The sequence below is a fragment of the Chrysemys picta genome, chromosome 14 (genome assembly GCF_011386835.1).
Source record: "Chrysemys picta bellii isolate R12L10 chromosome 14, ASM1138683v2, whole genome shotgun sequence".
In the NCBI taxonomy this organism is placed as follows: domain Eukaryota; kingdom Metazoa; phylum Chordata; order Testudines; family Emydidae; genus Chrysemys; species Chrysemys picta.
In genome coordinates, this window is record NC_088804.1 from 8391125 (window position 1) to 8445775 (window position 54651).

General features: G+C 49.1%; 1 protein-coding gene and 2 long non-coding RNA genes across 4 annotated transcripts; all 3 read left to right on the forward strand.

Annotated features, from left to right (window-relative positions):
• Nucleotides 1-3636: 3636 nt before the first annotated feature.
• LOC101933228 (uncharacterized) lies at nt 3637-7329 on the forward strand. The gene is made up of 7 exons (XR_010592667.1): nt 3637-3992; nt 4248-4325; nt 4575-4938; nt 5351-5462; nt 5688-5760; nt 6281-6839; nt 6965-7329. It is a non-coding gene; the product is annotated as an uncharacterized LOC101933228 (long non-coding RNA).
• Nucleotides 7330-16671: 9342 nt separating this feature from the next.
• On the forward strand, nt 16672-33360 carry LOC135975579 (P-selectin-like). Its single transcript, XM_065566903.1, has 6 exons — nt 16672-16828; nt 20264-20354; nt 23443-23832; nt 25312-25419; nt 28180-28500; nt 31931-33360. The coding sequence occupies exons 1-6, from the start codon at nt 16826-16828 to the stop codon at nt 31951-31953; spliced, it is 936 nt and encodes a 311-aa protein (XP_065422975.1). The 5' UTR covers nt 16672-16825; the 3' UTR covers nt 31954-33360.
• A 9996-nt stretch (nt 33361-43356) lies between these two features.
• LOC135975573 (uncharacterized) lies at nt 43357-47054 on the forward strand. 2 transcript variants are annotated; one of them, XR_010592488.1, is made up of 5 exons: nt 43357-44037; nt 44286-44649; nt 44833-45471; nt 45992-46550; nt 46676-47054. It is a non-coding gene; the product is annotated as an uncharacterized LOC135975573 (long non-coding RNA). The 2 variants fall into 2 exon arrangements; XR_010592489.1 differs by having other exon boundaries at nt 45062-45471.
• The last annotated feature ends 7597 nt before the right edge of the window (nt 47055-54651 follow it).

Sequence of the window (54651 nt, forward strand, 5' to 3'; positions counted from 1 at the left end):
ATTTATCAAATGTCAAGAAATAAGTGGAACTGATCATATCCATAAGTGGAAGGCACCTCCTCACAGCATGGGGGTAGGAATTAAAGGCTCTACTTCTATTTTCAGGTGAAATGAAGATCTTCCAATTAAAGGGAGGATGATAAGAGGCTGCTGAATTTAAGAAACAAAGTTAGCCAGGTAAGACCTGGCCACAGGGAAGAAAAGCATCTTTTACTTCTAGTTCATAAAAAGGTAAGCAGCCATTTATATGCTTCAAGTTTTAGCCAGGGTAGCTGGCTGTACTTCTAAGAATCAAAGTCTTGGAGTAGAACATTGCTGACAAGTAGGTGAGCACTGAAAAGTCTCTAAAAGCTTAATGATCTGGATGCTAAGGAACCTTCTCCATTGATGACTCTTCATAGCTGGTAATGAGTAATAATAAATAATTCTGTTAAACATTCATTGCAGGTTTTTCTAATATGAGATAGGAACAGACCAGGTGGTCATTCCTACCAGGGAGAAGTGAGGGTAAGTGGTTGTCCCGGACAAGGAGGTAAGAAATACCAGTCTCCAACCATCCATGTGTATATCAAGTGGTGTGGATTTTACTTTCTGGGAGAAGAACTGTGGTGGACTTTACTTGTCATGGGGAGAGTATGAAAAGCAGACGCAAGACAAAGCAACATGGACTTGCCACTGGCTCAATCCAGGAATTAGCTGATCCATCTTTTAAGGAGGTAAGAAATGCAATACGCCTTTCGCATAATAGTAAATGATTCTGCTCATACTTTCAGGTGGAGGAAATGTAACTGATGAAATCTTCATCTCTAAAGAGCAAAAGAAGTTGCTTTACTGAAGAAAGCAATAAAAATGGGAGCTACCGGTTCAGATGTAAGTAGTCAGTAATTCTAACCAATGATGATGATCTTTGCTCCTTTTTCCTTCCAAAAAGTGCAACTAACCAGAGTGTGAAGATGAGCATTTCACCTGCTCTCGCATATGCAGAGATTACTTGTCCAACCGATTCTATTTGTACAGAAGTGATCACTGTTGCTTATTTATCAAATGTCAAGAAATAAGTGGAACTGATCATTCCTATCAAGAGGTAAGGAAGGCACCTCCTCACAGCATGCGGGCAGGAATTAAAGGCTCTACTTCTATTTTCAGGTGAAATGAAGATCTTCCAATTAAAGGGAGGATGATAAGAGGCTGCTGAATTTAAGAAACAAAGTTAGCCAGGTAAGACCTGGCCACAGGGAAGAAAAGCATCTTTTTCTTCTAGTTCATAAAAAGGTAAGCAGCCATTTATATGCTTCAAGTTTTAGCCAGGGTAGCTGGCTGTACTTCTTATAATCAAAGTCTTGGGGTAGAACATTGCTGACAAGTAGGTGTGCACTGAAAAGTCTCTAAAGCTTAATGATCTGGATGCTAAGGAACCTTCTCCATTGATGACTCTTCATAGCTGGTAATGAGTAATAATAAATAATTCTGTCAAACATTGATTGCAGGTTTTTCTAATTTGAGATATGAACAGACCAGGTGGTCATTCCTACCAGGGAGAAGTGAGGGTAAGTGGTTGTCCCGGACAAGGAGGTAAGAAATACCAGTCTCCAACCATCCATGTGTATATCAAGTGGTGTGGATTTTACTTTCTGGGAGAAGAACTGTGGTGGACTTTACTTCTCATGGGGAGAGTATGAAAAGCAGACGCAAGACAAAGCAACATGGACTTGCCACTGGCTCAATCCAGGAATTAGCTGATCCATCTTTTAAGGAGGTAAGAAATGCAATACGCCATTCGCATAATAGTAAATGATTCTGCTCATACTTTCAGGTGGAGGAAATGTAACTGATGAAATCTTCATCTCTAAAGAGCAAAAGAAGTTGCTTTACTGAATAAAGCAATAAAAATGGGAGCTACCGGTTCAGATGTAAGTAGTCAGTAATTCTAACCAATGATGATGATCTTTGCTCCTTTTTCCTTCCAAAAAGTGCAACTAACCAGAGTGTGAAGATGAGCATTTCACCTGCTCTCGCATATGCAGAGATTACTTGTCCAACCGATTCTATTTGTACAGAAGTGATCATTGTTGCTTATTTATCAAATGTCAAGAAATAAGTGGAACTGATCATTCCTATCAAGAGGTAAGGAAGGCACCTCCTCACAGCATGCGGGCAGGAATTAAAGGCTCTACTTCTATTTTCAGGTGAAATGAAGATCTTCCAATTAAAGGGAGGATGATAAGAGGCTGCTGAATTTAAGAAACAAAGTTAGCCAGGTAAGACCTGGCCACAGGGAAGAAAAGCATCTTTTTCTTCTAGTTCATAAAAAGGTAAGCAGCCATTTATATGCTTCAAGTTTTAGCCAGGGTAGCTGGCTGTACTTCTTATAATCAAAGTCTTGGGGTAGAACATTGCTGACAAGTAGGTGTGCACTGAAAAGTCTCAAAAAGCTTAATGATCTGGATGCTAAGGAACCTTCTCCATTGATGACTCTTCATAGCTGGTAATGAGTAATAATAAATAATTCTGTCAAACATTGATTGCAGGTTTTTCTAATTTGAGATATGAACAGACCAGGTGGTCATTCCTACCAGGGAGAAGTGAGGGTAAGTGGTTGTCCCGGACAAGGAGGTAAGAAATACCAGTCTCCAACCATCCATGTGTATATCAAGTGGTGTGGATTTTACTTTCTGGGAGAAGAACTGTGGTGGACTTTACTTCTCATGGGGAGAGTATGAAAAGCAGACGCAAGACAAAGCAACATGGACTTGCCACTGGCTCAATCCAGGAATTAGCTGATCCATCTTTTAAGGAGGTAAGAAATGCAATACGCCATTTGCATAATAGTAAATAATTCTGCTCATACTTTCAGGTGGAGGAAATGTAACTGATGAAATCTTCATCTCTAAAGAGCAAAAGAAGTTGCTTTACTGAAGAAAGCAATAAAAATGGGAGCTACTGGTTCAGATGTAAGTAGTCAGTAATTCTAACCAATGATGATGATCTTTGCTCCTTTTTCCTTCCAAAAAGTGCAACTAACCAGAGTGTGAAGATGAGCATTTCACCTGCTCTCGCATATGCAGAGATTACTTGTCCAACCGATTCTATTTGTACAGAAGTGATCATTGTTGCTTATTTATCAAATGTCAAGAAATAAGCGGAACTGATCATTCCTATCAAGAGGTAAGGAAGGCACCTCCTCACAGCATGGGGGCAGGAATTAAAGGCTCTACTTCTATTTTCAGGTGAAATGAAGATCTTCCAATTAAAGGGAGGATGATAAGAGGCTGCTGAATTTAAGAAACAAAGTTAGCCAGGTAAGATCTGGCCACAGGGAAGAAAAGCATCTTTTACTTCTAGTTCATAAAAAGGTAAGCAGCCATTTATATGCTTCAAGTTTTAGCCAGGGTAGCTGGCTGTACTTCTAAGAATCAAAGTCTTGGGGTAGAACATTGCTGACAAGTAGGTGAGCACTGAAAAGTCTCTAAAAGCTTAATGATCTGGATGCTAAGGAACCTTCTCCATTGATGACTCTTCATAGCTGGTAATGAGTAATAATAAATAATTCTGTCAAACATTGATTTCAGGTTTTTCTAATATGAGATATGAAGAGACCAGGTGGTCATTCCTACCAGGGAGAAGTGAGGGTAAGTGGTTGTCCCGGACAAGGAGGTAAGAAATACCAGTCTCCAACCATCCATGTGTATATCAAGTGGTGTGGATTTTACTTTCTGGGAGAAGAACTGTGGTGGACTTTACTTGTCATGGGGAGAGTATGAAAAGCAGACGCAAGACAAAGCAACATGGACTTGCCACTGGCTCAATCCAGGAATTAGCTGATCCATCTTTTAAGGAGGTAAGAAATGCAATACGCCATTCGCATAATAGTAAATGATTCTGCTCATACTTTCAGGTGGAGGAAATGTAACTGATGAAATCTTCATCTCTAAAGAGCACAAGAAGTTGCTTTACTGAAGAAAGCAATAAAAATGGGAGCTACCGGTTCAGATGTAAGTAGTCAGTAATTCTAACCAATGATGATGATCTTTGCTCCTTTTTCCTTCCAAAAAGTGCAACTAACCAGAGTGTGAAGATGAGCATTTCACCTGCTCTCGCATATGCAGAGATTACTTGTCCAACCGATTCTATTTGTACAGAAGTGATCATTGTGGCTTATTTATCAAATGTCAAGAAATAAGTGGAACTGATCATTTCTATCAAGAGGTAAGGAAGGCACCTCACAGTGAATCTGTTTCTACTTTCAGGTGAAAGAAAGGCAGTGCTGACCTCTCAAGGGAGGAAGATTCCAAGACATGGCTGAACTTAAGAATGCAGGCAGGCAGGTAATGATACCAGTTCAGATACAAGAAAAGCATCTTATTACTCCCATTTGGGAAAAAGCCACTTCTACATCATTTATTAACCAATGTAGCTGGTTGCCCCTCTGAAAATCACAGCCAGGCAATGGAAAATCACTGACAAGGAGGTGAACAGAGAAGAGCATCTGGAAGCCAAATGAAGCACATGTTGACTGATGGCTTTGCATAGCTAGAAAAACAAATAAAAATTCTCTGAAACATTGATGTTTGCAGGTGATCATCATTCAAGATGTGAGGGGATCAGATGAGCACCCATGCCAGGAGGAAATGAGTGAAAGCGACTGTCTTGGGGAAAAGGTAAGAAATGCCCAGGCTCAGAGCACCCAAGTGGATATTAATGGATCTTATTAACTTGCAGGTAGAAGAACTGCTGCTGTTCTCACTTCTCAAGGGAAGACTGTGAGAAGCAGGTGCAGACTGTGCTAACGCAGTGGGTCTGGCCACCTGCTGAATCCACAGAGGGGACAGAAGAGCATTCTGTAGCTATAGTCCTGGGAATGGAGAGCAGCCGCCTGAGACAGTGCAGCCAGTTGCACTTGCCAGCTGTAAACATCCCTGCAGATCACGGACCAAGGAGGTGAGTTTCAAGTTTCTCTTATTACCAAATGAATCTTGTGCCAAAGCAGCAGTTGCAAACCCAGTCAGGAATAAATACCAAATATTGATAGTTCCAGCAGCAGATCGTACCTCTCCTGATAGGAGAGCAGAGGCTGTTGTGCTCTAGAAGGAATTCATGAAGCTGATCTGTCCATGTCTATAGGTGAGAAACACCATTTCTGTACCAGTCAAGTGGAAACGAATGGATCCTCTCCTACCTTCAGGTGCATCTGAACATTGAGGATATAAAAAACTTCAGGAAGCTCCTAGAAGAGCTGGGAGGGTTCTTACTGAAAGGAAAAAAGTGAAATTAATCAGTGCTGCCAAGAGGTCAAGAACTCACCTTCTCTTGACTTTCAAGGTTCAGTTCCTGGATCTGATTATTCTTTCAGATGAAAGAAATGAAACTTGCCTTGTATACCGGGAGAGGAATACTGCACGAGCAGCCTGACCCACTGCGAAGGGAAGAAAGCATTTTTCCCTTGTGGATAAGGAGTAGTTCAGGTAATGATACCAGTGCAGATGCAGATTTCATAGGTTATAGGAACCTATGAAATCTGTTTGAAAGATTGCAGGTGAATGTACCTCTGGTCAGCTCACCACAGCCTCGGTGAATAGTTCTATATTGGTTATTTGCCAAGGGAATAAGGTTGGGGAAAGCACCATAAAAATGTAGGACACCCCAAGATTTATTATAAGTAATGCTGTGTCAAAAATTGATTGTTACAGCTGATCACACATCCCAAGATACATGAAGAGTCGAGGGCCATAGCAGACAACAGGGGTTCCTCTTTATCAGGAGGTAAGGAATATACCCGCTTATAGCATCCCAGTTCAAATTCAAGACTTTGGTTTTTCTTTCGGAGCCTATGTTATATGTCAAGAGGGGAATGCTGCCAACTAATTGAGAACAAAGCAAAGTATGTAGCCAGAGCCTCTGAGATGCAATAGAATCATCCTGTGAGTCTATTCATGGAAAAGGAGAGTAGCCACTTATCCCCAGCAAGTGTTAAACCACACAGCTGGTTGCATCTCTCCAAACACAGCCACTCTCAGACCATTCCTGGCAAGGAGGTGAGCATCTAAGGTTCCATTTTGCCACCTAAAGTAAATGAAAAATGATCATTTTAGTGAAGAGCCCTCCAGACACCAAACAAATCTGTCAGATATTGATCATTACAGCACCTCGCACTTCTCCGGATGTCAGGAGAGCAGAGGGCTGTGCTTTTCAAGAAGCAATTAGGGAAGCTGATCATCCCCTTTCATGAGGTGAGACATACACATTCTCAGAGAGTTCAGGTGACAATAATGGATCTGGTCAGTCTTTCAGATGGAAGAAATGCAGCTGAGCTGATCTTCCCAGACAGGAAGGCTTGGAAGTTGCAAACAATCGTGATAGCGAACCATTTTTGTTGACCAAAGGAAAAGTGGAGCTGGGTGCTGGCTACAGGTCGGTAACATTGGTATTTAGACAGCTCAGTAAATAAGAGGGCAACTGACCACAGTGAGAGGTGAGTATTTGAACTGCTCTTGCAAGAGATTAGCTGTGCTACTGATTATATTTGTGCAGAATTGTTCATTGCACTTTATTGTCCTTTAGAAGTGCAGGAAGAAGATACATGAAGTGGATCATTCCTGTGACGAGGTAAGACGTGCTCCGTCTCATGGCAATAATCTAGAAGTCAATGATTCTGGGTTCATTTTCAGATTCTTCTGCCATTCAGAGGGGAATACTACAAAACTGATGACGGCCATTCTTGCGGAGATCTAAGAAAAGCATCTCCTCTCTCTAGTTAAGGAACCACCTATCAAGATTTAGACATTGCAGAAGATGTTACCTCTCAAAAGGAGAGCAATGCTTAGACCATCACTGACAAAGAGGTGAGCATTCAATGTTCTCTTCATGCTAAATAAATCGGATGCAAACCAACATTTCAATGTAAGACCCCCAAAATCTGAACATACCTAGTAATAATAAAGTATCTTTCAAATACGGTTCATTACAGCTGCCTGGGCTTCAAGCTGTGGGAACAGTAGGAAGATTTATGCCAGGAAGGAGAGCAGTTGGTTCTGTCTGCCAGGATGGAAGCAATGAAGTGAGTCGTACCTTATCAGAGGAAAGCACTGGAGATTGGCGAATAGTGGGACACAGACTGTATCTCAGGGGTTGACTGGGGCAGGGTGTGTAACCATAGGAACCAGTGGGTCCTTTCCCATTGTGGTCCTTGCTCGCATGCACAGGGTCAAACTGATCGCCATGTTTGGGGTCAGGAAGGAATTTTCCTCCAGGGCAGATTGGCCAGAGACCCTGGAGGTTTTTCGCCTTCCTCTGGGGCATCGAGCAGGGACCAGCCCTTAGGGCCATTTAGAAACAGACAATAAAAAATAATAGAAAGTGAAATGTGTCCCCTTTCATCATTGCCTCTGTGCTTCTTTTAAAAAAAAAAGTTGTCCTCCCCCTCCCCCATACACATGACCCTTCCCCATCTCTCTGCACACGGGACCTTCCCTCCACAAGCAGTGTGTCACCCTCCCCCACCCCCTGCAATCATCACAGCTCTCCCCACTTGTTTCCTTTGTTTCCTCTCCCTGTATCTATTCTATTTCCTCTTCCATCCCCCCTTTTCTGGGGCTATTTCCATCAGATCTTTTCTTGTCTTTTGTGCTTTTGTTTTTTCTGCTGTCTTTTCTTTTCTATCTTTTCTCTCCATTTACTTCCTGCAACGGGGTGGACTAGGCCCAGAGGCCCCCTGCTGGAGGCCTTAGGGTCCTGCCACATCCATCCCAGGAAAGGAGCAGTGGAGAGAGACTGTGCAGAAAGCAGCCAATCAGGGCTCAGGAGGGCCATATAAAAGGAGCTGCAGAGGCTAAGCCACTCAGTTCCTTGCTGGAGCTAGAGGAGTGTAGAAGGGCTTTTGGCCAGTGAAAGGGAATGGCAGCACCATGGACAGTGCAGTGGTGGTGGGCAGTGAGGAAGAGCTCCTGGCTGGTTCCTGGGCCTGAACCTAGAAGACCCCTGAAGTAAGGGTGAAGTATTGGTGAAGGCTGGGGCTGTGGGGAAGTGGCCCAGGGAAGTATCTGTGGTGTGTGGCTGCTATTCTTAGGATCCCTGGGCTGGGACTTGGAGTAGTGGGTGGGCCTGGGTCCCCTCCCCTCCCATAGGCCACTGGGGAAGGACTTCTTGGAGGCATGGCCTGATACTATCTGAAGACTGCAGACACATTTGACCATGGGGTGCTCATGAGAGATGGGTGCCCACTGTTATACGTCTCCTTCCCTCTTTCCCTTGCTATTCTCTCGTTGTCTCCCCTTCTGTCCCAAAGCTTCCCAATCTCCTGCCCTGCTCCCTGGCTGTTTCTAATTGGCTCCAGGTGCTAACAAAGAAGCAAAGTCTGACTCAAATACTATATGAAGGAGTCCTCTAAAAACACCTGTAGTAAAGGGATATTGACAAGCTCCCCCATCAAGTGAAATTCCCCATGGTGCAGAGAGCTGGGCCAAGGCCTGTGCCCCAGGTAAACTTGCAAACCAGGGTTTAACTCCCCAGTGTTCACACACAAGCTCAGAGTTGTGCACTCCACTGTAATGCAGAGGAGTGGCATTTCCCCTGGGTCCTCTGTCACCCCCATAGGATCCTACTGCAGTAAAACACAGCCCCGTCCCTCATACCCACTCAGAGGAAAGCTGTGTGAATGTCCCCAGCTGTGATGGGGAAGGAGCACAGGGTAAAGTTCTAGCCCCACTGAAGTCATTGGGAACTTGGCCATTGACTCCCATAGTGCTGGGAGTTCACCCACAGCCTTGCTGATCACAGGTCAAACAGAAGCATGGACACTCCTCAGTTCAATGCACCTAGGGGTGTTTGTTGTTAACCAAGAGAAGAACTGTTGTCGGAATGACCTGTAACTGGGCATGCTGGCAAAGTCCAACTGGGGGACTGGATGGGGGGTCAGCCAGGAACACATGACTGCAGGTGTTTGGCGAGAACAGCTGTGGAGGTGGAGAGGGAAGTTGAGTTGGATGCTTATCTAGGGGCAAGGACGCATGGTGGGAGATAGGTTAGATCATGTCCAAATCCCACTGCCATTTGTCCTGCCTGCTGGGTCATGTTCTTTGCCTGTTCCCATAAAGGTTCACAGGCAGGCGCTACCCATTCTTCTCCTAGTTGTTTCTGTGTCCCTAATTCCCCATTGTTTTCCTGCCCAGATTCTCCCTTCCCTATCACGTTCCCATTGGCTATAAACAAGGCATTCTATATGCGACAGTGGGCTTGACCTCAATATTGCAGCAGGACCCCTGTGGAGAGTTGGCTGGATGTGATCAAGGGAGCTATCATATGAGTGGAAGGCAGCAAAAAACCCACCAACAACCCCAGCAGCTGTAGAGAATAGACTACCCCTGAACGTGAAAAGTAGGGCATGGTCCTGTGGCTCCAATTAACCACCAATCTTCTCAGAGGCTGCTGGTGGTGGGAGAGGTCTGGGGCCTATGTCAGATCCAGCTCACTCCACTGCAGGAAGGAAAAGCCGTGCTAAAGAGCAACAGACTGTACTAAAGACAGCATCAGATCGGTCTGTGGTGAAGTGACCCCTTGGAAAAGAAGCCCCTGAATTTGGGAGAGTTTAGGTACAGGCTGAGGCCTACCTCCATGTAAAGACTTCAAACAGACAGGAAAATAAACTTTGGGTTTCTAGAGCTTGGTGAAGTCATGGGGAAATGGGACAATAAGTGGGTGTAGATGATAAGATAAATACTACTGCAGTCCTGTTTAACAGAATTGCTACATTCTCTCTGGCTCCCTTGCCACCCTCTTCTCCCTTCTCCCCATCCCCTCGCCTCTGTATATAAATCCTGTGGTGGTCAAGTCACTCTGGCCCACCAGGCAATCACTGGTGACGCTGGGAATTTCCCCCCACGAAAAGCTCTGCTGAAAACTAACAGTAGTTTTCTTGCTCAGATTTGTTTGAAACTTTTTTAGATGGACACTCTGAAAACAAGCCATGTTCTGTATGAAATGTTTTGATGAGGAAATGTGATTGACCTTTGTCTTATGTTGCTGAAACGCTACAAGCTGAGGAGCTTGCAGTAGCTATGGCGATATTTTAACAGTGGATGCCTTTTAATTATGTCAATATGATCAGTACAGCATCCCCTGTGCTGTTGCATTTTACTGTTTTTTATGCTGTTTCTCAATTTTTAATTGTGCTTGTCCTGCAGAGTTTAGTATTGAAAATGAAAATTGGCTGGGGAATCTTCTCACTAGTTCCCATTTGTGAGATAAACACGCTGGTTGGCTGTTCAAATGATCAGCAATGAAATAGTTAATGTAGACATTCTCAAGTTGGTACAGAATTAACACTTCTGTTAGGATGCACTGAGCAGTTCACATCTCTGAGCTATTGTTTGTGCCTGCCTGCAGGCTCAGGATGACAGTTCTGCAGTAGGAAGGGCTTTTTCTGACACCACAAAGGCTAGAACCGTAGGCTGGGATTGTTGAAGGCTCCCAGGAGACCGGTGACCAGATGCCATGGGTGGCACTGTGGTGATGGTGGCAGTGTTCAGTGCTGTCTGAAGTCACCAACTGGGCCAATCCTAGGGCGGTGGAGCAAAGGACGGGAGGTGGCTGTTCTGCTCAGAGACCGTCTTCCCATTCCCCATGGTGGCTCCTCCTTTGCTTTGCTGTCACACGCCTGCCCCTGCACATGCCCATGCGGTTTCTGAGTGTAGCTATCCTGGGTTTCTCAGGCTCACCAGTGCTGCTTCTCCCTGGGACCAGAGTGTGTTGCTGTCATTCCAGTGTTGTATCTCCTGTGGTGCAATATTGGGGGCCAAGCTGCTGCCATCCCAGTATTGAGTCACTATTTCTTGGGACATGGTAGCTCTGGGGCAGGAGGCTCCCCTCTGAACTCCCAGGTCTCAACAGGTGACAGATGTCAGGACAAGAAACACAAGAATCAAGGGAGGCAGGCTGTCTATTGGTTAGGACTCTGGGATCCCGTTCCTGGCTCTCTGCTAGACTCCCTTTGTGGCTTTGGGCAAGTCACTTCTCCTTTCTGTGTCTCAGATTCTCCCATCTGTAAAATGGAGCTAATACTAATGACCCCTCTGTGCCCCCTTAGTACACGGCTTTCCGTTCACCTGCGCTGGGACCTCGCTGTGCTATGACCCCATTTTCACTTCAAATCCCCTCACGAATGGGCAGGTGGATGGGGGTGGGGCTGCTTTAAAATAGATGGAGACCCTGCTGGGAAGAGCAGTGACCCACCGAGATGCCTTAAGGAGTCTCCAGTGGCTGGTCAAGCTGTGATCTCGGCTACACGCCCTGGCATGTGAGAACTTCCCAAACTGAGCTTCCTTGAAATCCCTCTCCAGGGGAGAACCAAAGCAAAAACTTTCAGCTTGTCAATTCTTGAGCCCCTCCCCGCACCTATCCCAGCTATAGTGATCTCCGCTGTACTGGTGCTGTGTCGGGGTCCTTCCCCAGAGTTCACTTCCCTCAACTGCAGCTTCAGCCAAGATCCCCCTCAATGCCGCCTCTTGCTGGGAAGTCTCCTCAGTGCCATCCCTTTGCAAAGTCCTCAGTGCAGAGGATGACAGGACCCCTGAGCGGAGTTCTTGCCACCGGGTAGGAGCCTTGTTCCCCTCAGTCTCTGTTCAGTCCCATTATGTGACCAACTTGGGGCTCGTGTACAGTCCCAGGGAGGACCCAAAATGTCATGGAGGATTTCAGGTAAAGCTTAGGCAATGAGTTCTTTAGCTGTACTTCCCCCTGTTTGCTGACAGAGGGCGGCAGAGTTCCTTCTCTGAGCAGTTTCTGTCTATGGAGTTCTGGGTAAACAGCTGATGGAGCAGGTGTTGGCTGCTCTTTCCCCTCTTCACCAATAGATGGCGGTAGTGAGCGGTGTAACATCTGCGTTTCAGGCTGCCGGGCACACACATTGCATGGGCTGGTAGCTGTGAGCTCTGCTACCAGTGCCACAGAGTTCCAGTACCACGGTGACTGACACTCGTAAAACACAGACAAGGAGGGTGAGGCAGGTAATCTCTTATTGAACCAACTTTTGCTGCCTTTCAAGCTCCACAGAGCTCCTCAGGTCACAAGAAGCTGGAAAGCTTCTCTTCACCATCAGAACTTGGTCCAGTAAAAGATATTACCTCACGCATCTTGTCTGTCTCATCCTGGGACTCACACAGCTACAACAACACTCCTGAACTGGATAAGTTAGATTCTGTTCTAGTGGATGGATTGGTGCATACAACCTGAAAGAAAATTGTACAGGGACTTTGGGGCTAGACGTGGTCGGAAACTGTTAAATATCTTCCACAAACTTTTGAAAGGAACAAATTAATGTTTCTGGGAAGTCTTTGGGTTTTTATTTAAAAACAAATATTTCCCTCAACTTTTCAGTTTTCAAAAATTGAATTTTTTGGCTCTTGCAAATTTTTAAAATGGAACACCTTACTGACTGTTTCCAAAATAACTTTCATCAGAAAATAATTTTTGACCAACTCCACTGTAGCTCAGCATTCTCTCCTTCCTCATTTGAGCACTGGACCACTTGTAGCTTGGTGCTCGGTCTATTGCAGGGGTAGGCAACCTATGGTACGTGCGCCGAAGGCGGCATGCGAGCTGATTTTCAGTGGCACTGACACTGCCCGGGTTCTGGCCACCGGTCTGGGGGGCTCTGCATTTTAATTTAATTTTAGCTGAAGCTTCTTAAACATTTAAAAAACCTTATTTACTTTACATACAGCAATAATTTAATTATATATTATAGACTTATAGAAAGAGACCTTCTAAAAATGTTAAAATGTATTACTGGCACGCGAAACCTTAAATCGGAGTGAATAAATGAAGACTCAGCACACCACTTCTGAAAGGTTGCCGACCCCTGGTCTATTGTGAGGTCACTGGACCAGATCCACCAAGATATTTAGACTCCTAATTCCCAGGGATTTCAACAGGAGTTCAGGGCCTAAATATCTTTTGTGAGGATACAGACTGTCCCATTCTGATTCTTCAGTCTTCCAAAGTCCTCTGCCAAAACCAGGGTAGGAAAAATCTTTTATTTCAAGAGTGAAATGCAAGCAAGAAAAACGTTGTCCCGGGTCGCAAACGCTATTATGCTCCCTTCTCAAGTGAGTTCACAATGCCCCAGTGATGTAGGAAAGTGCAGTTAATCCTAAGTAACAGTCTGGGAAATGGATAAAACATTAAGGCTGATGGGAGGAAAGGACATTGTATCTATAGGTTTCAGCGTGGTAGCCATGTTAGTCTGTATCAGCAAACATGAGGAGTCCTTGTGGCACCTTAGAGACTAACAAATTTATTTGGGCATAAGCTTTTGTGGGCTAAAACCCACTTCATCAGATGCATGGAGTGGAAAATACAGTAGTAGGTGTGTGTGTGTGCACACAAAAAGATGGGAGTTGCCTTAGCAAGTGGGGGGTCAGTGCTAACGAGACAATTCAATTCAAGTGGAAGTGGGCTATTCTCAACAGTAGAATACCAAGGGAGGAAAAATCACTTTTGTAGTGGTAATGAGGTCAATGTAAACAGGGTGGCCCATTTCAAGCCATTGACAAGAAGGTGTGAGTATCAGCAGGGGGACATTAGTTTTTGTAGTGACTCCTCCACTCCCAGTCTTTATTCAGGCCTAATTTGATGGTATCTAGTTTGCAAATTAATTCCAGTTCTGCAGTTTCTCATTGGAGTCTGTTTTTGAAGTTTTTTGTTGAAGAATTGCCACTTAAGTCTGAGTGTCCCGGGAGATTGAAGTGTTCTCAGACTGGTTTTTGAATGTTATAATTCTAGACGTCTGATTTGTGTCCATTTATTCTTTTGCGTAGAGACTGTGTGGTTTGGCCAGTGTACACGGCAAAGGGGCATTGCTGGCACATGATGGTTTATGTGACATTATGGGCTGAAGTGTCACCAGTTTGAATCTGGAAACTGCTCCCCTCCCCTGTGGCCGTGTTACATCCCAGCAGCAATCAGGGGCAAGGGGTTAACTGACTGGGCTCTAAGGCTGGCCAATCGGAGAGTGAGGTGACTCTCTCCTGAAGCTATTGACACAGCCCATGCAGAAGGGGAGGTTTAGCAACAAGCAGGCTGTGGAGAGGAGACCCTGGAGGACTCTGCAGCACAAATGGCATTTGTAGCTGCTGCTGGTGGTACCTCTTGTAGGGGGAGAGGCAGAGAAGTGATGGGCTTTCCCTGTGCTAGATTCAGGAAGGAGCAGTGACTGCCCAATACAAAGGGCTATTAGCTGAATTGCCCAAAATAATGTCTCTGAAAAACCAGTTCTGTCCTGTCTCCAGAGGACCCTGCTTAATACTTGCCAAGTTTATTTAGGGTTCATGAAAAGGGGTTTCCCTGACCCAGGTGGAGCTCAGGGCTCTGTGGGGGGAGGGGTATGGGGACCCAGGTGGAGCCTCCAGGGCCAAGGTGAAAGCAGTGATCCTTTGCAGAAGGGGAAATGGGACACCTGTTTCATAGTTCCTGTCCTGAGGCTGGGAGGTGCCCCAGAATGACTGCAGGATGGAGTTACCGATGGTGCAGCGACAGAAGGAGCAGCTGTCTGCCGAACATCAGGCCACTGGAGAGGAGAGGGGTGGCCTGATCCTGATGGTCAGGAGCTTGAGGGAGAGCTAGAGACACTGCGTGCAGAGACCTCGAAAGCCTGGAGAAGACTGTGACTGAAACGAAGACTGGCGTTAAGGAGTGTGGGGCACATGGGGAATATGGCTATATGACTACGATAGATGGAGTCTATTTTGGGTTGGGGATGAGAGCAGTCCAGAGGGGGCCTCACAAGTAAGGGAAAAGGCAGGTTTTTGTGGAGGGGGGGAAGGTATGTCACTCAGTGGCTGGCACCTGGAACTGCAGTAGGTCCTGCATCCCTGTTGGGACAATGAAGGGGGCCAGGCAGCACCTGGGGCTATAAGGGGCAAAGGGCATTCCTGAGAGGGAGGGGCTGTGAGGAGGAACTGGCTGAAGGAGACTGGGGTAGGAAATGACAGGAAGCATCTGCCAGAGTCCCTGAGATGCAGAAAGTGAGCTGAGAAACTGTCTTGATTTTGTTCCAGTTTGGGACTAAACTGCGTCAGAGCCTGGGTGTGGCTGTGAGCCTTTGGCAAGCTGGGGAGAAGCCTGGCCCTGCGACGGTTCCCGTTCCGTTCTTTGGCAGGAGTCTCCTGTAGCCCTAGGCTGTGACAGACGCTGCCTTCAATCCGATCTCCCCTCCCCTGCCTGGGTCTCCATCACTCTCCCGACTCATGTGTCTGTGACCCTGTCTGTCACTGGCTACATGTTGAGCTCCTGCATCTCCCTCTGGAACCAGTGAGAGCTGCAGGTGTCCAGCCCCTCTCGGGACTACCCCTGTTGGCTGCGTTTCATGGCACCGTGCTGTGCCCTACATCTTGTGTTCTAGGCTGATCACTGCAGAGCCACCCAGGGACTGACAGCCAGTGCCTCCTGTACAGGGGAATACAGGCAGGGGCTTCAGTGTTAGCTGGAGATGGGCAGATACCAGAACCATCACTCCACCCTTCCCTGATCGCTGGGGGCTCTGATAAAAGGACCTATTGGCTGTGGGCCCATATGTTGTCCAGCCTTGTTTGTGAATGACCCGCGTGTAATGTGGGTTGCCTTGAACTCCCAGATCTGTTGTTCACCCTGACCCCCAGGGCAGGAGCAACTCCCATTGATTTCCGCTTGGAGAAACTCTTACCCTCCAGTCCGCATCAAACCCTGACATCGCTGGCCTGAAGCTTTCAGGAGGCTGGGCTTCTAGAGTTTTCCAGTGAGCAGAGTCAGCTCTGCCAACTAATTCCACTGCAACAATTTGTACTTCGCTGGGTGACCTGGGTTCAGTCTGTGTAGTGGTGTAAGGACAATGTCTGAGAACTAGAGAAGTGGACAGAGGCTATTGAGTGTCAACAGGAAGTGGAGAGGAAATAGTTGTTTAGCTATATTGTAGAGGGGAAGTTAATGAGAGCTAGAACTGCAGGGCTGGGAGAGGGAAAGACAGATCTCTCAATGGTCTCTGATTCTCTCACTCAGAAATTTAATTCCATAAAACATGAACAGGTAATAAGAGAGAAGCGGTGTTTTGCTTACTTCTCCCAGTTCAGGATGTGCCCCAGTGTTCCTTATGACCGATTTATGGAAATATTGGACACTGAGGTTGATGAATGGGGCATATTTGTACAGTTAAGGAGAACCTTTTTTCTTTGATGGGGGTATTGGTTTTCATAACCATTTGTCCCCATAACGAGTGGCACTGGTGGTGATACTGGGAAACCGAAGTGTCTAAGAGAATTGCTTGTGTGACTTGTGGTTAACCAGTGAGGTGAGACCAAAGTCCTCTTTGGCTGGCTGGCTGGTTTGGTTTGCCTTAGAGGTGGAAAATCCCCAGCCTTGGGCTGTGACTGCCCTGATTTAGCAATTTGTCCTGAATTGGCACTCTCAGTTGGGTCCCGCCAGAACCGCATTGTTACAACTCACTATACCAATCATGCATTGGTTTCCTAACCACTGGGCTAAGGGATATATTGACAGAGGATCCCTCGGTTTCAGCTGTCGTATTCTGGATCAATACCAGATCATTGGAGCAGGGGACTGGGCCCTGGATTTCTCACCTCCCAGCTCAGTCCCTACCCACCAGGCTTCACAGTCACGCTCTCTGGCCCAATGAATCTTCGAGCTGTGACTCGGTGCGGGGGGAGGAATAGGGAAGGGATGCAGTGAGGTTCTGCACACTTAAAAGGAAGTGCTGCAAGACACAGCCAAGCAGAGGGACGGTTTAAGCTGTCTCCGGTCCAGGGATTGAGCGAGAGGGGAGGCTGGCAGGTCGGCACTGGAGATGGTAGGTCTAGCACCTTCTTCTACCTGGGGACGTGGCTGGCTTCACCTGCGCAGTGTTTAGGAAGGAGGGAGGCAGGCAGAGGAGCTGCTGCTCACAAGGGAGAGCTACAAGCTGGCTCCTTAGCGACAGCCCCCGCCCCAGACACCTCTGAGTGTGGGGACAGGGGACAGTGCGAGGAACAGAGACCCCAAATGGCCCCCAGAGCAGGACCCTGCATGGGCAGCAGGGACGATGCCCTGACAGTGCCCCAAGACCCCTGCAGAAGGAAACTCCAGGTGGTGAGGGGGGGTTGAGTTCTCTCCCGTGCTCAACTCGCCAAGATTAATTGAAATGAGACCACCCAGCTTCAACCAGCAGAGCCCCACTGCCCCGCCCTGAGCTGTCAGGGGAACCCCCCTCCACTGCCCCGCCCTGAGCTGTCAGGGGAGCCCCCTCCCCGCCCACTGCTGCCCAGCCCTGAGCTGTCAGGGGAGCCCCCTCCCCCCCCCCCCGCCGCTGTCCAATCTTAGCAGTCAGGGGAGCCCCCGCCCCACCACCCAGCCCTGAGCTGTCAAGGGAGTCCCCCCACACTCCCCAGCCCTCACATACCCAGGGGAGCCCCTCCCCAGCCCTGAGCTGCCCAGGGAGAGCCCTCTCCAAACCCTGCTGCCCAGCCCTGAGTAGCCAGGGAGAGCCCCCTGCTGCCCAGCCCTGAGCTGAGGAGAGCCCCCCTGCACTCCCACCCAGCCCTGAGCTGCCCAGGGAGAGCCCCCCTGCCACTGCCCTGCCCTGAGTTGCCAAGGGAGCCCCCCGCTGCCCATCTGAACTGAGGCGAGCCTCCTCATGAACCCACCCCCAGCCCTGAGCTGCCAGGGGAGCCCCCTCTGCTGCACAGTCCTGACTTGCCATGGGGAGCCCCTCCCCCCACTGGTCAGCCCTGAATGCTCAGGGAGAACCCCCATTGCCCAGCCCTGAGTGGCCAGGGAGAGAACCCCTCCCCACCCCACAGCCCAGCCCTGAGCTGATAAGGACAGCCCCCACCCCCCCTGCTGTGCAATTGGGATTTCACTCAGTCACCTGAGCTGGGAGGCTCTCTCCCCTAGCAAACTCATGAATATCCCCTGCACATCAGCTCGAGATCCCGACCTGGGAAGCAGAGCTAAAGGTTAAAACACACATGGGGGGCTCTTCCCCGCTTCCCCTTCCCTTCCTTTCTGCCTTCCCTCCAGAGCTCCTACACTAATGACTTTACTGAATGCTAGCCAATGGCTCCCTGTGCCCCGCAATTCCAGCCAGGTGGCTGGTACAGCCGGGCTTTGTGGGCATCACTGGGAAGAGCTGGCGCACGGGCGGTGGAATAGCAGCAACCCCAGTGTTGCCTGCCCAGAACTGGGCCCGAGATGGCAAACAGGGGGTTTGTCGCCCAGTGTGCTCGGCACCAATAAAGACACCGAGGGGAGAAAGCAAGCCAAGTTTATTTCAGAGCTCTGAAATGGCACTAGGAGACCAGCATGTCTCAAATCCAGTGCAACAAATACAAACAACTTTTACCTTTTATACTCCAAACTGTTTGCATACATCTCTTTGTCTGGCTGTTCCCCCTTCCCCCTCCCTTCCAGACAACTGGTACAATAAGCTCTACATAAGCTTGTGAGAACTTTCCCAGTCTTTGCGACCTTGAGTTAGACGCCTGCAAACTAACTACCCCGCTTCTTATCTCTATTATTTCTGCTAGTGTGAGTGAAACTGCAGCCATCTGCTAAAAAGCTGACATTACATTTCTGCTTCCGCCTACTTCAGAGCCTGTCAGCAGTTAGCATAGAAGTAGGTGAGAGTTCCCAAGATGGAGTCACTGTGGTTCACAGACCCAGAGCAAAAGAGCTTCAGCGGCACTTTTGGCCTTCCACTCTCCCGAGTTACCTGGTAGCTATGCCTAGTGGACCCCAACACCAGCATGAGGATTGGTTGGGAAAGTGGAGATGGGCTACCAGAGACGGCCTCATTCAAAGCCTCCCTGCCAGCCAAAAGACAGCATGGAGCCCCTCCGGCCTGGGAGGCTGCTTGGGGAGCCAGCCAGCCACCCCCGGGAAGCTGAGATCCGGATGAGAGGTGCAGCCAGGCCTTGCCACACCACCAGCCTAGCTTCACAGGTTCAGACCACACCCCTCCTTTCCCCAAGATCTCTGGCAAGGCTGGGCTCAGCCCCTGTTGGTAAGATGTCAGAGGGTACATCTGCACTGTGCTTTACACCCACAGCAGTGCGTCTCACAGCCCAGGTTCGCAGAGCTCACACTATTGTTGACGTCACTAGGCATCACCCTAGGTAACTCGGGAGGGTGGAAGGCCACTAAGTGTCAATGAAGCCTTCCTGCACTAGGCCTAAGTGAACCAAACTCCTTCCATGTTTAAACTCTAATCAACCTCAAAAGCCAGGTGCAATTGGAATATGTAAGCAAGCAGTTATCTGTGTGCAACCCCCTGCTCAAGCGGTAATAATGAGGCCTGCATGTTTCAGGCTGAAGGGAAAAAGGACAAGATAACGGTTTAAAGAAGTTACTAACAAGCTAGGCTTATAGATGCCAAGAATGACTTAACTGCTTAAATGTAATCGTTATTTGCTTAGTAACTTTTATCAGGGACGGGAGGGGTAGAGGGAGGAATGGGGGGAGAAAGGGAGGGCTAGAGGGGAAAGGGGGGGGGTGAGGCTTAACTGCAAAATGTATAAAAGAAGAAAAACTGTTCCTGTTAGTGTGCTTGATTTGAGACTTGCCAGTCTCCTTGCACCGCTTTGGGATCCCAAATAAACTTTGTTTGCTTCTCCACCTGGTGTGTTTATTGATGCGAAGCACACCGGGCAACGAACCCGCTGTTGCTGTCCTCGAGCACACCTGTGCTGGCAACACTATGGCCCTACACACAGCTGTGTAGACACTCGGGCTGGTGCAGGATCCTGCCCTCTGAAGCCCAGGGAGAGGAGGGGCCTGCTGGCAGCATTTCCGGTTTAGACCCAGGGATGGTTCCCATTGTTTCTAATTCTAATAGAACTCTATTACACTGGAATATTGCTCCGACTGACTGAGCTGCTCAGCTGTTTATCTGATTTATGGACAAAAACTGCCTCCATTCTCTGAGCTGAACTCATGACACTGACCGACATCTCACACTCCTACTCACGTTCTCCGGGACGTTCATTAACAACCTGTTGTGGAGATGATGTTGCTAAATCGAATCACTTGCCTTAAATTCCAACGGTTCCTTCTTCCCCTGTGGAGACTGGCAGCTCTTCCCTCTGAGATTCTGCATTTTATCTGCATGGTAAATGGGAGCTAATCAGAGACAGTGTCTGTGTCAGCCAGGTGTGTCCAAGTGTCTGTTTCAGCTCAGTGTGTAAATATGCCTGGACCTGCCTGCTGTGAAGCACAGAGGGGTTTATGGACATGTTTTTCTGACCCCCAGGGCAGCGCCGGAGGACTCTGCTCCAGTCCAAGGGCTTGGGGATGTGGCTGGACTGTCACCCGACTCCTGTGCTTTGCTGCCATTAGTTGGGGTAAGCCTTCCTGCAGCTCTTTGATGGCCTGCCGCTGCCCCTGCCAGGGGAGAATTCACAGACGTATCCCGGGAAAGCCCTGGGAGGGGAGTGGCATTGTTGTGGCACCATCAGTCACTCCTGGTCTGCTCAGGGACATTTCACTGCCAGGCCCATTGAAACCGTTTCATTTGGGCCAGAATTCCCACCTGGGGGTGATTATTTAGGGACCTAAATCCTATTCCTCCTAATCTCTTCTCTTGGCTTTTGGCCCCTCCTGTATCCCAGAAAGCAGTAGAGTCCCTAGCAATTACCTGAGAAACACGGCCCACTGAGGCTGAGGGAGCCAGGCGCTTCCACCCTAGTTACAATGGAGAGGCCTTCACATGGGCCTGCTTGGCTTCCCAAGACAGCTCACAGTTCCCCAGCCAGGCCAGGGGCCGATGAACTCCTCCGTACAGGTGTGGTCCAGGCCAGCCCTCCCCTCTGCAAGTGCTTCCCTGGACCTGCTGACTGCATTGAGAAAGTCCCAACCCCATTTCCAGCACTGGCACCAGCAGCAGTGCGAGTTTTGGTGCAGACAGAGTGCAGGGGGTTGGCACCTGTCGTGGATTAGAGGGTCTGGGCCATGCCCCAGCCTTTAAACCAGGCCCTGGGAGTAACCCCTTTAGTGTGCCAGACTTCCAAGGGCAGGCCACGTGACTATTACTGCAGGCCTGGGCCTTCGGACTCCAGCTCCCCTGTTTCTCACATAGTGACAGGTTTCAGAGTAGCAGCCATGTTAGTCTGTATTCGCAAAAAGAACAGGCGTACTTGTGGCACCTTAGAGATTAACAAATTTATTTGAGCATGAGCTTTTGGTGGGCTACAGCCCACTTCATCAGATGCATAGAATGGAACATATAGTAAGAAGATATATATACATACAGAGAACATGAAAAGGTGGGAGTTGCCCTACCAATTCTAAGAGGCTAATTAATTTTTTACAATGTGGTAGGCGTGTCGGGACAATGCCACGTCTGGTTTCCGCCTTAGGGCTCTGAACCGCCGACGGGCATGCTCAGGTGTTAGCCCCATTCTAATTCTGGCCTTTTGTTTAAAATGTTCGTAGTCGTTCATGTGTTCTTTAGGCATTTCATCTGCCACCTCTGCTACAGCCTGGAATGGAACCCACAGTTCCTGAGGTCTCTGCTGTCAGCAAATAGCTGTGAAATCCCCTGGCAAAATGTGTGTCTCATCTCCCTCTAGTGCTGGCCCATAGGGAGTATGACAACCTGCTACTGCTATTGGTTCCTCCATTCGCTCAAGTGGCAGAGGTCTGTGCACGGGATCTCAGGATTTTAACCCTGCTGATGATCCATATTGGTGTCACTATGATGCCACGTGATGGGTCTTCTGTTTTTTACAGTTTGCTTTTTAAAAAACGTAGGAAGTTACAGACACACACACACACACACACACTCTACAGAAAACCTACTTTAAAAGAACATTGTTAACGTTTCAAAGTCAAGCACTGATACCTAGGGAATGCCAGAACCCTTGCCTCGCTGAGTGCACAGGATGGACCTACGCTAGGGAATGAACGCAGGTTGTACACTGAGAAAAGCTGTTGTCTGTAGGAGCCCTACCCCATCTGCTGCAAGAGCTGGAAGGTGTGATGAATGAGGTGGGGGGTGCAAGAAGAGAAAGGATGGTTTCAAGGGTAAGGCTGTTGACTGCCGCCCTGGAGAATTGGATTCTATCCCTGCCTCTGCCCCAGAGTTGCCATGTGGTGCTGGGCAAGTCACTTAAACCAAACTTTTCCCAGGTGGCCACTGAATGTGTGTTCCTCACTTTCTGGGTGCTCAAATTGAGACCCTGGGGTCTGATTTGCAGAAGTGCTGAGCACTCACAGCTGCAACTGAAGTCAATGGGAGCAGTGCTCTGAACATAGTGCTTTAGAATGCTAAATACTCCAGAAAATCCGGTCCTCGGGGTCTCAAATGCAGATACACAATGTATATCCACGGGTGCGGATATCTGTGGCTATAAAGCGGATCTCCACAGGTTCGCAGGGCTCTAGTGACAGCGAGTGAGACCCGCAGGGCCATGGCCAACGACTGGGCCAGGAACCGCAGCGGCGAAAGAAGCAGCATGTCGAGCTGTCGTCGCAGGAGCCAGAACCCAGCCCAGGCAGCTCCTCCGGCATGGCTGTACCTCCGCCAGCCCTGCCAGCGGGGCGGGCACTAGACTGACTGGCAGCTGTCTCTGGTCACACTAGTGTGTGCAAGCGGTGTCTCCTGACCGGGAGCATGTGCGCCTGTCTCGCTCGTTGTCACTAGAGCCCTGCATGTCTGCGGTATCTGCTTTAGATCCATGGATATCCGCATCTATGGAGATAATTATGTGTCCGCGCAGGGCTCTACTCAAATGGGACACCCAAAATTACTTCCGGCCTTAATCTCTCTGGTCCAGCTTCTCAAAGCTATTTAGGCACCTAACTTGCAATAAAATCAATGGCAGTTAGGTGCCTAAATACCTTTGAGAACCAGTGCCTCTATGCCTCTGTTCCCATCTGTGAAATGGGGATAATACCCCCCTCTCATCTCCCAGGGCTGTTGTGAGTATAAACTCATTCATGTCTGTGAAGCACTCAGATACTGGCATGATGAGCGCTATAGAAAAGCCTTTGGGGAAATGAATAATTCTGTCTTCAGAGCAGGGTTTGTATAATGTGCAGTAAATAAGGCGGGGGTGGGGGGAGGAGCAGTCACACATTGACCAGTGAGGAGAAAACACACTATTGAATAGCTCCTCATTCAGTGAGCACCGTCCATCCTCTGCACCGAGGGAGGCAGAGGACCCATGGAAAAATAGTACATTATCATGCCATTAAAGACTATACCATTGTGCATGCGCACAAGGGGGCTGAACTCAGTTACATGAGCAACCTTAATAGTGGCATTTCCTAACGTTTGAACGCTTGACTTTGCAACCTAAATAATGTTCTTTTAATGCAGTTCCTTTGTGTGTGATATAAGATATAGTCTGGTGTCACCCATCGATAGTCAACTCATAGCTCTGTCACTGACTGTCACACAACTTTGCCTGTTTTTACTCTTTCCAACAGTGCTAGTGACTCAGGTGGAAGTGGGAGCCTGGAGCTACCATTATGGTAACAAATCTGATTACTCCTGGGAGCTGGCCAGAAACTTTTGCAGGTCATTCTACACCGACCTCGTAGCAATCCAGAACCAGGGGGAAATTGCTTATCTCAACAGTGTCTTACCCCACCATAGAGCATACTACTGGATTGGGCTACGAAAAATAAACAATGTCTGGACGTGGGTTGGCACCAACAAGGCCCTGACGAAGGAGGCTGAGAACTGGGCTTACGGGGAACCCAACAATAAAGGGAAAAACCTAGACTGTGTGGAGATTTACATAAAGAGGGATCGTGATGCTGGAAGATGGAATGATGAGAACTGCCAAAAGAAAAAGAGGGCGCTGTGTTACCAAGGTAACCACCCCACCACTGTCATTCTCTCTGGAAGTGTGGGTCTGTCTAACACGTGTAGGGCTGGGGAGAGTTGCTGGATTGACAGCTCTGGAGAAATAAGTCCCTAATTGTTCATAGAAGAGTGTCAATGGCCCGGCCGCCTCCCATGCCCCCTCGTGGTCTGAGGTTGCTCCGCAAGCCACTCTCACCTCGCCTGGCGGGAGTCTTTCCCTACTGCCTGGAGTCTGTTCTCCCTGGCTCTCAGCCTTCTTCAGCCCTCTGGCTCGGGCTTCCTTCCAGCCCCAAACCCTGCCCCCGGTGAAGGGTTTCCTGCAGAAGCCTCCTGGCTTGTCTCTCCCTGAGCATCCCCCTTCCCTGAAGCTTCCTGCCACTTGTCCAGGGACATCAGCTGACCCCTGCTCAGCTGTGCCTACCTGGTAACTAGGGTTGGCTGGCCCCAGGCCTCTAGCCCTTAAAGGGCCAGACACGCGGTTACAAAGAGGTACTGTCTGGGCAGAGGAACATCACCCACCCACCCACCTAGAGTGCCTCAACCCTCATGTGCAGGGTCAGTCGGTCTCCATGGCCCACCGAGTCCTGACTTCTCTACGGAGACAGCCACCAAGGGCCTGGTTAGTGCTAGCTGGTGTGAGGCGTTAGTGATATTGTCCCGTGGCCGGCAGCACAGATCTGCACCCGCTGTGCATGTTAGCTGCTGTGTGTAACACCTGTGCCTGGGAGCACTCACTGCTCTCTGTGCCTCGCTGGTTCCTTTGGCTGGGGAGTTAAAGTCCTGCCTTCCACGTTCTCCCTCACAAATGGGCCACGCAGACGGGAGCTGAGCCTGGGCTCTGAATGAGTCTTGCTTTGATCCCTACATTCGTCTCCTCACAAAGTCCCGTTGTAAATTGACATGCCAGGCGCTTGGTCCCAGGAGCACCTGTTCTGAGCCCTGGGGAGATGCAGTGGAGTCTCCTTCCAAAGAGTTACTACCCTCTTCGGAGTGCAATCAGTGCGGGGGGGAAGGGGGCAGGGAGGTCAAAGCACAGCCTGATAGCCAAACGTGGCACACGCTGCCCTCTGATCAATGCCTGGGTGTGTCCCCTGCAGGCCCAGCATGCAACGCTCCATCTCAATCCAGAGGGCAGCCTACCCGTCCAGGTCAGCGCTGTCCACAGGCAGCGCCTCTGGGTCCACGAGCAGTGTGACCATCTGTGCAAAGCAGCCACTGCCTCCAAGCTTCTGGCAAGGTGCCAATGCCACCTGGCTGGGCAAAGCTTGGGTGCCCTGGATGGTATCTAGGCCCTGAGTGCTCTTGCAGGGCCGGAGCCAAGGCCTTTGAAAGCAGGTTTTTAACCCATGACTTTAACAGGCTCTGACAGAATCCCGCAGTGAAGAAATGCAGCAGGGATGGAGTGCAGGATCCGGGCAGTGGGGTGGGGTCTGACTGGGCTCTAAGGAGTTGTTAGGGTGGATCCTAACCCAGCTGTATCTCTGCAGCGTCTTGCCAGCGTTCCTCCTGCAGCCAGCGTGGCGAGTGCGTGGAGACCATCGGGAACTACACCTGTGATTGCTACCCTGGTCTCTACGGGCCTGAGTGTGAACACGGTAAGGGCAGTCGAACAGGGGCACTAGGGGAGGGAGCCCCGCTGCAGGGCCTGCTACAGTCACTGCATTTACTTTCTGGAGGGTCCCAACTCCCCCTGAGGGCATACCTGGCTCTGTAGAGGGTCGTTGGGGAAGAAGGCCTCTGTCAGGACTTGCAGCTCCTCTGTGCTCGGGTCTGTAAATGGCCCTGGCAGTCCTGGACAGCCCTCGGCTCCCTCTGGGTCTGCAGCAGCTTCCCAGCTCTGTGGGTTTCTTGTCTTGGGTTGGCTGTAGGGTTCTGTTGTTGAAGCTGATGGTGGTGTCCAGGAAGTTGATGCTAGTGTGGGAGTGTTCCCCAGAGAGTTTAATGGCTGGGTGGGTGGTTGTTGAAGTTGTGATGGAAATCTGTGTGGGAGTTTAAGCGTTGCATTTTGCTGCGGTTCTGGGAGTACGTTTCCCAGACCCGAGGAAGAGCTCGATGGAGCGAAAGCTCGTCTCTCTCACCAACAGAAGTTGGTCCAATAATAGCTATTCCCTCACCCACCTTGTCTCTCTAATATCCTGGGACTGACACAGCTACAGTGCACTCAGCGTGATGGCATTTCTCTTGGTCTGTGACACAATAATTTGAAACACCGCAGCCCATCAATTCCAACATTGGGGAGGATGGAGGACCTGGTCTGGGGATAATGCTGGAATGAGGATACAGCCAAAGCCCCAAGCATGCAGGGAGAATGGGGGACCCTGGAATGGTGGAAAGGGAGAGAATTAGGGCACAGAATGCTCCTGGCTTGGGGCAGAATTGGGGACTGTGGCATGGAGGGGTGTGTGTGGAAGAAATGGGGGAGACACAGAGCTCCTGGCAAAAGGGTGGGGGCTAGGGAGTCCCTGAAATAGAGTGGGGTGGGAGGGTGGCCCCCAGGGACCTTGTGGGGGACAGAGGGATGCAAAGAGTCCCTGGTGCATGCAATGTGCTTGACTTGACTTACAGAAGTAACAAAACATGGGCATCTCTCTAGTTTAGCCCCCGAAGAGTCCAACCCAAACCCACAAAGGGCCGAGCAGAGTCAGGATAAAGTTGTATGCTCAGTAATAGGTTGTTATTGAATGTTTGCTTTGCAATAGTGCTTAGAGGCCTCAACCAACATGTGGGGCCGACTGTGCTAGGCCCTGTACACTAGAGCGGGTTCAGTTTGTGAGAAGTTTCATTGTTTCACAACTGGCTTCATTCCAAACCAAGACGGATCAGGACTGCACCCGGGCCAGGGACCCGAGGACTTCCAGAGTCCCAGAGGCCAGTTACAAGTAGAGCAGCCTGGGGAGTCACTGGCCCAGGACTCTAGAGGCCCTGGGATCTCCAGCCCGGGGCAGTCTGCATGGCGGAGCGACCCCAGAGCTGCACCCCTGGGAGCTGGTCCTGGAACTTCCAGGCTTCCAGCTCCATGACACGGACACTGGAAGCGCCAAGAGCCCTGGCTCGAGCAGGGAGCCTAGCAGACAACAAGAGCCCCTAGAGACCTGGCTCTGCCACAGCATGGGGAGCCCACCCGCCGCGAGACTCGACTCCCGACTCCCCGAGCTGGGGCTCGCGGGACAGAAGAACATAAGAACGGCCAGACTGGGTCAGACCAAAGGTCCATCTAGCCCAGTGTCCTGTCTTCTGACAGTGGCCAGTGCCAGGTGCCCCAGAGGGAATGAACAGAACAGGAATCATCCAGTGATCCATCCCCTGTCGCTCATTCCCAGCCTCTGGCATCCCCATCCCCGCCCATCCTGGCTAATAGCCATTGATGGACCATCCTCCAGGCATTTATCTGGTTCTTTTTTGAACCCTGTGGATCTTGGAACACCAACAAAAACCACTGTGTGTTTTGATGAAAGTGGAGTCAAATCTGTAATAAATTTGTTGAATCCGTTCTCGTCAGTGCATTGGCATTTTCAGTCTAAGCTAAGTTTTGCCAGAACATTTGCAATCAGCTCTACTGTAGATGGACATAGTGCGAGAGCCCCTGAGCCAAAGAATTTACACTCTAAAGAGACAAGACAGACAAAAGAGGGAGAACGGGCAGACGTACTAACAGTAGATTGGGAAGTGAGACAGAGATTAAAGGACTAAATCCACACAGGGCTTTAGGCCCTTAAATCCAACATCTGGGGGCCATGGAGATCCTCAAAACCCCTGCTCAACTGCCGCCTGGCCCTAGAGCTGCTGAAGTTTCCACCAGTAAAACCATCGCTAAAGACTTGCTGACACTCTCTCACTATGCTGTAAGCACAGGCCTGTCCAGAATAATGGTTGCACCCCAATCCTCACACCCCTGCCATTGCCAGCAGAAGGGCATCACTTCTCAGAACTGCCCATTCCACGTCCTTCAGTGAATCCCATTTTTCTGTAATGAAGGAGAATTGGCCACCCTCTCTCTTGCCCTGCATTGGGCTGGTGGAGGGAAATAGGTCTCAAGAAGGGTTTGAATGTAAGGAATTTGGCAGGCGTGTCAGGCATACACAAGGTTTGGGTAAGATGTCACATTGTTGGAGGGGGTTTGTCTAGACTGAAGCTTCTGGGGTTACCTGCTCACTAAACAGAGCAGAAAAGTCTTGACATGCACGATACAGCTCTATATGGGGCCTAACGAAACAACATCTGTTTAAACTCTTAACAAGCAGGGGAAACTAAACAGCAGGACTGGAGAGATTCATTTTGTACATCTGCCCTTGTCTGGTGGCACATTGAACTATTTCTCAATGAAGGTGCCATCATCTGTGTTTCTCTTTCTGCAGAAATTACCGACCTGATGGTGAATCAAACCCCAACCAGTGTCAGTGATTTCGAAGGCTCAGAACTTACCATGAATTGTACATTCAAGACAGTCAATAATCACAGCACCATGTATGTGCGATGGTATAACTATGGGACGGAGGCACTAAAGACAGAGCTGGTGAATGACAGCGATGTGATCACAACCCTGCATTTGGACAATGGGTTTGCCTCTCTCACTTTGAAGAATGCGAATTCATCTGATACAGGAACCTACGTGTGTGAGGTGGGGATCACAGCAAGGAACCTGTCTGTGTCAGGAGCCGGAACCCAGGTGACCATCAGTAAGTGTCAGCAGTCTCCTATGTGCTTCCTACTATGAGACCCAGATACTGTCTTTTCCCCACAGAGCGACGGAGCGGGAGCAGGGAAAGCCGTGCTGAGAGCAGTGCTTAATCTGTGCCAGGGCTTGCCAGGCCTGGCAATCCATAGCCCCGGCCCTCCTGGGCTTGCGGCATCAGTTATGAATGTAAAAAACAATTGCTTGAGCCCTGGCACCTCTTTCACTACAAGTGAAGCCCGGCCTGAGAGACAGAGCCAGGGACAAACACGGGCCAGGAGTCCTTTAAGCTGCTCTAAATTATGCCCAGCTCTGAGCTTCTTTATGACAGCGCCCAAAGACTGGGCAGGGCCGGGCCGGGCATAAAGGCGTCTGGAGCAACACTCGGTGCACCCGAGAATCTGTTCCTCTTTTCTACATCGGTTCTTTTACTGCCCTTTTCATCCTAGTATCTGAGGCCCAGATTTGCAAAGGTATTTAGGCACTGCTCCACTCAGCCCTGGAAGGCCTAAGTGACTTAGGAGCCTCTCTCATTGGAAGTCAATGGGGCACTAAGTCCCTTTTGAAAATAAAATGTAGGCTGCTAAGTCACGTAGACTTTGCTCCACTCAGCACTGCAATGTGTAAATACCTTTGAAAAATCTTGGGCTTGAGCAGCTTCCAGCCATGCATCAAGCAATGTGACTAACATCTGCCAGGTGTGGTCCATTCTCTCTCTTATCCTCTCCCAAGAGGGGGAATTGTGTGTGCAGTGGAGCATTTAGAGTAGGGTTTTTTTAATGCATTTAACTGACACCCACAGCTGAACCTGATGCTTGTGTAAATACACATGTTCAGCAGTTGTCAACAGAATTACTGTTTTGTGGAGGTGGTGAAGGTTCTAGTTAGTGCTGCAATCTGGTGCCAGTTCCAAGCATCAGGAAGCAGTGTGGCATTTCAGCACTGCTGCGTGCTGACAGGGGTAAATGCTGATTTTGTAATGGCGACCACTGGCAAGGAGCTTTAGATAATTTGTACATTCCGAATCCCCCTGTTATTCTATTGTTATGTTAAGAGATACAAACCTTGTAGGATTTCTGGTTTCCCTCCTCCCCTACTGAGCCAGTCCCTGTCCAGTTACAGATCCATCCCGCTAGCCTAGGTATGGAGTCCTGTTTATCCTTTGGATTGGAAGGTGCAGAGTTAATGAAGCCATTTCCCCTTGGGATCAGGGGAATTGGGAGAGTTTTTGTGAGTCTAGGGTGGAAACTATTGATGGGGTCAGTTAGGGGAGCATTGCTCTCGGTAAGGGCTCTGGCCAGGTCTCTAGTGTCTTGGTCTGCTAGGGATTTCCTACTCCTGCGTCAGAGTCAGCGTGCTGGCTGGCCTCATGGGAAGGTTCCCCTAGGCAGAGGGCTGAACCCAGCCTGGTGACCCCACAGGTCCCAGCAGCTGGCATATGAAGAGGAACTTGCTAGCAAAAAGGGAGGCCCAGGAAACTGCCTGTGACACAGAAGGGGATGGGAAATTAAGGGCGGGGGGAGAAACAGTTTTTACATCTTTAAAATGTCTCTGCCGTCCCTTCATTTATCCATCAGTCTCTGTCCCTCCTTTAGAGGCAAATCTGTCCCTCTCTGTCCCTGCATCCCACACTGACAGGTTTTTCTTGATTTCAGATAAAGGCAGTGTGACGGGTTGGGTCACAGAAAATCCCTCAAGGCTGTCACTAGATGTGCTGGGATACCACTGAGAAGAACCACCCTCCCTCCCCGGCCAGACCTGGTTTCCCTCCACTCCTGTATTGCTGAGTTAGACACACCAGTCGGCTCCAGCACAGACCAAGAGGTTGGGCCATGCCTCCCTGCAGTTCACAGAAACTAAGATTCACTTAACCCAGGGGTTCTCAGTTAACAGGGACTTTCCCAACATCTAGTATTCAGTCTTTCTAGGAGCCTAAACCCCAAATAAATCTGTTTTACTCTGTATAAAGCTTATACAGGGTAAACTCATAAATTGTCTGCCCTCTATAAACAAAAGTGATTTTATTCAGTATAAAAAGTAGGATGTAAGTGGTTCCAAGTAATAGCAGACAGAACAAAGTAAGTCACCAAGTAAAATAAAGCAAAACACGCAAGTCTAAGCCTAATACAGTAGGAAACTGAATACAGGTAAATCTCACCCTCAGAGATGGCCCAATAAGCTTCTTTCACAGACTAGACTCCTTCCTAGTCTGGGCCCAATCCTTTTGAAACCAACGCTATGGCTTATGGCCTGGGTCCAGCAATCACTCACACCCCTGTAGTTACAGTCCTTTGTTCTAATTTCTTTCAAGGATCTCTTCGGGGTGGAGAGGCCATCTCTTGAGCCAGCTGAAGACTAAATGGAGGGGTTTCCAAAGCCTTTTATATTCTCTCTCTTGTGGGCGGAAACCCCTTTGTTCTTCTGTGCAAAATCACAGCATCAAGATGGAGTTTGTAGCCACCTGAGCAAGTCACATGTCCATGAATGATTCAGCTTTTTGCAGGCCGACACCATTGTTTACATCATAGTTTGAACATTCCCAGGAAAGCTCAGATGTGGATTGGCGTCTCCCAAAGTCCATTGTCACTTAAGTGTTTCTTGATTGGGCACTCACTCAGAATAGTTCTTTCTCAAGAAGCTGATCAAATACTTCACTGATGCTACTTAGAATCAAACACATGGAGATACAAGTACATAGCCAATATTCATAACTTCAAAAGAAAAATGATACACACATACAGACAGCATAATCATAACCAGTAAGTTACAACCTTTCCATAGACACCTTACTTGACCTCCTTTGTACAAGATTTGGTGCAACTATAGGACCTTGGTTGCAACAATGATCTATACGAACACAGTTCATGTCAATAACATCACAGGGAGCAATGCCTCACACGTTGTTTTTGTCATCCGGATGGTTCTCGGGGCCCTTGTTATAATCTCGGCGGTGATGATTGTTGCAGAGTGCGTGATTTCAGAGAAGAGGGGTGAGAGAAATGTCTTCAGTGCAGTCACTGTGCAGAATCAGCCACAGAGCTTGAGTTACACATGAGGTCCTTCTGCCTTTTCCTTCTGGGCAACTTCCCAGTCCCAGTGCGTTGAAATCGAAAAGCTGTTTCAGACCCGGCTGGGACTGTTTTCTTGGCCTGTCTGTGCTGGTTTCTGTCTAACATTAAATCTGGGTATCTCAGAACTAGAAGCACAGAGTTTAGGTCTCCATCTTGTAAATGTTCCTGAAGGCCTTTACCGCTCAGGTCTCCCTTTCACAGCACCGATGATCTTTTCCTGTCGCTGCGTCTGTCCAACGAGCCCTGTTTATTTCTGGCTGGCTGGCACGCACGGAGCTAATGCAACCACTTGGACAAGTGTGATGCACGTACTGCAGGAGTATTCTTTAGGTTCTAACTTACTGAGTCTGATTTTTTCCACAGCTCCTGTCAATCAGACAAGATGAGGATCAGCTGTTATAGCGTACCCTTGGAGATGGAGCTCTCAGACACCTGTTACCCAGGCATTCCCCCCAACACCATGTTGACAATCCTGCCTGCCAGATTCTGCACCTGCAAATAAACCTTGAACTGAACGGAAGGGAGGGGAGGGGATGCTGGATAATTGGAAGGGAGTTCACAGGTGTTCAGAATAAAAAGACTCCTCTCTGACACCCTTTTTTGAGGCAGCAGAACCCGGTGATTGCTGATGGCTTAGGCAGTCTCAGTGGCATCCGACCCATAGGAAAATATGAGATAAACATTTCTGTCACCTAAAGATTCCCCATTGTGCTACCTAGCAATCACTTTAGAGCAGGGGAGCAGAAACTATGGCCCGCGGGCCGGATCCGACCCGTCAGGGCTTTCAATCCGGCCCGCAGGATTGCCAGCCCCATCGCGCAGCAGGGCTAAGGCAGGCTCCCTACCTGCAGCCCATGGGGGGGAGGGGGCAGAGGGCTCTGTGCGCTGCCCTCGCTTGCAGACACCGCCCACAGACACCGGGGAACCACGGCCAATGGGAGCTTCGTGGGTCGTACCCACAGGCAAGGGCAGCGCGTGGCAGAGTTGCCTGCCCCACCCCACCCCCAGGAGCCACTGCCAGACATGCCGGCTGCTGCCGGGAGCGGCACAGGGCCAGGGCAGGCAGGGAGCCTGCCTTAGCCCCGCTGCGCACTGCTTCCACACCGGAGCCACCCGAGGTAAGTGGCACCGGGCCAGAACCCACATCCCAAACCCCTCCTACACACTGCACCCCAATCCCCTGCCTTGAGCCCCCTCCTGAACCCCAATCCCCTGCCCTGAGCATCCTCCCGCACCCCCTCCTGCACCCCAACCCCCTGCTCTGAGTCCCCGCGTGCACCCTGCACCCCTCCTACACTCCAACCCCTTTCCCTGAGCCCCTTCCTGCAAACCGCACCCGCACTCCTTCCCGTACCCCTACCCCATGCTCCAGCCCTGTAGTCATGGCCGTGCATACAATTTCCCCACCTAGCTGTGGCCCTCGGGCCAAAAAGTTTGCCTACCCCTGCGTGAGGCTCATGGAACCCTGGAAGTGAAGATGCTCAGAACAATGGCCAAAACCCTCTTCCCTATAATTGGTTCAGCTGCTTGTCAGTCAAAGAGGAAATGGAAACATCTGCTGGGAATTGCTGTTCCGTGGGTTCAGATGGCCCCCTTGCTGACGTCAGCTGGCGTACAGTTAAGTACCTGCTTAAGGGTTTGCAGGACTGAAGCCTCTACAAAGGACCATATTTTTATATCTGTTTTTTTTAATTGTTTTGTCACATGCTGCTCTCTAATAGTTAGATTGTCTTACACGCGACGCATAAGGCTATGCACGTCCCAAGTGTTTTAATAAAATTCTCATAACTCTGGCTATTCTTGATGTCCCTATAAATATGCTATCCTTTTTTGAATCTTCCTCTGCTGTTGCCTGCACTGATTGGGTGGAGGTGATCCTGATTGGGTAATCCTGATTGGGTGCAGGTAATCCTCAGCGAGAGGAGGAGGGTATAAATAAGACAATGGCTTCCCCAGATCCTGTCCTCTCCATCTCAACACATGGCGACAAGAGTGTGTGAAAGACAAAGAACCAACATTGAAAAGTGTGGGGGGAGGGGAGGGGAGGGGCGGGACGGTCTTGTCTGGAAAGCCTTCCAGTCAGTATGGCCTGCAGACAGTTTTGGGGAGAGAGATCCCTTTTTGCTTTCAAATCTTATTCAGCTTGGTAAAGTTTAGGAGTTAGGATACAACCACAATCTTTTCTTTTCTAACCAATGCTGACTTTTATGCCTATATCACTTAAAATCCCTCTCTGGTTAATAAGCTTGTTTCATTGTTTATCTAAGCCAGGGTGCTTTCAGCTGGAGTGTTTGGGGGAGCTCTACTCACGTTTAGGGTGACCAGACGTCCCGATTTTATCGGGACCGTCCCGATATTTCCTTGTTTGTCCCGCGTCCCGACCGACGTGCGGTCGGGACAACCGGACAAACAAGGAAATGCCCCGAGCCTCTTCCCCGGAAGTGCTCGCGCCCCCCCCCCCCTGCCCGGACTCCGCCCCCTCCTCCCCCGATTGGCTCCCTCCCCGAATCCCCGCCTCTTCCCCGGGCTCACCATTCCCCCTCCCTCCGCAAGCGCTGGAGGGAGGCCCGGGAGACGCAGGGGAAGCGCGGGGCCGGGGTGAGTAACAGTCCGGCCTGGCCCAGTGCCGGCAGGACTCGGGTGGTTGGGAGAGGAGGGGGGCGACCCGCGGGGCCAGGCGACGGGGGAGGAAGCGGCCATGGCGCTCGGCGGCTCTGGCGCCCCCGAACCCCCCGAGCCGGGGCCTGCAGCAGCGCGTACGCTGGGCCCAGCCCCTGGCTAGGCACGTCTGGGCTGCCCAGCTGGTGCTATCGCGCGGCGGCCCCGGGGCGGAGGCATCGGCAGCCCAGCCCCGTTCGTTCCCCTGCGGGACGGGGGGGGCTGGGGCCTGCTGCCCCCACTCCGGGGCCGCCGCAGGATAGCACCAGCTGGGCAGCAGCCCAGACACTGGCCAGGGGCTGGGCCCAGCGTGCGCGCTGCTGGGTCCCCGCAGCAGGCCCCGGCTCGGGGGGTTCGGGGGCGCCAGAGCCGCAGCCGCGGAGCGCCATGGCCGCTTCCTCCCCCGCGGCAGTGGGAGCTGCAGCAGCGGCTGCTCCCGAGTCCCGCTGCCCGGGGGGGAGAACAGCCGCCGCCTGGCCCCGCGGGCCGCCCCCCTCCTCTCCTTACCACCCGACTGAGTCCTGCCTGCTCGGGGCCAGGCCGGACTCTTACTCACCCCGGCCCCGCGCTTCCCCTGAGTCTCCCGGGCCTCCCTCCAGCACTTGCGGAGGAAGGTTTTTTTTTTTTTTTTTGGCCCCGCCCCCCGCCCCGCCCCCCCACGTCACCCCCCCCCCCCCCGCGTCCCGATATTTGTCTTTGGTGATCTGGTCACCCTACTCACGTTAAAGGCTGGGGCATGTTCATCACCCTTTGATGGAATGACAGACTTTTAATAAGTTTACACCATTCGGGGGTGTGGGGGTCCTGAGCAGTACAAGATGCACAGTTCTGGGGTGCAAGGCTGGGCCTGAGGGATATATAGGTACCGCCCTGTGTCTATTCATGACTAGCTGGGCAGAGCATTCGTGGATTCAGCTGGGCCTGACTTTGGATGCTGGTGGCTGTGAGTGAACAGAGCCTGGAGGGTTCACTGTTCACTAGCAAAGCATTGTCAAAGATCTCCAGGCTAGTGAGCAATGGGGACACAGCGGTTCTACAGTCCAGCTTGGGCCCTAGGGCAGTGGTTCTCAAACTAGGGCTGCTGCTTGTTCAGGGAAATCCCCTGGTGGGTTGGGCCGGTTTGTTTACCTGCCGCGTCCACAGATTCAGTTGATTGTGGCTCCCTCGGGCCGCGGTTCACCGCTCTAGGCCAATGGGGGCTGCGGGAAGCGGTGTGGAACGAGGGATGCGTGGGCCGAGGGATCACCCCAACCCGAACATGGGCTCTGGGCCCACCCAAGGGATTTCCTTGTTCATCACAGCTTCAGCTCAGCATAAGCCCCCTGTCCTTCCAACCCTTCCCTCGGGGCTGGGGCCCTCTGTGGACCAGGGGTCCTGCCCATTGGCTGGAAGAAGGCCCTGAGCCAGTTTAAAACCAGGCTATTTATCCAAAAGTTTGTTCATTTATCCCTTTGTCTATTAGTCCCTGGAGAATCCAGTTTGAAGTAGTATATGTGCACCTCTCCAAGGAGGGTGAGTTCAAAGGGCTGATGACAGAGGAAATACATTAGCATCCCGTCCCTCCTCCAGAAGTAGGGTTACCATTCGTCCGGATTTACCCGGACATATCCTCCTTTTTGTGCTAAAAATAGCGTCCGGGGGGAATTTGTAAATCACTCAAAATGTCCGGGATTTCCCCCCTCCCCGGCAGAGCAGAGCGAGCGGCTGGGAGGGCTGCAGGGAAGTCCCGGGCTGGACTCTGGAGCAGCTGTAGAGGAGCCGGATCCGCCCTGCATTCTGAGCCAGCAGCTCTCCCCTGCAGCCCGGTCCGGCAGCACTGTGCAGGGCCAGGGACCGGGTTTTGTTGTGCTGGGGAGCGCAGCCACGTGTCTGGCTCGCACAGAGCCCAACACCCTGTTCTGAGCAGCAGGGTAAGGGGGTCAGCGGGCAGGAGAAGGGGCAGGAAGGTTTTGGATGGGGCAGTCAAGAAATGGGGGGGGGGGTTGGGAGTTCAGGGGGGGGCTTTTGAGGGGGAGTGGAGAAAGTTTTGGGCAGTCAGGGTACAGGTAGGGGGTAGGGTCCTGGGGGGCAGTTGGGGGGGGGTCTTAGGAGGGTGCAGTTAGGGGACAAGGAACAGGGAGGCTTAGGTAGGGGGTGGGGTTCTGGAGGGCAGTTAGGAGGAGGGGTCCCAGGAGGGGGCAGTCAGGGGACAAGGAGCGGGGGGGTGGGGGGCTGGGAGTTCTGGGGGGGAGCTGTCAGGGGGCAGGAGTGGGGAGAGGGATCGGAGCAGTCAGGGGACAGGGAGCAGAGGGGTTTAGATGGGTTGGGAGTTCTGGGGGGGGGCTGTCAGGGGGTGGGGAGTGGTTGGATGGGGCGTGGAAGTCCCAGGGGTCTGTCTGGGGGTGGGGGTGTGGATAAGGTTTGGGGCAGTCAGGGGACAAGAGGCAGGGAGGCTTAGATATGGGGTGGAGTCCTGGGGGGCAGTTAGGGGCAGGGGTCCCAGGAGGGGGCAGTCAGGGGACAAGGAACGGGGGGAGGGTTGGGAGTTCTGGGGGGGCGGGAAGTGGGAGGGGCAGGGCTAGGGCGGGGCTCCTCCCGTCCTCTTTTTTGCTTGCTGAAATATGGTAACCCTACCAGAAGGTACATGCAATGCCCCAGTAACACACAGACGGAGAGGGGAGAGTGTGAGGGAGATGGTTTCTGTAACAATGTTTTGTCTCTACGTTTCTAGCACAGACCCTGGCTCTCTGAGCGACTCGAGTTCCTGCTCTGGGTCCTGCACAGTGGACTGGGTCACGTTTTCAAAACCCACAGAGTGTTTATCTGAATGATCCATCTTAGTTTGAGGAAACCAACAAAGAACAAAGGTAAAGCACCGGAGTGACTCACAGTGTGTAATTCAGTAACTGCAGGCACTTCGAACAAACTCACAGGGAAGGCAGTGGCAGAGAGATTAAGGGGGCCATTTTTATTTTTTTTCTCCTTTTATCCTCCCCTTCCTTTGTCCATTCTTCCCTCTTTCTTTCTGGCGTTTGTTCGTGCTACAGTCATCCCCTAGTTATGTAAACAGCAATGCACCCCATTATCAATTATTTCTTCATCTTCAACCTAGTTCTTTTCTCTCCCCTTTCACCTCTGTCCCTTTATTCAGCCAGTGTCTTTACCCCACACTCTTCCATGGGGAAAACCCAGTTGTGGGTTTGGAAGGAACCAGAGCCCAAGACTGAAGTTGGGATGACGGCTGGTAAACTTCTTAGCATGGGCGTCGGTTCCTTTAGTGTTGTTAATGTTTTCTTTGTAATGCTTTCCCCTTAGGAATCTAGGTGCTTGCTTAGAAAGAGCTGTTTGGTAACTGGTAATTGTGGGCGATACACTGGGCAGAGCCTAGTGAGGGAAAGGCGGCTGGGTTGTGGAGAATGTCAAAGTGTAAATCAGGGGGCTCTGCAGTCTTAACATGCCAGTCAAGGGGGAGTGTGTGTGAGGGGAAGACAGTCTCCCCAACAGCGGTGATGGCTGGGAGCTGGGAGCCGAAAGCAGGTGGACCAGGGAAGGGGAATACTGATACAGTTACCCTGGCATGTTCTCCTTGTGCTTAGCACAAACACAGAACCAGATCCTGCATCTTCAAGGTTACTATGGTTACGGCCGGGGCTCTGTTTCTTGGCCCAGAGCCAAGGGTGGGGGTTCAGGGTGCTGTTTAGGGGCCTGTGATATACAGGAGGTCAGATTAGATGATCTGTGGTCCCTTCTGGCCTTCAACTCTAGGACGACAGCTCTAAATATGACAATACAGGTGTGCACACTGCTACCTATCTGACTCGATTGTTCTAGCAGAAACATCTAGCTGGTGTGCCTACCCCACCATGCCACACGGCTTCCTATGCCTTCCCAGCTGCCAAAATATTCAATTGTCCCCGACACAGCAGCCAAAGCCTCCAGCTTCTTCCCTGAAGTTACTTAATTGTCAAGAGTCTTCAGTAGACTGAAGCTGAAAGCAAGGGCAGTGTGAAATACATGGAATGGAAAACCTGACCCACGCAGGAGCTGCTGCGCTGATTATATTCGATTTCTTCATATTCAAGTCAGTCAAAATATTAATTATTAATAGGGTGAATGAAGCTGCTGTAAAAATTTCCAACCTGCTCTACCCACAAGGATATAGACTATGCCACAGAATATAGACCCAGCTGGTCCTGGAGTAACCAGAGCCCTAATTAGGTCTAAAGGCCTTATCCATAGTGTCAAAGTCATCAGGTCTTCCACAGTTACCACAACCCTTCACACTGAAAAACAATGAGTAACGATATAAATATGCCCCATGCATCAACCTCAGTGTCCAATATTTCCATAAATCGGTCATAAGGAACACTGGGACACATCCTGAACTGGGAGAAGTAAGCAAAACGCGGCTTCTATCTTATTTCCTGCTAGTGTTTTATGGAATTAAATTTCTGAGTGAGATAATCAGGGACCATTGAGAGATCTGTCTTTCCCTCTCCCTTCAGTTCTAGCTCTCATTAACCTCCCCTCTACAATATAGCTGAATAACTCTATTTCATCTCCACTTCCTGTTGACACTTCTCTAGTTCTCACAAACATTGTCCTTACACCATCACAGACTAAACCCAAACCAGCCAGTGAAGTACAAATTGTTGCAGTGGAATTAGTTTCCAGAGCTGACTCTGCTCACTGGAAAACTCTAGAAGCCCAACCTCCTGAAAGCTTCAGGCCAGCGATGTGAGGGCTGGATGCTGACTGGAAGGTAGAAGTATCTCCAAGTGGATATCAATGGGAGTTGCTCCTCCCTGGGGGTCAGGGTGAACAACAGATCTGGGAGTTCAAGGCAACCCAAGTTACAGGGGGGGTCACTCACAAACAAGGCTGGAGAGGCCCTAATACTAGAGAAGAACAAAAGGGGAGATGGTTCGGGTCTTGGTTTTGCAAACTCGTCTGCTGGGAAAACCAAAGCCAAACCTGGGGTGGTTTGGATATGACAGTTGTAGCAGAAAGAGCCTGAAAGACAGGGCCTGGGACCAGATGAGGCCTGAAGCAAACATCAGCCAGAGTCAGGACGTGCTACAAAGCAAATGCTTGCTTACAACTTCACTGTCCAGTACACGAACTTGGTAAGGATGTGGCTGGTGTTGCTAAAACAGAGACACTCCTAATAAATACTAGGCACTAGCTAGTTACAAGAATACCCCACTACAGAGTTAAAATATAAATACACTCCCCGAAGATGGTTTGAACCAACAGGTCCAGGGTGGAAACGAAGCACGTGAGAGGGGAAATACACAACTTGTTTGTATCAGTGTATAAAAGAGGGGTCTCAGAAGGTACATCTGGCCAAGGGGACAGTGGGAAGTCCTACTGCTGACTGAGCTGGTCCATGTTCATGAGCATACATGTCCTAATGTCCATGCAGAGTCTATATGGTGCTAGTACCAGTGCTTTGTCGACAACAAACCTGGACAAGCGTCTTTGCCACTGAACAAGTCTGTTGTCTTTTGGGCAGTTTGACTGAGGTCTCCTGGGCCATCTCCCACTAACACTGAAACCCCTGCCTGGATTCCCTTGTACAGGAGGCACTGGCTGTCAGTCCCCGGGTGGGTCTACAGTGATCAGCCTAGAACACAAGATGGAGGGCACAGCACGGTGCCATGAAACGCAGCCAACAGGGTTAGTCCTGAGAGAGGCTGGGCACCCACAGCTCTCACTGGTTCCAGAGGGAGATGCAGGAACTCAGCACTGCTCAGAATTGGCCCATTATGATGGAGGTGGAACATTCCACTGTAGGCGTGGTGACCTAGACAAACGCAGAGGTGGGAACACGCAGGAGATGGGAACTATGATGTAAGCTTCCATAGGTGAGGGCTGTGTAAGTCCCACTCCATCCAAATCACAGGGAAAGGAGCCGTTCATGATCCTGGAATTCACTGTCACAGAGCCCCAGCTGGTGAGTCCAGATCTGAAGTGTAATTTGACTCATTTGAGAGTTTAGAGCCAGCCAGAGCCTTCCCCCTACAGCTCCCCTGGGGGGATGTGGGGCAGGTCACTTTGCCCCACTGAGGAGTTGGTGACGATGACCCACAACTCCCTGTTGTGATGCAGTGATTGATGGGTCAGCCACCAGGGGCTGCGGCATTTCACACCAGGATGTCGCCCAGAGCACATGGCTGCTGCCTGTAGGTCTGAGTACAGGGACTAGGGTGTTGGAGCAGGGCCTTCTGGGACCAACCTGCTTCCATTGCTAAAGATGGGAACGTGAGACACAGAAGGATGAAGGAAAGAATTTTTGTAAGGAGGAAGGAAACAAGGCAGGGACAAGACTGGGGTGGGGGGAGGAAATGAGGTATTGATAATGGAGGTGAGGGGGGAAATGGAAGTTGTTAGTGAGAAAGAAACACCAGGGGCTGAGGAAGGGACAGAGAAGAAAGAGGAAAGGAGAATGGGTGAGGAGAGAGACATGAAAAAGGAGTGGGCAAAGAGGCTGCAAGAGAAGAGAAAGGAGAAGCACAGAAGCAGTGGATGGGGTAAGAACCTGGACCGATTTCTTTAGCATCGGGTAGAATGCTGATTGTCTGTGTCAAGATGTAACTACTAGGGGTTAATAATGCCAGCATTTGTAGAATTCAAAAAGGAAAGAGTACAAATGGTCTATCTGAGAAGTGGCATCAGCTTGGTTCTTACCTGTCAAGAGATGACATTACAATTGGTACTACTCCTGTTGATTTGATCATTACATCTTGTCTGTCAGAAGTTCATATAGTACCACTCTAGTAAGAGAAACTGTTCCTATCAAGAGGTAAGGAATGCACCTTCTTGTAGCAATGGAGTGGAAACTAACCAATCTGAGTGTTTTTAGGTGAAGGAAGTGAATCTATCCTTTGCTGTCAAAGGCTACAAGCAGTTTCGTAAGAATTAAGCAATATACATAACCAAAGCTTCTGAGAGTTACAGAAGTATTTACTTGTTCTACTCAAGAATAAAGAAACCACTTATACCTACTAGGGTTTTAACAATACAGCTGATTGTATGGAGAGAAAAAGATAAACCAATACAGCAATTCATCACACAGAAGTTGAGCATTTATGTTGCCTGTTACAAAATGAATCCAAGGACAATTCATTTACCTGTTGCCTGACAAAAATGCAGTCTGTCAAATGTTGATCTTTGCAGCAGGTCATATTTTGAGATGCAAGGATGACAGACGGCTGTAGGTTACAGGAAGGAATTAGCTGATCCATCCTTTTAAGGAGCTAAGAAATACAATACGCCATTTGCATAATAGTAAATGATTCTGGTCATACTTTCAGGTGGAGGAAATGTAACTGATGAAATCTTCATCTCTAAAGAGCACAAGAAGTTGCTTTACTGAATAAAGCAATAAAAATGGGAGCTACTGGTTCAGATGTAAGTAGTCAGTAATTCTAACCAATGATGATGATCTTTGTTCCTTTTTCCTTCCAAAAAGTGCAACTAACCAGAGTGTGAAGATGAGCATTTCACCTGGTCTCGCATTTGCAGAGATAAATTGTCCAACCGATTCTATTTTATACAGAAGTGATCATTGTTGCTTATTTATCGAATGTCAAGAAATAAGTGGAACTGATCATTCCTATCAAGAGGTAAGGAAGGCACCTCCTCACAGCATGGGGGCAGGAATTAAAGGCTCTACTTCTATTTTCAGGTGAAATGAAGGTCTTCCAATTAAAGGGAGGATGATAAGAGGCTACTGAATTTAAGAAACAAAGTCAGCCAGGTAAGACCTGAACACGGGGAAGAAAAGCATCTTTTACTTCCAGTTCATAAAAAGGCAAGCAGCCACATATATGCTTCAAATTTTAGCCACGGAAGCTCACTGTACCTCTAAGAATCAAAGTCTTGGGGTAGAACATTGCTGACAAGTAGGTGAGCACTGAAAGGTCTCTTAAAGCTTAATGATCTGGATGCTAAGGAACCTTCTCCATTGATGACTCTTCATAGCTGGTAATGACTAATAATCAATAATTCTGTCAAACATTGATTGCAGGTTTTTCTAATATGAGATATGAACAGACCAGGTGGTCATTCCTACCAGGGAGAAGTGAGGGTAAGTGGTTGTCCCGGACAAGGAGGTAAGAAATACCAGTCTCCCAACATCCATGTGTATATCAAGTGGTGTGGATCTTACTTTCTGGGAGAAGAACTGTGGTGGACTTTACTTGTCATGGGGAGAATATCACAAGCGGACGCAAGACAAAGTAACATGGACTTGCCAGTTGCTCAATCCAGGAATTAGCTGATCCATCCTTTTAAGGAGGTAAGAAATGCAATACGCCATTCCCATAATAGTAAATGATTCTGCTCATACTTTCAGGTGGAGGAAATGTAACTGATGAAATCTTCATCTCTAAAGAGCACAAGAAGTTGCTTTACTGAATAAAGCAATAAAAATGGGAGCTACTGGTTCAGATGTAAGTAGTCAGTAATTCTAACTAATGATGATGATCTTTGCTCCTTTTTCCTTCCAAAAAGTGCAGCTAACCAGAGTGTGAAGATGAGCATTTCACCTGGTCTTTCATTTGCAGAGATTACTTGTCCAACTGATTCTATTTTATACAGAAGTGATCATTGTTGCTTATTTATCAAATGTCAAGAAATAAGTGGAACTGATCATTCCTATCAAGAGGTAAGGAAGGCACCTCCTAACAGCATGGGGGCAGGAATTAAAGGTTCTACTTCTATTTTCAGGTGAAATGAAGGTCTTCCAATTAAAGGGAGGATGATAAGAGGCTGCTGAATTTAAGAAACAAAGTCAGCCAGGTAAGACCTGGACACGGGGAAGAAAAGCATCTTTTACTTCCAGTTCATAAAAAGGCACGCAGCCAAATATATGCTTCAAATTTTAGCCACGGAAGCTCACTGTACCTCTAAGAATCAAAGTCTTGGGGTAGAACATTGCTGACAAGTAGGTGAGCATTGAAAGGTCTCCTAAAGCTTAATGATCTGGATGCCAAGGAACCTTCTCAATGGATGACTCTTCATAGCTGGTAATGAGTAATAATCAATAATTCTGTCAAACATTGATTGCAGGTTTTTCTAATATGAGATATGAACAGACCAGGTGGTCATTCCTACCAGGGAGAAGTGAGGGTAAGTGGTTGTCTCGGACAAGGAGGTAAGAAATGCCAGTCTCCCAACATCCATGTGTATATCAAGTGGTGTGGATTTTACTTTCTGGGAGAAGAACTGTGGTGGACTTTATTTGTCATGGGGAGAATATGACAAGCAGATGCAAGACAAAGTAACATGGATTTGCCAGTTGCTCAATCCAGGAATTAGCTGATCCATCCTTTTAAGGAGGTAAGAAATGCAATACGCCATTCCCATAATAGTAAATGATTCTGCTCATACTTTCAGGTGGAGGAAATGTAACTGATGAAATCTTCATCTCTAAAGAGCACAAGAAGTTGCTTTACTGAATAAAGCAATAAAAATGGGAGCTACTGGTTCAGATGTAAGTAGTCAGTAATGCTAACTAATGATGATGATCTTTGCTCCTTTTTCCTTCCAAAAAGTGCAGCTAACCAGAGTGTGAAGATGAGAATTTCAACTGGTCTCGCATTTGCAAAGATAAATTGTCCAACCGATTCTATTTTATACAGAAGTGATCATTGTTGCTTATTTATCAAATGTCAAGAAATAAGTGGAACTGATCATTTCCATCAAGAGGTAAGGAAGGCACCTCACAGTGAATCTGTTTCTACTTTCAGGTGAAAGAAAGGCAGTGCTGACCTCTCAAGGGAGGAAGATTCCAAGACATGGCTGAACTTAAGAATGCAGGCAGGCAGGTAATGATACCAGTGCAGATGCAAGAAAAGCATCTTATGACTCCAGTTTGGGAAAAAGCCACTTCTACATCATTTATTAAGAATGTAGCTGGTTGCCCCTCTGAAAATCACAGCCAGGCAATGTAAAATCACTGACAAGGAGGTGAACAGAGAAGAGCATCTGGAAGCCAAATGAAGCACATGTTGACCGATGGCTCTTCATAGCTAGAAAAACAAATAAAAATTCTCTGAACCATTGATGTTTGCAGGTGATCATCATTCAAGATGTGAGGGGACCAGGTGACCACCCATGCCAGGAGGAAATGAGTGAAATCGACTGTCCTGGGGAAGAGGTAAGAAATGCCCAGGCTCAGAGCACCCGAGTGGATATTAATGGATCTTATTAACTTGCAGGTAGAAGAACTGCTGCTGTTCTCACTTCTCAAGGGAAGAATGTGAGAAGCAGGTGCAGACTGTGCTAACGCAGTGGGCCTGGCCACCTGCTGAATCCACAGAGGGGACAGAAGAGCATTCTGTAGCTATAGTCCTGGGAATGGAGAGCAGCCGCCTGAGACAGTGCAGCCAGTTGCACTTTCCAGCTGTAAACATCCCTGCAGATCAGGGACCAAGGAGGTGAGTTTCAAGTTTCTCTTATTACCAAATGAATCTTGTGCCAAAGCAGCAGTTGCAAACCCAGTCAGGAATAAATACCAAATATTGGTAGTTCCAGCAGCAGATCGTACCTCTCCTGATAGGAGAGCAGAGGCTGTTGTGCTCTAGAAGGAATTGATGAAGCTGATCTGTCCATGTCTATAGGTGAGAAACACCATTTCTGTACCAGTCAAGTGGAAACGAATGGATCCTCTCCTACCTTCAGGTGCATCTGAACATTGAGGATATAAAAAACTTCAGGAAGCTCCTAGAAGAGCTGGGAGGGTTCTTACTGAAAGGAAAAAACTGAAATTAATCACTGCTGCCAAGAGGTCAAGAACTCACCTTCTCTTGACTTTCCAGGTTCAGTTCCTGGATCTGATTATTCTTTCAGATGAAAGAAATGAAACTTGCCTTGTATACCGGGAGAGGAATACTGCACGAGCAGCCTGACCCATTGCGAAGTGAAGAAAGCATTTTTTCCTTGTGGATAAGGAGTAGTTCAGGTAATGATACCAGTGCAGATGCAGATTTCATAGGTTATAGGAACCTATGAAATCTGTTTGAAAGATTGCAGGTGAATGTACCTCTGGTCAGCTCACCACAGCCTCGGTGAATATTTCTATATTGGTTATTTGCCAAGGGAATAAGGTTGGGGAAAGCACCATAAAAATGTAGGACACCCCAAGATTGATTATAAGTAATGCTGTGTCAAAAATTGATTGTTACACCTGATCACACATCCCAAGATGCATGAAGAGTCGAGGGCCATAGCAGACAACAGGGGTTCCTCTTTATCAGAAGGTAAGGAATATACCCGCTTATAGCATCCCAGTTCAAATTCAAGACTTTGGTTTTTCTTTCAGAGCCTATGTTATATGTCAGGAGGGGAATGCTGCCAACTAATTGAGAACAAAGCAAAGTATGTAGCCAGAGCCTCTGAGATGCAATAGAATCATCCTGTGAGTCTATTCATGGAAAAGGAGAGTAGCCACTTATCCCCAGCAAGTGTTAAACCACGCAGCTGGTTGCATCTCTCCAAACACAGCCACGCTCAGACCATTCCCGGCAAGGAGGTGAGCATCTAAGGTTCCATTTTGCCACCTAAAGTAAATGAAAAATGATAATTTTAGTGAAGAGCCCTCCAGACACCAAACAAATCTGTCAGATATTGATCATTACAGCACCTCGCACTTCTCCGGATGTCAGGAGAGCAGAGGGCTGTGCTTTTCAAGAAGCAATTAGAGAAGCTGATCATCCCCTTTCATGAGGTGAGACATACACATTCTCAGAGAGTTCAGGTGACAATAATGGATCTGGTCAGTCTTTCAGATGGAAGAAATGCAGCTGAGCTGATCTTCCCAGACAGGAAGGCTTGGAAGTTGCAAACAATCATGATAGCGAACCATTTTTGTTGACCAAAGGAAAAATGGAGCTGGGTGCTGGCTACAGGTCGGTAACATTGGTATTTAGACAGCTCAGTAAATAAGAGGGCAACTGACCACAGTGAGAGGTGAGTATTTGAACTGCTCTTGCAAGAGATTAGCTGTGCTAGTGATTATATTTGTGCAGAATTGTTCATTGCACTTTATTGTCCTTTAGAAGTGCAGGAAGAAGATACATGAAGTGGATCATTCCTGTGACGAGGTAAGACGTGCTCCGTCTCATGGCAACAATCTAGAAGTCAATGATTCTGGGTTCATTTTCAGATTCTTCTGCCATTCAGAGGGGAATACCACAAAACTGATGACGGCCATTCTTGCGGAGATCTAAGAAAAGCATCTCCTCTCTCTAGTTAAGGGACCACCTATCAAGATTTAGACATTGCAGAAGATGTTACCTCTCAAAAGGAGAGCAATGCTTAGACCATCACTGACAAAGAGGTGAGCATTCAATGTTCTCTTCATGCTAAATAAATCGGATGCAAACCAACATTTCATTGTAAGACCCACAAAATCTGAACATACCTAGTAATAATAAAGTATCTTTTAAATACGGTTCATTACAGCTGACTGGGCTTCAAGCTGTGGGAACAGTAGGAAGATTTATGCCAGGAAGGAGAGCAGTTGGTTCTGTCTGCCAGGATGGAAGCAATGAAGTGAGTCGTACCTTATCAGAGGAAAGCACTGGAGATTGGCGAATAGTGGGACACAGACTGTATCTCAGGGTTTGACTGAGGCAGGGTGTGTAACCATAGCAACCAGTGGGTCCTTTCCCATTGTGGTCCTTGCTCGCATGCACAGGGTCAAACTGATCGCCATGTTTGGGGTCAGGAAGGAATTTTCCTCCAGGGCAGATTGGCCAGAGACCCTGGAGGTTTTTCGCCTTCCTCTGGGGCATTGAGCAGGGACCAGCCCTTAGGGCCATTTAGAAACAGACAATAAAAAATAATAGAAAGTGAAATGTGTCCCCTTTCATCATTGCCTCTGTGCTTCTTTAAAAAAAAAAAGTTGTCCTCCCCCCCCTCCACACATGACCCTTCCCCATCTCTCTGCACACGGGACCTTCCCTCCACAAGCAGTGTGTCACCCTCCCCGACCCCCTGCAATCATCACAGCTCTCCCCACTTGTTTCCTTTGTTTCCTCTCCCTGTATCTATTCTATTTCCTCTTCCATCCCCCCTTTTCTGGGGCTATTTCCATCAGATCTTTTATTGTCTTTTGTGCTTTTGCTTTTTCTGCTGTCTTTTCTTTTCTATCTTTTCTCTCCATTTACTTGCTGCAATGGGGTGGACTAGGCCCAGAGGCCCCCTGCTGGAGGCCTTAGGGTCCTGCCACATCCATCCCAGGAAAAGAGCAGTGGAGAGAGACTGTGCAGGAAGCGACCAATCAGGGAAAGGCTGCAGAAAGCAGCCACTCAGGGCTCAGGAGGGCCATATAAAAGGAGCTGCAGAGGCTAAGCCATTCAGTTTCTTGCTGGAGCTAGAGGAGTGTAGAAGGGCTTTTGGCTAGTGAAAGGGAATGGCAGCACCATGGACAGTGCAGTGGTGGTGGGCAGTGAGGAAGAGCTCCTGGCTGGTTCCTGGGCCTGAATGTAGAAGACCCCTGAGGTAAGGGTGAAGTATTGGTGAAGGCTGGGGCTGTGGGGAAGTGGCCCAGGGAAGTATCTGTGGTGTGTGGCTGCTATTCTTAGGATCCCTGGGCTGGGACTTGGAGTAGTGGGTGGGCCTGGGTCCCCTCCCCTCCCATAGGCCACTGGGGAAGGACTTCTTGGGGGCATGGCCTGATACTATCTGAAGACTGCAGACACATTTGAACATGGGGTTCCCTTCCCTCTTTCCCTTGCTATTCTCTAGTTGTCTCCCGTTCTGGCCCAAAGCTTCCCAATCTCCTGCCCTGCTCCCTGGCTGTTTCTAATTGGCTCCAGGTGCTAACAAAGAAGCAAAGTCTGACTCAAATACTATATGAAGGAGTCCTCTAAAAACACCTGTAGTAAAGGGATATTGACAAGCTCCCCCATCAAGTGAAATTCCCCATGGTGCAGAGAGCTGGGCCAAGCCCTGTGCCCCAGGTAAACTTGCAAACCAGGGTTTAACTCCCCAGTGTTCACACACAAGCTCAGAGTTGTGCACTCCACTGTAATGCAGAGGAGTGGCATTTCCCCTGGGTCCTCTGTCACCCCCATAGGATCCTACTGCAGTAAAACACAGCCCCGTCCCTCATACCCACTCAGAGGAAAGCTGTGTGAATGTTCCCATTGACTCCCATAGTGCTGGGAGTTCACCCACAGCCTTGCTGATCACAGGTCAAACTGAAGCATGGACACTCCTCAGTTCAATGCACCTAGGGGTGTTTGTTGTTAACCAAGAGAAGAACTGTTGTCGGAATGACCTGTAACTGGACATGCTGGCAAAGTCCAACTGGGGGACTGGATGGGGGTCAGCCAGGAACACATGACTGCAGGTGTTTGGCGAGAACAGCTGTGGAGGTGGAGAGGGAGGTTGAGTTGGGTGCTTATCTAAGGGCAAGGAAGCATGGTGGGAAATAGGTTAGATCGTGTCCAAATCCCACTGCCATTTGTCCTGCCTGCTGGGTCATGTTCTCTGCCTGTTCCCATAAAGGTTCACAGGCAGGCGCTACCCATTCTTCTCCTAGTTGTTTCTGTGTCCCCAATTCCCCATTGTCTTCCTGCCCAGATTCTCCCTTCCCTATCATGTTCCCATTGGCTATAAACAAGGCATTCTATATGCGACGGTGGGCTTGACCTCAATATTGCAGCAGGACCCCTGTGGAGAGTTGGCTGGATGTGACCGAGGGAGCTATCATATGAGTGGAAGGCAGCAAAAAACCCACCAACAACCCCAGCAGCTGTAGACAATAGACTACCCCTGAACGTGAAAAGTAGGGCATGGTCCTGCGGCTCCACTTAACCACCGATCTTCTCAGAGGCTGCTGGTGGTGGGAGAGGTCTGGGACCTATGTCAGATCCAGCTCACTCCACTGCAGGAAGGAAAAGCCGTGCTAAAGAGCAACAGACTGTACTAAAGACAGCATCAGATCGGTCTGTGGTGAAGTGACCCCTTGGAAAAGAAGCCCCTGAATTTGGGAGAGTTTAGGTACAGGCTGAGGCCTACCTCCATGTAAAGACTTCAAACAGACTGGAAAATAAACTTTGGGTTTCTAGAGCTTGGTGAACTCATGGGGGAAATGGGACAATAAGTGGGTGTAGATAAGATAAATACTACTGCAGTCCTGTTTAACAGAATTGCTACATTCTCTCTGGCTCCCTTGCCACCCTCTTCTCCCTTCTCCCCCTCCCCTCGCCCCTGTATATAAATCCTGTGGTGGTCAAGTCACTCTGGCCCACCAGGCAATCACTGGTGACGCTGGGAATTTCCCACCACGAAAAGCTCTGCTGAAAACTAACAGTAGTTTTCTTGCTCAGATTTGTTTGAAACTTTTTTAAATGGACACTCTGAAAACAAGCCATGTTCTGTATGAAATGTTTTGATGGGGAAATGTGATTGACCTTTGTCTTATGTTGCTGAAACGCTACAAGCTGAGGAGCTTGCAGTAGCTATGGCGATGTTTTAACAGTGGATGCCTTTTAATTATGTCAATATGATCAGTACAGCATCCCCTGTGCTGTTGCATTTTACTGTTTTTTTTATGCTATCTCTCAATTTTTAATTGTGCTTGTCCTGCAGAGTTTAGTATTGAAAATGAAAATTGGCTGGGGAATCTTCTCACTAGTTCCCATTTGTGAGATAAACACGCTGGTTGGCTGTTCAAATGATCAGCAATGAAATAGTTCATGTAGACATTCTCAAGTTGGTACAGAATTAACACTTCAGTTATGATGCACTGAGCAGTTCACATCTCTGAGCTATTGTTTGTGCCTGCCTGCAGGCTCAGGATGACAGCTCTGCAGTAGGAAGGGCTTTTTCTGACACCACAAAGGCTAGAACCGTAGGCTGGGATTGTTGAAGGCTCCCAGGAGACCGGTGACCAGATGCCATGGGTGGCACTGTGGTGGTGGCAGTGTTCAGTGCTGTCTGTAGTCAGCAACTGGGCCAATCCTAGGGCTGTGGAGCAAAGGACAGGAGGTGGCTGTTCTGCTCAGAGACCTTCTTCCCATTCCCCATGGTGGCTCCTCCTTTGCTTTGCTGTCACACACCTGCCCCTGCACATGCCCATGCGGTTTCTGAGTGTAGCTAACCTGGGTTTCTCAGGCTCACCAGTGCTGCTTCTCCCTGGGACCAGAATGTGTTGCTGTCATTCCAGTGTTGTATCTCCTGTGGTGCAATATTGGGGGCCAAGCCGCTGCCATCCCAGTATTGAGTCACTATTTCTTGGGACATGGTAGCTCTGGGGCAGGAGGGTCCCCTCTGAACTCCCAGGTCTCAACAGGTGACTGACGTCAGGACAAGAAACACAAGAATCAAGGGAGGCAGGCTGTCTATTGGTTAGGACTCTGGGATCCCGTTCCTGGCTCTCTGCTAGACTCCCTTTGTGGCTTTGGGCAAGTCACTTCTCCTTTCTGTGTCTCAGATTCTCCCATCTGTAAAATGGAGCTAATACTAATGACCCCTCTGTGCCCCCTTAGTACACGGCTTTCCATTCACCTGCGCTGGGACCTCGCTGTGCTATGACCCCATTTTCACTTCAAATCCCCTCACGAATGGGCAGGTGGATGGGGGTGGGGCTGCTTTAAAATAGGAGACCCTGCTGGGAAGAGCAGTGACCCACCGAGATGCCTTAAGGAGTCTCCAGTGGCTGGTCAAGCTGTGATCTCGGCTACACGCCCTGGCATGTGAGAACTTCCCAAACTGAGCTTCCTTGAAATCCCTCTCCAGGTGAGAACCAAAGCAAAAACTTTCAGCTTGTCAATTCTTGTGAGCCCCTCCCCGCACCTATCCCAGCTATAGTGATCTCCGCTGTACTGGTGCTGTGTCGGGGTCCTTCCCCAGAGTTCACTTCCCTCGACTGCAGCTTCAGCCAAGATCCCCCTCAATGCCGCCTCTTGCTGGGAAGTCTCATCAGTGCCATCTCTTTGCAAAGTCCTCAGTGGAGAGGATGACAGGACTCCTGAGCGGAGTTCTTGCCACCAGGTAGGAGCCTTGTTCCCCTCAGTCTCTGTTCAGTCCCATTATCTGACCAACTTGGGGCTCGGGTACAGTCCCAGGGAGGAACCAAGATGTCATGGAGGGTTTCAGGTAAAGCTTAGGCAATGAGTTCTTTAGCTGTACTTCCCCCTGTTTGCTGACAGAGGGCGGCAGAGTTCCTTCTCTGAGCAGTTTCTGTCTATGGAGTTCTGGGTAAACAGCTGATGGAGCAGGTGTTGGCTGCTCTTTCTCCTCTTCACCAATGGGTGGCGGTAATGAGCTGCATAACATCTGCATTTCAGGCTGCCAGGCACACGCATTGCATGGGTTGGTAGCTGTGAGCTCTGCTACCAGCGCCACAGAGTTCCAGTACCAGGGTGACTGACACTCGTAAAACACAGACAAGGAGGGTGAGGCAGGTAATCTCTTATCGAACCAACTTTTGCTGCCTTTCAAGCTCCACAGAGCTCCTCAGGTCACAAGAAGCTGGAAAGCTTCTCTTCCACCATCAGAACTTGGTCCAGTAAAAGATATTACCTCACACATCTTGTCTGTCTCATCCTGGGACCCACACAGCTACAACAACACTCCTGAACTCGGATAAGTTAGATTGTTCCAGTGGATGGATTGGTGCATACAGCCTGAAAGAAAATTGTACAGGGACTTTGGGGCTAGACCTGGTCAGAAACTGTTAAATATCTTCCACAAACTTTTGAAAGGAACAAATTAATGTTTCTGGGAAGTCTTTAGGTTTTAATTTAAAAACAAATATTTCTCTAAACTTTTCAGTTTTCAAAAATTGAATTTTTTGACTCTTGCAAATTTTTAAAATGGAACACCTTACTGACTGTTTCCAAAATAACTTTCATCAGAAAATAATTTTTGACCAACTCCACTGTATCTCAGCATTCTCTCCTGCCTCATTTGAGCACTGGGCCACTTGCAGCTTGGTGCTCGGTCTATTGCAGGGGTAGGCAACCTATGGTACGTGCGCTGAAGGCAGCACGCGAGCTGATTTTCAGTGGCACTGACACTACCCGGGTTCTGGCCACCGGTCTGGGGGGCTCTGCATTTTAATTTAATTTTAGATGAAGCTTCTTAAACATTTAAAAAACCTTATTTACTTTACATACAGCAATAGTTTAATTATATATTATAGACTTATAGAAAGAGACCTTCTAAAAACGTTAGAATGTATTACTGGCACGCGAAACCTTAAATCGGAGTGAATAAATGAAGACTCAGCACACCACTTCTGAAAGGTTGCCGACCCCTGGTCTATTGTGAGGTCACTGGACCAGATACAGGAAGATATTTAGACTCCTAATTCCCAGGGATTTCAACAGGAGTTCAGGGCCTAAATATCTTTTGCGAGGATACAGACTGTCCCATTCTGATTCTTCAGTCCTCCAACGTCCTCTGCCAAAACCAGGGTAGGAAAAATCTTTTATTTCAAGAGTGAAATGCAAGCAAGAAAAACTTTTTCCCGGGTCGCAAACGCTATTATGCTCCCTTCTCAAGTGAGTTCACAATGCCCCAGTGATGTAGGAAAGTGCAGTTAATCCTAAGTAACAGGCTGGGAAATGGATAAAACATTAAGGCTGATGGGAGAAAAGGACATTGTATCTATAGGTTTCAGCATGGTAGCCATGTTAGTCTGTATCAGCAAAAACGAGGAGTCCTTGTGGCACCTTAGACTAACAAATTTATTTGGGCATAAGTTTTCGTGGGCTAAAACCCACTTCATCAGATGCATGGAGTGGAAAATACAGTAGTAGGTGTATGTGTGTGTGGTACACAAAGATGGGAGTTGCCTTAGTAAGTGGTGGGTCAGTGCTAACGAGACAATTCATTTCAAGTGGAAGTGGGCTATTCTCAACAGTAGAATACCAAGGGAGGAAAAATCACTTTTGTAGTGGTAATGAGGTCAATGTAAACAGGGTGGCCCATTTCAAACCATTGACAAGAAGGTGTGAGTATCAGCAGGGGGAAATTAGTTTTTGTAGTGACTCCTCCACTCCCAGTCTTTATTCAGGCCTAGTTTGATGGTATCCAGTTTACAAATTAATTCCAGTTCTGCAGTTTCTCATTGGAGTCTGTTTTTGAAGTTTTTTGTTGAAGAATTGCCACTTAAGTCTGAGTGTCCCGGGAGATTGAAGTGTTCTCAGACTGGCTTTTGAATGTTATAATTCTAGACATCTGATTTGTGTCCATTTATTCTTTTGGTTTGGCCAGTGTACACGACAAAGGGGCATTGCTGGCACATGATGGTTTATGTGACATTATGGGCTGAAGTGTCACCACTTTGAACCTGGAAACTGCTCCCCTCCCCTGTGGCCGTGTTACATCCCAGCAGCAATCAGGGGCAAGGGGTTAACTGACTGGGCTCTAAGGCTGGCCAATGGGAGAGTGAGGTGACTCTCTCCTGAAGCTATTGACACAGCCCATGCAGAAGGGGAGGTTTAGCAACAAGCAGGCTGTGGAGAGGAGACCCTGGAGGACTCTGCAGCACAAATGGCATTTGTAGCTGCTGCTGGTGGTACCTCTTGTGGGGGGAGAGGCAGAGAAGTGATGGGCTTTCCCTGTGCTAGATTCAGGAAGGAGCAGTGACTGCCCAATACAAAGGGCTATTAGCTGAATTGCCCAAAATAATGTCTCTGAAAAACCAGTTCTGTCCTGTCTCCAGAGGACCCTGCTTAATACTTGCCAAGTTTATTTAGGGTTCATGAAAAGGGGTTTCCCTGACCCAGGTGGAGCTCAGGGCTCTGTGGGGGGAGGGGCATGGGGACCCAGGTGGAGCCTCTAGGGCCAAGGTGAAAGCAGTGATCCTTTGCAGAGGGGAAATGGGACACCTGTTTTATGGTTCCTGCCCTGAGGATGGGAGGTGCCCCAGAATGACTGGAGGCTGCAGGATGGAGTTACCGATGGTGCAGGGACAGAAGGAGCAGCTGTCTGCAGAACATGAGGCCACTGGGGAGGGGAGGGGTGGCCTGATCCTGATGGTCAGGAGCTTGAGGGAGAGCTAGAGACACTGCGTGCAGAGACCTCGAAACCCTGGAGAAGATTGTGACTGAAACGAAGACTGGCGTTAAGGAGTGTGGGGCACTTGGGGAATATGGCTATATGACTACGATATATGGAGTCTATTTTGGGTTGGGGATGAGAGCAGTCCAGAGGGGGCCTCACAAGTAAGGGAAAAGGCAGGTTTTTGTGGAGGGGTGGTATGTCACTTGGTGGCTGGCACCTGGAACTGCAGTAGGTCCTGCACCCCTGTTGGGCCAATGAAGGGTGCCAGGCAGCACCTGGGGCTATAAGGGGCAAAGGGCATTCCTGAAAGGGAGGGGCTGTGAGGAGGAACTGGCTGAGGGAGACTGGGGTAGGAAATGACAGGAAGCATCTGCCAGAGTCCCTGAGATGCAGAAAGTGAGCTGAGAAACTGT

What these genes read in the sequence shown, in the direction of transcription:
- LOC135975579 (XM_065566903.1), top strand. An exon ending in CTTTGCTGCCATTAGTTGGG is followed by an intron (nt 20,355 to 23,442) that starts GTAAGCCTTCCT and finishes TCTTTCCAACAG; the next exon opens with TGCTAGTGACTCAGGTGGAA. An exon ending in CGGAACCCAGGTGACCATCA is followed by an intron (nt 28,501 to 31,930) that starts GTAAGTGTCAGC and finishes TTTTTTCCACAG; the next exon opens with CTCCTGTCAATCAGACAAGA.